Source organism: Ipomoea triloba, chromosome 15 (assembly GCF_003576645.1).
Source record: "Ipomoea triloba cultivar NCNSP0323 chromosome 15, ASM357664v1".
Taxonomy (NCBI): domain Eukaryota; kingdom Viridiplantae; phylum Streptophyta; class Magnoliopsida; order Solanales; family Convolvulaceae; genus Ipomoea; species Ipomoea triloba.
Window position 1 is genome coordinate 4,829,454 of NC_044930.1, and position 70,756 is coordinate 4,900,209.

Below are 70,756 nucleotides of genomic sequence, written 5' to 3' on the forward strand. Positions count from 1 at the left end.
TTGCAATGTGGAGTGAATTGGGAGAGATCTCTCTAGGCTAATCCTAGAGAGAGAAATATTCTAAAGTGATCTAAAACTGAAGTGTGATGGATCCGGAATGAAAAACCAGAACAAAAACTCTGTTTTTAACCCAAAAATCGCGCCCAAAATGGGCTGGCCGAACCGCTGGACGCGGGCCGGATGCGCGTCCAGCCGAGCGCGCTACAGCGCGCAACCGGACGCGAGGTGGACACGGGCGTCCGCCCCGCGTCCGCATTTGCGGCCTCTGAACATTTCCGGCCCTCTGATGGACGCGGGGTGGACGCGCGCGTCCGCCCCGGCGTCCATCAGAGACCTCTCTGAAGTTTGCTCTGATTTTCGAACTTCTGCGGGCATTTTTGCGGACGCCGACTTGGACGCGCGTCCAGAGCGCGTCCAAGGCCTATTTTGCCTTCCAACTTCGGTTTGTGAATTCTTCTCCGAAACGTCGCCATTTCCTGCCTTTAAACACTTCTTTTTACCTACAAAACAATCGGTAAAGTGTGGAACGGGTACTAAGACAATACAAAGCATTCTAATGCAATTTAATACTAAAACATTCATAAAAGCTTTAACTTGTATACTAAACGATCCATGAATAACCTTATAAAAGTGGTATATTTTGCACTTATAAAACTTTCCACACTTTAGACCTTGCTTGTCCTCAAGCAAGCAATCATAGGACAACCAATACAACAAGTGCAAAATATATCACCAAAACTTTAGAAACGCATATGAGCTAGATGGAAGAACAAAGCACAACATTGAAATTAAGGTTATTCTATCAAAGAAATGTGTCCATAAATGAACCATAAAGTTCAATAGTGAATATCCCAAGACTTGACACCCTTCTTTTGGTAAAGTAAATTTTCGGTAATAGACTTTGTTTCACACTTTTCAAGCATGCATACCAAAAGGGAATTCACCAAATATTTTGAAAGGGCCACTAGCCGAGCCAACTAGTGGGAACGATGTGCACAAGTCAATGCTAATAGTCCAACCTTATAACCTCAAGCCCCCTTGATTCTAGCGTGATTAACAAAAAAGGCTTCAAGGTTGTCTACTACCCCTCAAGACCAACCATCGGGCTACCCGATCTCACATGGAGCTCCATGCTTTTTTGAGAACTGTGCAATAGGTGCCCGGTCCCAACGGGATAGATCTCTCATTTTCTCATTCCCCAAGATAACCTCATCGGGCTACTCGACTTCACATGGATCTCCATGCTTTTTCGAAGACAGTGCAATGGGTGCCCGAATCTCGGCGGAATGGCTCTCTTAAATTTTCTCATCTCTCAAGACCTTGTATCGGGGCAACCAACTTCACGTAGAGCTCTACGCTTTTTCGAAGGCGGTGCAATGGTTGCCCCAGTTGTCCTAGCAAGACGGTTCATCTTTTTCATATCCTAAGGTGGCCACATTGGGCTCTTTTGGGGTTTTGGCCTCATTGGGCTCTTTTCAACAAAATAAAGCAAAGCATCACCTTCACAACCCCACACGCCACCTTCGGGAGAGCAAAAAAAAAAATTAAGTTCATTTCCGGGCTTAGCATATTCTCTTTCTAGCATTGGCGAGTGCACACTCCCACTTCGAGGGATCATTGACTATGGTCCAAACAAAATAGAGGGTGAATTATCATGCAAGCACACAATATAATCAAATTTTCACAAGTGCAAAAGAATTCATATCAAGGGATATTCAACATTGAACTCAATTATTCCTTCATAGCAACACATTTCTAAGATAGATTAAACAAAACATTAATTTCAACACCACACAAGATTCTATACTAAGCATCATATACTTAACCACATTTTAAGCACAAAGTGCTTCCCTTTCCACACTTTAGAATTGAACATCGTCCTCGATGCTCGCTCTATGCACACGGTGGGAAAGAGATAAGGTCATTCGCCTCGTGCAATGCCCACGGTGGGAAAGAGATAAGGTCATTCGCCTCGTGCAATGCCCTTTCCACACTTTAAAAGTGGGCATTCGCCTCGTGCAATGCCCTTTCCACACTTTAAAAGTGGGCTATGGGCTAGGAGAATGCCCTTTCCACACTTTAAAAGTGGGCTATGGGCTAGGAGGATCACAACATTGCTTTTATGAAAGAGGCTATGGGCTAGGAGGATCACAACATTGCTTTTATGAAAGACTTTTAACATCATACACTATAATACCAAATAACCCCGGGTTTCCACACTTTAGAAATGAAGCACAAAGGTAAAATAACAAAAGACAAGGGAGATAAAAGAGACTCCCTTGTTGCTTCTTTTCAAGTACATTGCCTTTAATCATCCTCTTAGCTTTGAACCATTTATCAATTTTTCCTACACCATCAACAAACACATTGCAATACTACAAACCATATTAGAGAATTTAGCTTCCATTAATGCAAAACTTATTGAAAGCAAAAGTAAACAACAACAAAATGCATAAAAATGTAAGATAACCTCGGGTTGCCTCCCGAGAAGCGCTCCGTTTAACGTCCATAGCCCGACGCAACTTTCAAGCCCTCATTCCAACATACTTGGACGGGGACAAGTCCTTTTGCCCCATCCACTCTTTCCTCACGATATGCCCTCAAGTGCCGGGCATTGACAAACTCCTTTAATTTTCTACATAGCATACTCTCTTCGAAAGATTGGCAACTATCCATGTCCACGAGTTTGCCATTTTCTTCCAACTTACCTCTTTTTTCATTTTTCTTCTTTTCACCAAGCTCCTTTTCATCATTTCTCACTTTCTCCTCAACTTCCTCCTCTACACTCTCTTCCCTTATTTCCTTCTTTTCTTCTTCTATGATTTTGCAATGAACTTCCTCAATCATCACATTCTTATTTTCAAAATTTTCTTCTTCATTTTCCTTTTCTATAGTCACACTCTCCTTCTCCTCCTCTTTTTCACTACTTAACAACACATCCCTTAAATCTCCATCCGTTTCCTCCTTTTCTTCACCAAGCAAATCATGAATATATATAGCATCATCAAGGCAATTATCATGGAAAGTGTCAATTTCAATATCATTTAAATCAAGCAAACTAGCATCAACATTCAATTCATCATCAACATCACAAAGCATATCATGCAATTCACCAACATGTTCATTTAACAAAGAATTATCATCAAAAGTAAACGACTCAAGGCCATCATTATCATTAGAATTGAAAGAATTGTTTTCACAAGTATCAACACAATTTCCATCATCATCACCGGAGGAGTCAAATGAATCACTATCATTAAAGTCATAAGGGTTAAGAAAATTGACCTCATTATCAACATCTTCAATTATGCAATTATTTTCACTAGGCATATCTACCACTTTTTCAACTCCATTATCCACACAATCAATATTAGCATTATCAAAATGAATAGGCACATGAATATCATCACAATCATTATTCTCATCACACATGTCGGCCCAAGATTCAGAAATTTTATCACCAAGAGTAGTGCTAACACTAATAGGGTCAAGTGTCTTACCACATGCAAGCTCAATAGTGTCACCACATGACTTTTCCTCTTCCCACGCTATCTCCACATCACCATCACTCTCATTTTCCTCAACATTCTCATATTCTTGCTTCCACCCTTCCCTAATATTGGCCATTTCTTGCTATAATTCTTCTATCCTTGCCAATATCTTGTTCTTCGTGTCTTCCGTGCTTTCCTCCTCATATGGTTGCATCATGTACCCCTCATTCTCATAGTGGTTGCACTCTTGATCAACTTCGTCCCTATGGTGCTTGTACCTACATTCACATGGGAAGTTAGTCTTACATTTTTTGCAATATGGGTACTTTTGGCATTGATACCTATAGTGAGGCCATTTAGAAGCATAACAAATCACTTGTCGATTCATATCTTCAAACATGTGTTCCTCAATGGTCTTGAAGCGGTCATTTGGGTCTCTTGGCTTGGGTTTCAACCAATGGTCATACATGTGCTCGATAATAGATTTCTTTTTGGGTGGAGGTGTGTTTTGAGTGTAAGATTGTGGAGAGTAGGCTCGGGATGGGTAAGAGTCGTAGGATTGAGAATTAGATAATCTTCTTTGTTGAGGGTAGTCATCATCCTCGTCATAGTGGGTAGATTGGTAAGATTTTGAATCGTAGCTTTGAGGTAGTGGTGGGGCTCTTCTTGAGTAGTGGTAATCACCATATTCTCTATCATCATATTGAGGTCTTGATGGTTGCCTTCTTGGTTGGTATTCTTCTTGTGAAGATCCATATGTCCTTGAGTAAGGTTGTTCATAGTCCTCATAATCTCTATAACCATAGGGGTTAGAAACTTGAGCATTATAGCCTCCCCTTGGTTGCCTATATCCTCCTTGATCTTCATAGTAATCCTCTTGTTGATATCTTGCTTGAGAATACATTATAGAGGATCAACCTATCAACACAAAGACAAGAGAGTATTTTGCAACTAGAAGTAGTTGCAAGTGAGAGTAGTAGCAATTGAAATGACAAAAAGATTAAAACGTAAACAAAGTAAATTGCAAAAATAGAAAGAAAAGGGGGGTGGGGGGGTTAGACTCTCTAACTTGAGCACTTGCTCATGTTAATCCAAAGGCACTTACTACTCAAAAACCGATGCCATCCCCGACAACGGCGCCATTTGATGAGTTGAGTTTTCGCGGTGGATGGAAAGGAGTATGTGTTAAAACGGGAAGAAGTTCCCGAGTATCGTTCTCTAAGGATGGCAAGGAGGGAATTCAAGCGGTAAGGGGATTAAGCACAAGAGTGTTTAGTGTTTGAAAGCTAACCCAAGCATAGTAAGGAATGTGCATTAAACATAATGAAAACAAGGAACAAAATGTTGGAAACAATCAATTGGAAAGGAGGATTTGGACCTTGCAACTCATATAGGTATCCTTGATTTCCTAAGATATTAGGCTAGCAATACTTAGATAATGAAAATGAGATAAGGTCACCAACACCACCGCCACTCTCGTGGTCAATGGACTCACTCCTTAGACCGTAATGTCATCCTTGTGATCACTAGGCTAGGAGAGGCATTTTGTCAAACACGTTATGTGCCTCTTATCTTCCACTTCTCCCTTTTCTCAAAGGTGAGAGGGAAACGTGCTAGGCTAGGCTAAGGAGTAACCTTACTCTCGTAAGTGAGACTCCTTATCCAAACATCTCTCATATAGGTTGATCATTCCCACACAAGAGTCAAAGAAGATCACCATTCACACAATCAATCTCATAATCAAAGCAATTGCAAAACCTAATTAATCAATTCAAAGCTCAAGAATATCCATACAAAATTGCGCAATCCAAATCCACAAAGATCTATCTAATCATACTTGGAATTGAAATAGCAAAAGGTAAAAGTAATAACAAGAAATTAAAAGGAAGACTTAGCTAGGAATTGAACTTTGAATTTGAACTTGAACTTGAAATTGAACTTTAATCTTGAACTTGAATGTAGATCACAATCTTGCACCAATGGAATTCTTCTCTAATTCTAATCTAAACTAAGAATTGCAATGTGGAGTGAATTGGGAGAGATCTCTCTAGGCTAATCCTAGAGAGAGAAATATTCTAAAGTGATCTAAAATTGAAGTGTGATGGATCCGGAATGAAAAACCAGAACAAAAACTCTGTTTTTAACCCAAAAATCGCGCCCAAAATGGGCTGGACGCGGGCCGGACGCGCGTCCTGCCTCGCGTCCAGCCGAGCGCGCTACAGCGCGCGACCGGACGCGGGCGTCCGCCCCGCGTCCGCCCGACTGTGCGTTACGGCGCACAGTCGGACGCTGGGTGGACGCGGGCGTCCGCCCCGCGTCCGCATTTGCGGCCTCTGAACATTTTCGGCCCTCTGATGGACCCGGGGTCCGCCCCGGCGTCCATCAGAGACCTCTCTGAAGTTTGCTCTGATTTTCGAACTTCTGCGGGCATTTTTGCGGATGCCGACTTAGACGCGCGTCCAAGGCCTATTTTGCCTTCCAACTTCGGTTTGTGAATTCTTCTCCGAAACATCGCCATTTCCTGCATTTAAACACTTCTTTTTACCTACAAAACAATCGGTAAAGTGTGGAACGAGTACTAAGACAATACAAAGCATTCTAATGCAATTTAATACTAAAACATTCATAAAAGCTTTAACTTGTATACTAAACGATCCATGAATAACCTTATAAAAGTGGTATATTTTGCACTTATCAACAACAAACTAAATGAAATAAATAAATTTTTTGTATAGTAAAAGGTGATTGCATAAGATATAGTTTCTCTAACTATGGATTTTGAAAAGAATGGGATTTTTTTTCATAAATATTTTCCATCTCTAAATTGTTAATATTTTAAATAAATGTTTTTTTAAAGGATTTTTTAAACAAATGTTTAATCCCTATATAAGAATTTTTTAGGTAATTTTAATTTTTTAGGATTTTTTCTCCATTGCAAATCTGATAGGCAAACCTCTTAAAGTTGATTCGTCTACTCTGTCTCACAACCGCCCCTCTGTTGCAAGGATCTGCGTGGAGCTGGATGTCTCAAAACAAAGGCCAGATCTAATATGGATAAATAATGGATCCTATGGAGGTTTTTCCCAACCTATTATTTATGAATTCATTCCAGATTATTGTCTTGATTGCAAAAAATTTGGCCATATGAAAGCCGAGTGCCACAAACATATTCAAGCACAAACTTCTCAACCCAACCACCAAAGCTCTGAACAGACCCTCTCGATGAACATACCCCGCCACCCTCCCCCTTTTATTGAACCTCCTCAGAAAAGTTGGAAAAAGAAAGACCCACAAATCTCTGTTATTGTTCCAATGACCGAAGACTCTGATCCCCCTCAATCTTCAAAACTTGTTCAAAAAGATCCTGAAGCCACACAAACTAATCCTGAAGAACCTCCTCTAAACAACCAACTAAACCCAACAATTCCGAACCTCGAACCTTCTCTTCCAGACCACAATACCATAGGCTCAGTTCTTATTGACGACCACAGTATTCAACAGCTTCATAATAACTTTATGAATTTATCACCTGGTCACTGGTCTGATGGCGATGAAACTAAAGACACCAGACCGATCCCTAATGCCTTGATCATCTCTTGGAAGAAGGATAGCATTCTCCTTTCAAAGAAACTCTCGAAGAAATTTGGTGGTTTTGTTCAGGTCTCAGGAAAAAAAAGTCGCCCTCGGAAAGACTACTCCTCAAGCACTCCTTCGGTCTCAACTCGTCTGGCTACTGGATCCCTCTCGAGAGTTTCTTTCCCTCACCGTTGGAAATGAAGATTATGTTCTGGAATGTCAGGGGTCTTCTCTCTTCACGTCGAAGACTCCGTAGAATTGTGAGACGTGAAAATCTTGCTCTTCTTGCTGTCTCTGAACCCTTTCTCTCTTCGGCTCAGGCTGAAGATTATGCAAGGAACCTTAACTTTAACTCCTTCTTCTGTTCTACAAAATGCAAACTCTGGCTTTTTTGGCTGGACCTTTTTCATCTTGATGTTATCACGGATTCCGATCAATTTATCCACTGCCGTTTGTGTTATTTACCATGGAATTTCAATTTTGACTTTGTTGCAGTCTATGCTAAACACAGCAGAGGTGAAAGACAGCAACTCTGGATCCAACTAAGTAACATTCTATCATTGCCAAATCCAACTCTCATTGGAGGAGACTTCAATGTCATTGCTGATATGGCGGAATATAGGGGAAATGCAATTCCAGATTTAGCTGATATGGCGGAATATAGGGGAAATGCAATTCCAGATTTAAATTCTCTAGCTGACTTCTCATCTTTTATATCATCCCACTCTCTTCTAGATCTCTACTCTTGGAGGTCTATTCACATGGACAGGTACCCGATCAGCGGGTCATGTTTGGAAAAGATTGGATCGTTTTCTCTTCAATATAGATTTTCGAGATCTATTCTCGGGAGTCACGGGAGTCCTTCTCAATAGAACAACTTCAGACCACTCACCGATCATCTTCTCAGGAACAAATGCTAAACTGATGGTCCCAAAACAATTCAGGTTTCAGAAGATGTGGACCACCCATAAAGATTTTTTTGATCTTGTGCGAAATATCTGGCAGGAACCGGTTATTGGAGAAGGAATGAAGGCTCTTACACTCAAACTAAAAAAACTCAAAATGAAGCTACGTGAATGGAACTGGTCGACCTTCGGCAATATTTTTGATAAAATCAAGGCCGCTGAAGAAGCAGTCTCTGAAGCTCAGCTTCGATTTGATGAAGAACCAAACGAGACTAGACGAGAAACTCTCAGTCGGGAAAAAGCTTTTCTCCTTCTGGCTTTAAAGCAAGAGGAAATTTTCTGGAAGCAAAAAGCTCGTGTAAAATGGCTTCGAGAAGGAGATGCAAATACAGCTTTCTTTCACACTACGGTGAAAGACAGAATCCGTAGACAACGCATCTGTGGAGTACGAAACTCAGAAGGAATCATCCTTACGGAGCAACATGAAATCCAATCTGAGGCAGTAAAATTTTTTTCGAGCTTATTTAAAGCAGAAGAATGCACAGATATGAATGATCTTCTGGATTTTATCCCTCCGCTTCTCTCTGCAGACGACAACCATTCTCTTAACTCGATTGTCACTCTCGAAGAAGTCAAAACTGCCATTTGGGGATTAGACCCAGATAGCACTGCTGGTCCAGATGGTTTTTCAGGATTCTTCTTTAGATGCTGCTGGGATATAATCAAAACGGATGTTTATAAAGCTGTTCTAGAATTTTTTGCAGGTGTACCAATACCCCAAGCAATCTCCAGTACACAAATTGTCCTCATTCCGAAGAACTCAAACCCCGAGACCTTTGCTGATTTCCGACCAATCTCTCTCTGCACCTTTGTAAGCAAGATCTTCACGCGCATCATAGCAACACGTTTGCGCAGCTTTCTCCCAAAACTAATTTCTCAAGAACAAGCTGGTTTTGTTAAAGGAAGATCAATTCAGGATAATATTCTTCTGGCTATGGAACTGATTCAATCAATCAACAAAAGATGTCGCGGTTGTAATGTAGCAATCAAACTTGATATGATGAAAGCTTTTGACCGTGTTGCATGGCCTTTCCTGCGTGCTCTTCTGCTCAAATTTGGTTTCTCTCCTACCTTTGTCAATTTGATTATGAATAATCTCGCTGCCACACGTTTTTCAATTCTCGTCAATGGAGTGAGTAGCGGTTTCTTCCAACCTTCAAGAGGAGTTAAACAAGGTGACCCTCTATCACCATTGCTGTTCATTTTGACATCAGAAGGTCTATCAAGAGCTTTAGTCAGAAAGATCGGAACCAACATTATTCAACCGTACAAGAGTTCCTCTCTGGCTTGTCCGATCATTTCTCATTTGGCCTTCGCAGACGATATCCTAATTTTTGCAAATGGTAGCCGCAAATCCTTACAGAATTTGAAATCCACCCTTCAAGGATATGAACATGCATCAGGGCAGAAAATTAACTTCTCCAAGAGTTTCTTTGTTACTTCTATTTTTGCCCCTGCTACCAGAATTAACACAATCTCTCGCGAGTTGGGTATGCAAAGATCCTCTACCCCTTTCAAATACCTTGGAATAAATTTATTCAAAGGAAGAAATAGATGCAGCTACTATCAATATATTCTTGATGGGATCGACAAGCGTTTGCAAGGCTGGCAAAGAAAGCTTCTTTCTCCTGGCGGCAGAATCACTCTTATAAAACATGTTCTATCATCGATATCGCTCTACTCCTTGGCTTCCATTCAACTCCCTAAAGGAACAATCCATTCTATTGAACAAAGAATGGCCAACTTTTATTGGGGTTCTCACAATGGACGCAACAAACGACACTGGGCTTCCTGGTCCAAACTCTGCTTCCCAGAAACTGAAGGAGGACTGGGATTTAAATCTTTGTCGGCACTACAATCTACCTTTGCTGCAAAATTATGGTTTTTATACAGAAAAGGTGGTTCATTGTGGAGCGATTATATGAGAGCCCTGCACCCAAACCCGAACATACCATCCAGATATTCTGACTCAATCACTTGGCGCCGCATGAAATCAGTTTCCTCTACAGTAGATGACAACACAACTGTTCTTGCAAATGAAATAATCTGGAAACCTTCTTCCTCAGGAGCTTTCACCTTTAAGACAGCTTACAATCTTTTTCGACCTACAAGATGCATCACCTTGTCCTCAACACACATCTGGTCAAAAAATATTCCAAAAAAAATTTCAGTGTTCATGTGGAGACTACTTCATCGCCATCTCCCCTTCCCTGATCGTCTTCAAAATTTTGGTTTCCACCAACCATCAGTGTGCCCTTTCTGCTGGAACGAGAGTGCTTCCCTTGAACACTGTATGTGGAGCTGTTCATGCAGTTTGAAAATCTGGAACCACTATGCAGCACTTCTGGATATTAATTTTACACTAGTCTCCTCAGTACGATCTGCTTGCCATGTCTGGTGGTTAGCAGATCCACCGACAAGATCTGAAACAGGCTGGAGCAATGTTACAGCTACATTCCGAGATTTAATGCCCTGTTTCATTCTATGGATCTTATGGAAGAAATATAATACTTTGATTCATGATGGGGGACGTTTCTCCCATGATAGAATTATTCAAGAAGTGAAAAAAGAATGTTTTGATCTCTCCATTGCTCATCCCTTTCAGTCCACTAAATCCTCTGACCGAAGACTTATTGACGTTGGCTTGGTGGCTTTTTTCACTGCACCAAAACCAAAGAGGACTCTCTGGATTAAATGGCATCACCCTCCCTCTGGCAGATTGAAGCTCAACTCCGATGCCGCCTTCTCCTCGGTCTCATGTGGAGGTGGCGCTGTCCTTCGCAACTCTAATGGTGCCATTGTTGCTGCTTTATCCTTTCCCCTTTCAGCTACTTCTGCGCTGGAAGCCGAAGCACTTGCTCTCGACTTCGCCATGAGATGGTGTGATTTGGTTGCACGAAAACCAACTCTCATTGAGATTGATTCATCGGTTCTAGTCCATCTTATCCTTCATAATGATGCTCCGATTCCATGGAAGGTCCGTCAATCTGTTACCAATATCCGTCAATTGCTCTCTTCTTGGTCAGCTTCAGTCGCTCACTCCTATCGAGAAACAAACATGGTTGCAGACTCTTTAGCTAACTTTGGTTGCTCTCTACTAGCTCCCTCTCTTTTTTTCACCCTCAACTCCTTACCACCCTCTGTTCTCACATTTCTCTTGTACGACTGGCGGGGTTTCTTGACCCCGAGAATAATTTTTCAATAAAATTTCTTTCTTGATAAAAAAAAAAAAAAAAAAAGATAGTTTTTTAAATTCTAACTTTGGATTCCATAGTTGCACAAGTGTGAAGTCAAGGTCGTCGTTGATTTAAAGTATATGTTTTGCGCAACTTCTATGAAATAAATGCAGAGACGAACTTTGTACTTATGGGCAAGAAAATTGTAAATGTGGTCTTCCGCTAACGTGAATTACGGTTACGGAAAACAAAATTAGAGTCTTCTCCACGGGAGTCCTGTGATGTTGAGTGGATATAACTCTATAACATGTATGTATACAAGAAATCCTCAATCTCAGGTTGATATGTTTTACACAACTTCTGCCAAAAAGATGCAAAGACAATACATTTACATAAGATTCACCAGTAAATATGTTCAATTCTACAACACGTTATCCGTACAAGTGTTCTACATCAATCCTCAGTGAATAGACCCATACCGATTAGTGAGACTAGGTTCAAGAAATCTGAAACTAAAGAAAGAAAAACATGAATATATTCATTGACTCAATTTTAGATTTCTAACTAGATTTTGAGGTTGTTATGTGATTGATCAAGTTTGGGGCTATTCATCTTCTACAATGAAGAGGTTAATTGATTTTGGGAGAAAAGCTTTGTTCTTCAGTTAGAGCTTTATCAGACTATGAAGAGCGAAGAATCCAGTCTTATCGCTTACAGATTTAGCAGCGTCTACAGCAAGCAAAAGAGCAGAAGGCAGTAATAAAGAAAGTGCCGAATTGGAAAATTTACAATCACAGAGTCACGAACAAATGTTGCTCCTTTAAACATATTACTATAGGCTTCAGAGGATCGGATTATTCAAAGGGTATATTATGGCTATATATACCATGAGCAACTTGGCAATGAGGATGCTCAGCTCACTCCTCTGATCTGTTGCGTTTTGGTGCCATGTCTACAACATACCCAATGGACATGGTTGGAGCCTGGAGGCTGAATTATTGTATAGACAGAAAATTCTCCTTATCAGTACAGGGGAATGTTTCATGCATTATCAACCGTGTTTCGCAATGAAGATCCTAGTGCAGACTGCAGAGTATCAAAGAAAATGATCGGTTCGAAGCTGAGGTGGAATTCTAGATGAATGAATAAATCAGACACAACCATTAAAGTTGAAGTTAAAATTAAATCAAAGTATTAGTGAAAAACTAAATTAAATAAAAGATATTTTGATAAGGTCAATGACTAAATTGAGAATTAATTTAATATTCTATTTTGGTGATAATCGCCACCATCTTAAGCGGACAATATCTGACTCTTCTAAATCTTGTTCAGCTAGCATCAGCAACCAAGAGCCTCAATATATCTCCTAGAGGTGCCTCAAGAACTGATGTTCCCATTTCCGTAGATTGATCGAGATTTGCAAGAAAATCAACACACCTATTTCCTTCCTTCATAATGTGGGTGAAGATAACCTCCTCAAACCCCGAGACAAGGAATTTACAATCAGAGATGAGCGTGATAGCAAAGTCACTAAGGTCATCTTTGTCACTCATCACCTTGACCACCGCTTCAGAGTCCAATTCCACAATTAACCACCAAAAAATCCATTCTTTATCAAGTCGTAGACATCCCTTAGACCCCACAACTCATCAAAGAAACTGATTGTGACACCACCATAAACCCCATTCTTTATCAAGTTGTAGACCCTCCCTTAGGCCCTACAACTCAGTAAAGAAATCGGCTGTGACACCAATGTTGACCACGAAGCCTGCTTTCCAGCTCCCTTGAGAATCTCGTAATAACCCACCAACACCGGCTAAGTTCGTCAAATGCTTCTTGGCCATATCTGTATTTAGCTTAACCCAACCTTTTCTTGGCCCTCCATTGAAGCACGCCAACAATCCCGTGCAGCAACACAACCTCGGAAGAGGTGATAATCAAGGCTTTCCTCATCCACCCCACACACCGGGCAATCCACGTTGTCAGTCAAGTGCCTGTAGCGACGTTCCACGTTAGTTAGAAGCTTTTCGTTGATCGCGAGCCACCCGATCAACTTCACTTTCTCCATACAAGTGATCTTCCAAATCCAGACAAACTCTTCTTCCCCTTCTTGATTACCTGCAATCAGGGCCCTAAAGAACTCACCATTTTCACATTGAAAAACCCGAACACAGAATTTTTGGGGTCCGTAAGCACCTGCCATGCAAGTTTGGCCAACAATGCCAAATTGAAATCCCTCGCTTTGCGAAGAACCAGACCACCCTGATTGCGGGGTGAGCAAATATGATCTTAATTGACGAGGTGGACCTTCTTCTTGTATTCACCTTATTTTAATATGATATGTACTAACTTGACTTGTTTATTAGTGACGTTTAATCTTTATTACACAATTATAATAATTTACTAATCAAATTAAAGGATATGTTGCACAACCCTTTAATTGTACAATACAATATTCATATTTTTTCAAGATAAAAAAAAATATTTACAACACCCAAACTTACAAACATAAAAGGATAGATTTGAAACTTTTATTAATTAAAACAAATAGCGCACAAACATGCATCACATTCAAAAGTTATTACACTTAAATATTGTCCAGATGTTAATAACACACAAAAAAGTGCACACAATGAGAGATTGAGAGGTATCACCACCATAATCACTGGTCTCAGCATTCATACCTACAAAAGTGAAGTGAATTAACATATCGGCTTAAGAAAAAGTGTTTGGTGTGTTTATATGAAAAATTTGTGCCATATTGGAAGTAATCAAGATTACCTGAAGGTTGCAGCCAAGAGTTATCAGAACCTGTTCCTGCGAACTCTGCCTCTTGGTCCTGGAGATTTTCTTCCGCGTTGTCGGGGACAGAATAGCCGTGTTAAAACTTCATCAAGTTGTTGGTATGCTTCTCTGCATCTCTTGTTATGCAAAAGCATCCACAAGTACGCCCCTAAACCCACAGCGAATCCCAAAGCAGAAGTTACGTATTCCCATTTGATCTTAGAGGGGCCACCATCAAACTCTATTTGAGATTTCCCGCCACTGGAACTTGGTGGTGATTTGCAACATTTTGAGAGAGGAAAACCGCGCAGTTCTTGATTGCCTAGGTAAGAATCTGGTCCAAATGTATTAAGTTGATTGCCGGTTGGAATCACACCAGAAAGTCTGTTGAATGATAAATTCAAGACTGAAAGGAATGTGAGTTTCGCAAGCTCTGTTGGTGTTGGGAAAAATCCCACTGCCTGTGACAATTAGAATCACAAGACCAACACGGTACACAAATACGAGATAATACACAATAGCCCAAAAATAAATATGAACACAAGGAACACAAGATTTACGTGGAAAACCCCAAAACCACGGGGAAAAACCACGGGCCACCAACAACAACAATTTCCACTATCACAAATCTCGGGTACAAAGTTTTAGGCTACCACATGAGCCATACATCCACAAATCATCAAATATAACAACTCCTAGGCCAAAACATTCTTATAATATTCACAGGCTAAAAGGAATAATATCTCGTACTCAAAATATTCAACTACCACGAACAAGGTAAAATGAATACAAATATTACGAGATTATCCAAAGAGATGCCTGGAATAAATACAAGCTGACCTCAAATATTTGATGAAGATAGTACCCAAAAGTTTCAGCAAATCCACGACAAAGTTGCACCAAAATGAAGAAGAAAGAAGAATAGGTGATTTTCTTTCTCCCTTGCTGCTGCCTACTGCCGAAAAATGGAATGAATGGGAATTGAGTGGTGGAATGCTGATGAGTGGAGTGTAGTTGGTGGAATATTTCAACACCAACAAAGACATAGGGAAACAAACAAAATAGGTGGAATCCTCTTTTTTTTTTTTTTTTTTTTTTTTCTTGTCTGCCAACATGCTTCAACTTTTCTTATTTTCCACATAGGATGGACCCAACAGTTGGGATCTTTCCATTTAGTTGGTTTGCTGAAAGGTCTAAGGACTCAATCGTTTTCAGATTTCCAATTGTTTTGGGGATATTCCCTGTGAGAGCATTGTGTGATAGGTTAAGAAAGTAAAGTGAAGTGAGAGCTCCAATTGTATCTGGTATAACCCCATGGAAATTATTGCATGAGAAATCAATAGATGTGAAGACTCTGAGAATTCTCACAAATTCCATCAACTTCCCTTTCACAGTTAGCTTTACTTTAATTTGGTAACCACTAAATTTCAAGTAGTCAAAGCTGATGTTACGCCTAGGCTCTTCCTCAATAGCCATTCGTTTCCAATTTAACAACTTTGGGGAGAGTTCTCCAGTGAAATTATTGGAAGCAACATCTATAATCTGAAGATTTGGCCACATATGATTGGCATTAGCACAATGAAGGTCACCATAAAATCCATTGGATTCCAAGATTATGACACGCAGGCTTGATAACTTCTTCAGTTGGCATGGAAACGTATCTACAATTTTGTTGCTCCCAACATTCAGAACTTCCAGTGATGAACACTTCTTTAGAGATTTTGGAATTTTCCCATGAATGGAATTCCTGCTGAGGTCTAAAGTTTGTAGAGCACATGTACTTGGGAAGGAATTAGGTATCTTACCACTGAATTGGTTTTCCCCAAGGTTTAATATGCTAACAAATTTGAGTAGACAGGATGGAAACATGCCACTTAGCTTGTTGTTGGATAGATCAAGCACCACCAGATCGCTTGCATTGCATATGGATTCCGGAATTATCCCGGTGAAGCTATTATTTGAAAGAGACAAGAAACCAACACCTGAAGCATAACTTCCAACATCAAATGGGATGGAACCATTGAAAAAATTGTTTGAGTAATCAAGGTATGGAGCTACTCCAATGGGAAGTCGGCCTTGCAGTTGATTTGAGTGCAAGTCCAGTACTGAAAGACCACTTGGATATGTGTAAGGATTTTCTAAACCATCTAAGAAATTGTGAGAAAGATTCAGCCTTTTTAGATTTCCATTACCCACTTCCCATATCCAGGATGGTATTTTCCCTCCAATTTCATTGTCCGAAAGATCTAAACGGAACAAGTTGGATAGATTTCTAAGATCCGGAAAATTTTGCAACCCACAAGAAACCATTTTCAATACTTCGAGGCTTGTGAGCTTTTCGAGACTTCCAAAATGTATCCTTCCGGAGTTGTATGAAAGTAATAGCTGAGTCAGGTTTGGGAGTTCAAAGCAATACTCCGGAATTGATCCATTCAGGCGATTAAAACTCAAGTCAAGTGTTTCTAACTTTGAGACAGAAACATTCACATATTCATCGATAAGACCATCAAATAAATTGTTGGAAAGATCTAGTGTCACCAATGATGGAAGTGAAAACAAAGATGGTTGTATTCTTCCACTTAAAGAGTTGAAAGAAAGTGAGAGACTATTAAGCTTTGAAAATTCAAAGAAGTACTTTGGAAGTGACCCTTTAAGCTTTGAAAATTCAAAGAAGTACTTTGGAAGTGACCCTTTTAGACGATTATAACTCAAATCGAGTATTTCCAATTGTGAGGCAGATACATTCCAATACTCATCAACAATTTCCAATTGTGAGGCAGATACATTCCAATACTCATCAACAAGACCATCAAATGAATTGTAGGAAAGATCTAGGATTTGCAATGATGGAAGTGAAAGCTTTGAAAATTCAAAGAAGTACTTTGGAAGTGACCCTTTTAGACGATTATAACTCAAATCGAGTATTTCCAATTGTGAGGCAGATACATTCCAATACTCATCAACAAGACCATCAAATGAATTGTAGGAAAGATCTAGGATTTGCAATGATGGAAGTGAAAACAGAGATGGTTGTATCATTCCAGCAAAGGAGTTGGAAGAAAGTAGCAGTCGACTCAACTTTGAAAATTTAAAGAAATACTCTGGAATTGACCCATTTAAACAATTAGAACTCAAGTCAAGTGTTTCCAATTGTAAGGCAAAAGCATTAACATATTCATCAACTTGACCATCAAATGAATTGTTGGAAAGATCTAGCAACCGCAATGATGGAAGTGAAAACAGAGATGGGGGGATTCTTCCAAACAAAAAATTTGACCCTAAATCAATATTCTCAATTTTTGGAAGGCCTTCAAAATGTTTAGAAGAAAGTGGACCTGTCAAGCCATTTTGAGAAAAGTCTATGATGATAAGATTCTTTGAGTGTAGAAGATGCGGGATTGAGCCAGTGAAGTTGTTATTTGAGAAATCCACATAAGCAAGACTCTTAAGTTGTGCCAGTGTAGAGGGAATCGATCCGCTTAATTTGCAGCTGTTGAGATCTAACCTGGACAGGTTGCTAAGATTACTAATGGATGGTGGCAAGCAACCAGAAAATTGAGTGACAGCTACAGAGATCATCCTAAGTGATCCATTCTCAGGAAATGATGGGAATTCACCACGAAGGTTCTGATTGTATCCCAAAATCAATTCCTCTAAACCTTGCATCAGAAATATCTCTCTTGGGAATTCTCCCCGCAGGTTACAACCACTGAGGCTCAAGGTCTTGAGGTTAGAGAAATTGGATAAGAATTTTGGAACTACTACTGTACTGGAAAGATCAACACCATCAAGATAAATTTGTCTGAGTTGAGTCGAGTTCTTAAAGAATTGCTTTAGATCAAGTGTAAGTGTCTGATCCAATTCATAGAAGATTGAGAGGTCAAGAGTTACCAACCTTGTGAGTCTTGATATTCCATTGGGGATCCCTCCAAAATTAGCATGTGACAAATTGAGATATTTCAAGTTGGTAAGATTATAGATCTGAACTGGAATGTCAGATGTGAATCTGTTGAAAGCCAAATTTAGGGTCTCAAGGTATTGAAGACTGAATAGACAGCTTGAATCGTCAATACCACCTGTAATGGCTTCATTGTCGAGAATCAAGGTGATTACATGACCTGAGGTGTCGCATTCCACCCCAGGCCAATCACAACAATCTGTGGTGTGGTTCCAGCGTGCAAGCTTGGTTGAAGCTGTTGAGTTGAACTCCAGGCTGCTCCGCAACTGCAGCAACAATATTTTCTGATCACTCATGCATTGGGCTTGGGCTGCCACCACTGTGATGTTGCTGAAGCCCCCTACTGATAGCAAGGATATGAAGAAAAGGCATTGAAGGAATGGAGTTTTCATTGTTGCACAACAAAAAGCTAGCTAAGGTTCAATCAGGATTATATTTTGGGATGCTTTGAAGTGAATGAATGAGGTTAACAACAATATATATATATATATATATATATATATATATTTATATCAAGTTTTTTAAGTCTAACTTTGGCTTCGATCTATAGTTGTAGCTGCCAACTTTAGATTGTCAAGGTCGTTGTCGTCGTTTACGTTAAAAGTCATTATGTCAGTGAGTCGTCTTAGCTTGACTGGCAGTCAACCTTAGCTTGTAGTTACGTTCACGGTGATAAGACTCAGCTTTCTCTTTTTCAAAAAAAAAAAAGAAAAAGACTCTGGTTTCTGCAGGTTTCTGAGAAACCAACCTTAACTTGTAATTCGCGTTGATAGGACTCATTGGAGTAATCCACAATCTCTAAGGTTTACTGCCAGTCAACATATAAATGCAAATTCAAGGCTCATAATTCCCATGAATCAATTTTTTTTTTTTCTGAGTGTTTACGATGTTTAGTGTTTATTATTATCGCGGGCTAATTGCAATTATAATAATTTACTAATCAAATTAATGGATATGTTGTACAACCCTTTAATTGTACAAGACAATATTCGTATTTTTTTCAAGATAAAGAAATATTTACAACAGGAAAACTTACAAACACAAAAGAATAGATTTGGAACTTTTAGGGAGTATTAATTAAAACAAATAGCGTAAAAACATGCAACACATTCAAAAGTTATTACCCTTAAATATTGTCCAAGTGATAATAATACACACAAAAAAAAATAAAAATGCACCCAATGAGAGGTATCACCACCATAATCACTGATCTCAGCATTCATACCTACAAAAGTGAAGTGAATAACCATATCGACTTAAGAAAAAGTGTTTGGTGTGTAACAAACGGTGTTTATATGAAAAATTTGAGTCATACTGGAATTAATCAAGATTACCTGAAGGTTGCAACTTAGAGTTATTAGAGCCTGTTCCTGCGAACTCTGCGTCTTGGTCCTGGAGATTTTCTTCCGTGTTGTCGGGGACCGAATAGCCGTATTAAAACTTCCTCAAGTTGTTGGTATGCTTCCCTGCATCTCTTGTTATGCAAAAGCATCCACAGGTACGCCCCTAAACCCACAACGAATCCCACAGCAGAAGTTACGTATTCCCATTTGATCTCAGAAGGGCCACCATCAAATTCTATCTCAGATCGGCCGTCATTGGAAGTTTTTGGTGATTTGCAACTTTTTGGGAGGGGAAAGCCACACAATTCTTGATTGCCTAGGTAAGAATCTGGTCCAAATGTATTAAGTTGATTGCCGGTTGGAATCACACCAGAAAGTCTGTTGAATGATAAATTCAAGACTGAAAGGAATGTGAGTGTCGCAAGCTCCGTTGGGATCTTTCCATCTAGTTGGTTTGCTGAAAGGTCTAAGGACTCAATCATTTTCAGATTCCCAAATGTTTCGGGGATATTCCCTGTGAGAGTATTGTGTGATAGGTTAAGAAAGTAAAGCGAAGTGAGAGCTCCAATTGTGTCTGGTATAACCCCATAGAAATTATTGCCTGAGAAATCAATAGATGTGAAGACTGTGAGAATTCTCACAAGTTCCATCGTCAATCCTTTCACAGTTAGCGTCACTCTAACTTGGTAGTTGTAATGACTAAATCTCAAGTAGTGAAACCTGATGTTAAACCTAGACTGTGCAGGATCTTCCTCAATAGTCATTCCTTTCCAATTTAACAACTCTGGGGAGAGTTCTCCAATGAAATTATTGGAAGCAACATCTATAATCTGAAGATTTGGCCACATGTGATTGGCATTAACACAGTGAAGGTCACCATAGAATCCATTGGATTCCAAGACTATGACACGCAGGCTTGATAACTTCGTGAGTGGACACGGAAACGTATCTACAATTTTGTTTCTCCCAACATTCAGAACTTCCAATGATGAACATTTTACTAGAGATTTTGGAATTTTCCCTTGAATGGAATTCCTGCTGAGGTCTAATGTTTGTAGAACACATGTTCTTGGGAAGGAATTGGGTATGTTACCACTGATTTGATTTTCCCCAAGGTTTAATACTTCAAGTGTCCCAACAATGTTGAATAGACATGATGGAAGCATGCCACTCAACTTATTGTTGGATAGATCAAGAACCTTCAGATAGCTTGCATTGCATATGGATTCAGGAATTATTCCAGTGAAGCTATTATTTGACAGAGACAAGAAAGTAGCAACCAAAGTACGACTTTCAAGATCAAATGGGATGGAACCATTGAAAAAATTGTTTGAGTAATCAAGATAAATAGTGGGATCAATATTAAAGCCAGATCTAGGGACAGGTGCATTAGGAAGTGGGCCTCGCAATTGATTGGAGTGCAGGTCAAGCATAGTAAGACAGCGGGGAAGTGTATAAGGCTTTTCAAAACCATCTAAGAAATTGCAGGAAAGGTCTAGATGATGTAGAGTTCCATTACCCACTCCCCATATCCAAGATGGTATTTCCCCTCTAATTCCATTGTCCGACAAGTCTAATATTTCGAGGCCGAGCTTTTGGAGACCTTCAAACATTATCCATTCGCCTAAGGAGTTGGAAGAAAGTAACAATCTACTTAGGTTTGGAAATTCAAAGAAGTATTTTGGAAATGACTTGTTTAGACGGTTAGAACTTAAATCGAGTCTTTCCAATTGTGAGACAGCAGATGCATTCACATATTCATCAACAAGACCATCAAACAAATTGTCAGAAAGATCTAGCGCCTGCAATGATGGAAGTGAAAACAGAGATGATTGTATCCTTCCACTTATGGAGTTGGAAGAAAGTAACAGCTCACTCAGCTTCGGAAATTCAAAGAAGTACTTTGGAAATGATGACTCATTTAGACGATTAGAACTCAAATCGAGCTTTTTCAATTGTGATGTAGATACATTCACATATTCATCAACAAAACCATCAAATGAATTGTAGGAAAGATGTAGCCTCTTCAATGATGGAAGTGAAAATAGAGATGGGGGAATTTTTCCAGAGAGATAATTTGACCCTAAACTTATGAACACAACTTTTGAAAAGCCTTCAAAATGTTTAGAAGAAAGTGGACCTGTCAAGCCATTAAAAGAAAAATCTATTCTAGTAAGGTTCTTTGACATGGGAAATGTGGGATTGAACCAGTGAATTTGTTATGTGAGAAATCCACATAAGTGAGACTCGTAAGTTGTGCCATGGTAGAGGGAATTGATCCACTGAAATTGCAGGAGGAGAGATCTATCATGAACAAGTTGCTAAGATTACTAATGGATGGTGGCAAGGAACCAGAAAATTGAGTGCCACCTACTGAGATCATCCTAAGTGATCCATTCTCAGGAAATGATGCGAAATCGCCACTAAGATCAACATTAGATTCCAAATTCAATTCCTGTAAACCATGTATCAGAAATATCTCTCTAGGAAATGATCCTGATAGATTACAATGATTGAGGCTCAAGGTGTTCAGGTTTGAGAAATTGGCTAAGAATTTTGAATCTACTACTGTACTGGACAGATCAACACCATGAAGATAAAGTTGTCTAAGTTGAGTCGAGTTCTCTAAGAATTGGTTTAGATTTGGAATCTGAAGATTAAATAAGTCGGTTGAGAGGTCAAGAGTTACCAACCTTGTGAGTCTTGATATTCCATTCGGGATTTGGCCTTGAAAACCAGCATTTGACAAATTGAGATATGTCAAGTTGGTAAGATTATAGATCTGAACTGGAAATGGAATGAAATTGAAGCTGTTGAAAGCCAAATTTAGGGTCTCAAGGTATTGAAGACGGAATAGAGTGTGTAAATTATGAATATAATCTACAACAATCCCTTCATTGTCGAGAATCAAGGTGATGACATGACCTGAGATGTCACATTCCACCCCGGGCCAAACACAACAGTCTGGGTTGCGGTTCCAGAGCTCAATGTTGGATGAATCTGAGTAGTAGTCCAGGCTGTCCCGTAACTGCAACAACAACCTTTTCTGATGGCTCAAGCATTGGGCTTGGGCTTGGGCTGCCACCCTTCCTACAGATATTATTTGCAGCAGCAGCAAGCAGGAGGATATGAAGAAGAAGAAGAAAAGGCGGCATTGAAGGACTGGAGTTTTCATTATATTGCACAAAGGAAATTAAAGGCTCAATCTATCACAATTATATTTTGGGATGCTTTGAATTGAAGTGAATGCATGAGCTGAGATTAACAACAATATATATATATCATCATGTCAACCTTAGATTGTGAAGGTCGTCGTCGTTTACGTTAAATTAGTCATCATGTCCGTCGGAGTCGTCTGATCTTGACTGCCGGCCAACCTTTAGATTATAGTTCACGGTGAGTGATAGGTATTGCAGAAATGAAGACTCTGGCCTGGTTTCTGAGAAAGTGATGAGAAGCCAATAATAGCTTGTAAATTACGTTGATAGGATGTAATCTCCAATCTCAAAGGTTGACCACCACTCCACATATAAATGCAAAGCCTCATAATTCCCAGAAATCAATATGTTTTGTCTAGCGCCCAATTTATTAAATAAATATATTCTTAGGGTGTTTAATTGTTTAATGCTTAAAGGTGATATTGATTCAATCTTGTTTCAAATGTGGAACCATTGAATGAATTCAATATAATCACTGCAAATTGAACATCTTATTTGTTGTGCTCTATTTTTTAATTAATAAAAATCAGCCTGTGTTATTAGGGAGAGAACAAATATAATGTTGCACAAAAATCCTAACATCACTATCAACAACTAGGCTGCAAATTAAATCAAGTGTTGTACACTCCGAAGTTAAGCTCACGTCTAAATGTCTAAAAATTTTGTCTTCAAATGTGCATCGCTTTTCTTGTTACCATGAAGAATGATTTTTTGAGTATTCCTACAAACACTTCTTGACGGTGCAAATTAAAATCTTCTCTGAATAAGTTAATCAACTATAGGACGTTGGTGACAGGTCTTTAATAGTGCATACAAATTAATTAAAACTAATCACCAACAAAGACTTGTCTCTAAGTTTTCTTATACCACACTACTACAGTGTTCTAAAGGTTAAAAATATTATTACCTTATGTATCTAATAAGCTCGCTGGAAATCAATGCCTTACTTTACATTAAAAATAAAAACTTTGTACAGAAAAGTATACTTTTTGGTTGATTTAGATTAGAAGTATTACATGTTCATTGAAAAGTAATATATTTTAGGGAAAATGGTCAAATAAGCTTTTAAACTTATCTAAAATGTTAATTAGAACTTTAAACTTTTTAAAAGTAGTGCAATTACACTCATTAACATGTTATATTGAGACAATAAAGTCTAAAAACTGATAAATGACTTGATATTACCATTACGGTTCTGGAATCAATTTTATCATCTTTATCGCCCGACGACGACCGAACCATCGTTGGTCGCAATATACCAGATGGAAGGTGATCAGTTGGTCACCTTCTCCGATGAAAGGCGACCAATTGGTGGCCTTTTCCAATGGAAAGTGGCTAGTTGGTCACCTTCTTCGGTGATAGGCGACCAACTAGCTACCTTTCCCAGCGGAAGGTGATCAATAGTCACCTTCCATCTGGAAGGCGACTAAAGGCTGACCAGTGGTTGCCTTCTTAGATAGAAGGCAACTAGTTGGTCGCCTTTTTGCTAGAGAAGGTGACCAACTAGTCACCTTCTCTGGTAGACGGCAACCGATGACGATTCGGCAGTTATCAGTCATTGGATTGCCGTTGAAGATGATAAAATTAATGTTGTAAGATTAATGACCTGTAATAGTAGGTATTTTTGAACTTTATTATTGTCTCAATATAACATGTTAAAGTGTGTAATTACACTTTTAAAATTTTAAGGGTCTAACTGACTTAGACTTATTTGACCCTTTTATGGAAATATTTCTTTTTGATTGATAAATGAAAAGTTTTAGATAAAACAATTATATTTTAATTAAAAAGTTATACATTTTCACTCAAATCTGATCTTTATTTTATTTTTAAAATTACTCAAGTTTCGTCGTTTTAGTTGGAAATTAGAAAACATATTCAAAGTTAATTAGTTTCTAATTTATAAAATATAAAATTCTTTTAAAGTGAATTATTTCATTTGTATATCGATGTTTTTAAATTCTAATTTTGGGTTCCATAGTTGCAGAAGTGTGAAGTAGGACTCTGTAATTTATCTACTAGCAATTCTTATTTCATCTCTATTGTAACTTTATTTTTACTAATTTTACTTTAACTATTTCTTGTATCTCTTTAAATATATCTTTTCATTTCTTTTGTAAACACATTGATCAATAATAAAAATCTCTCTAAAAATTCTTTGTTTTGGTCGTGATTGATGTGAAAGTCGTCTCAGTGGAGTTTGTCTTAGTGGAGTCCTGTGATGTAAAGGAAGAAATGCGCAATCTCAAGCTGATATGTTTTGCGGAACTCCTATGAAATAAATGCAAAGACTCTATTTTTTTTTTGATCGAAAGAGGAGGGGGACACCCGACATGCAAAGACTCTATTGATTGTTTGGAAAAATTCAGAAATTGAATGGATTTTATTAATTTTATCACACTCCTCTTTTTGTTCTGCTTCTCTTTTTATATATTCAACAACAGCAGATTCTTTCACCAAAAAAACAACACCACAAATTTTATATATAAACTTATATTTCCTTTAAGGAACAGAAAGAATAAATACAATGGGAACAGAAGATATGACCACATACATTTCTAGCTGTCAATGACAAAGAAGAGAATAATAAGGTCGGTTTGGGAATCTTAAAAATGACTTTTGAGAGTTATTTTTCAGATTTTTTAGTGTTTGGGTATTCAAGGAAAATTAAGTTAAAAGAAAATATTCATTTTGGTCAACCGAAAAAAAATCAATTTAATGAAAAATGTCTTCTTAATTTTTTAGTCGGAAGACATTTTTCGAATTCTTTACTTCCCTTATCTCTTTACTCTCTTATTTAAGTTATTTTTCATATTATTATTATTATTTTCCTTATTATTATCATCATCACCACTACCACCACAACACAATCAAACCACCACCACCACCACCACAACACACCATCCCACCACCACCACCACCACTACCAGTCTACCACACTTGTTGTAGCTTACGATTACAACTGTTCGCCTATTATTGTTATAATAAGTTTACAAATTTTTCCGAACTGCGTAAACATATTCTAGTTCATTTATTTTTTCTGTTTTAATCATCTATTTTCAACCAACTAGAAACCAGATAAGAATTCGTCTGCATTCAAAACTCACAAATTTACAATAGAAATGTCAAATATTTTGATCACCATATATAAAGTGGTTAGAAACTGGCAATTTTTTGTCAAAACAGTTGTTCCGATCACATTTCCTACCACTTGGGATATCTATAAAAACCTCTGTCACTATTTCCGACCATTGCATGAAGTGGTTAGAAATAACGTCTGCTATTACAAAGTGGTCGGAAATTTTTGTTGGGAAAGAAAGTTAGAGATACATAATTTCTGGCCATCGGTGGTCGAAAACGGTCACCAATAAATATTATAGCCGTGAGATTTTCTGACCACGCTTTTGGTGGTCGGAGAGGTATTACCTAGGAAAATAAAATTACTTTCACTACAACGGGGATTGCCTCTGTAGTGAAATGAAAAAAAATAAAAAATAAAATGTCACAAATTGGTAAGATATCTGCAAACATATACACATTTTCTATGCTCGAAGAGAATTCATCAATATATAGTTGAAAATTTAAAAACCCATCTGATTTGGAGCCCAACACTGGTCCATTAAGTTTCTCCACTCTGGATCATAGTAACTTTGAATACTTGGCCTTAATGTGTTGCTCACTATGCCTCCTGCATATCACACAATTAGGAATGTCATGTTAATTCAAAATACGAGATAATCAATAACCACTCTGGCACAAGGCATTATGCATAACACTAGTTCTACCAACTGTTTAGAAACGACATACAAGAGAATCCAAGAAACACACCTATGATTGCATCGTAATGCATGTTGTCATAAGGCTCCTCTCCAGTGAGAACGAACCTCCCATAAGACAATACTAAAGGAGAACACATCAACCTGTTGAACAATTATCCAAAATCAGTGTAAGAAGATTATTTGATATTCTAGAAAGGTAGACTACAGACAGAAAATAAGAATTCTCCCAAAACTATACAGCAACCAAAAGTTAAAAAATGACATCAAGCAGAAGGAATATATAGTACCAATCTTTGCGAAGTAGAACATGCCTTAGAGAACCATCCACCATATACATACTCAGTAATAGTAGCAAGCATTCCACCTATTCCATCTTATACTACACCCACCACATTCGGGTAATGAAGCTTTGACAGAATATCAATTTCCCTCAAGAACTCTATAGTCTAGAAACAAGAAGAACATGAAGAGCAAGAACTAAAATAAGTGACAAATGACAAAATATATAAGATCTTAAATGAAATAACAATTGTGGATTTAATCCTCCTTTAACTTGTTTTTAAATACAAATTAAGGTTTAGAAAGTTAATGCAAAGACTTTAGCTGAAACTCAGGAATACGTTTATTCTAAATGTATAAATCAAAAGAAAAGGGGAAGAAGGGGAAGAAAGGGAGGGGGAGGGGGAGGGGGAGGGGGACTGGTTTTATGTTTAGAGTTTGTTTGGCAAAGCTTATTTAGGAGCTTATAGCTTATTTTTAGCTGCTAATAAGTTATAAGCTCTGTTTGGTAATGTTCTCAAAATAAGCTAGTAGCTTAAAATAAGAGCTTATTTTGAAACGCTACTTTAGGTGGCTTTTCTAAAATAAGCTAGTAGCTTCTAAACTTTTTTTCATCTTTATCCTTATTATTTTAAATAAATGACATCATTTACCCCTCCCAATTTAAACTCTTTTGGCCTTTTTCAATTCAATATGTTTCGTTGTAATTTCAATTTGACATTTGTGTTTGAACACTAATTTTTGTATGAACTAATTTTATGAATTATAAACATTTTGTTTTACTTTATATATTTTCAAATATATGTTCTTACTTTATATTTTTATTAAAATATATTGATTTTATTATTTTATATTTTAATATGTAAACAAATATATTTAAATTTAAAAGTATTTAAATTTTATAAAGATGTCCTTTTTAGCCTTTTTACATTTATCAACTTATCAAAAAACTAGTTTTACCAAACACTTTTAAGCATAACAGCTCTTCAGATTTCAGTTTCGAGCTTATAGCTTTTCAGCTTTCAGTTACTTTTCAACTTTCAGCTACCTTTTCAGCTAGGTTTGCCAAACATAACCTTAGCCAAAGACCTTGTAGTCTAGTGGCACCCGATTTACACTCTCACATGAAGGGGAGTGGGTTCGAGCCTCAGTAAAGGCGACTGTTGACTCTTTGTGTTTCAGTAAGTTGAGTCATTTTTATTCATCTTAAGATCACCAATTTGAATAGATCCTGATCTACTATGTTAATCTTACGTATCTAAGCATTTAAGTACACAGCCAAAAGTCATTTAACATCATAAATAGTGTAATATCAAAACAAATTAAATCACATAATTTATAATGAAAAAGAAAACTAATTACATTTTTAAGTTGTTTAGCTTGTTTGGGAAGACCCGTGATCTCGTCATCGAAATCACACAAAATTCTTAGCATTCCTCTCAAATTGCACTTAACATGTTCTCAAATTAAATTATTCATAAACTTCAAAAATGCTCTATAATATAACAGTGTATATATTCACATATCATAAATATCATAAATCTATTAAATTCAAGATTTAAGAATAGTATATCATATAAATAACTAAAATAGCACTAAAGTACCTGTTACATTTTCATGGCCAGAGACGATCACCGAAGAAGACTACAAACTCGAAGTCTCGAAAGCAGATCTAGGGTTTCCTATGTACATAGCCAGAGAGGTTTTAGAATGAGCAGTTAAACTTGAGACTATGAGTATGAGTAAATGAGGTTATAGGGACTTACTAGAGAGGCAGAGGGATGGAGAGGGTCAGAGGGTGAGGAGCGAAAAGGCGGAGACAATGCTGTGAGCGGCAGAGAGGCGGAGAGCAAGAGACCGAGTAGTTGTCGCCTGTCTTGACTCTTGAACGGCAATCACCGGAGATGATGGTTACGTTGGGTGGAGTCATGGAGTCGTTGAGACACAGGAGAGTTTGAGGTGAGGAGTGGGAAAGGCAAGGGGCGCAAATGAGGGTTAAAGACTGAAATGTGATACTTTTCTCATGCATGGGCAAAAATAAGAAAATTTTAAAAAGTGGACAAAAATAAGAAAAGTGCATTTGGGAGATGCGTTTCAGTGTCAGAAACGCATCTCCTAAATGCGTTTGTTTTTCTTTTTTTTTTTCGCACGTTAACCAGAGACCCAAGTGCCACTTGCGTCTCATAGAAAAAAAAATTGGTTGCCGGGGAAGGCGACTTGAGGAGAAGGCGACTGGTCACCAGCTCGACGCTCTTTAAAAAAAAAATACATTAGACGCAAGTAAAAAATACATGAGACGCAAGTAAAAACAAACGCATTTGGGAGATGCGTTTCTGACACTGAAATGCATCACCCAAACACACTTTTTCTATTTTTGTCCAAGTTTTAAAATCTTCCTATTTTTGTTAGTCCTCTATTTTCCTTCACATTTCAGTCATTAACCCCACAAGTCATCTACCAGTTTTGGTGGTCGGAAACAAAAAGGCTAATTTAAACAGTTTCATATGGCTAAAAAGTTTTTCCAACCATCCTTCAAGCGTGGTCAAAAATACGGACAACAAAGTAAAAGGTGGTAGGAAATTTTGACCATTATATTTTTTATCGTAATAGGTGGTTGAAAAACTGAAAATTTCCAGTAGTGAATTGTACAAGACATGCAATTTTTATATTTTTTCAAGATGAAGAAACATTTACAAAAACGAAACACAAAAGATATATTTTAAACTTTTATTAATTATATATATATATATATATATATATATAAAAAAGCCGAACAACATATATTAATTATAAAAAAAATTAAAAAAAAAAAAAAAGAAGCCCAACAACATACAACACCTTCAAAAGCTATTACACTTAAATATTATCCAGTTGATAACACACAACAAAAAAAAAAAAAAAAACATGCACGTAATAAGAGGTATCAACGGTGTTTATATGAAAATTTAGTGTCATGTAAGAAGTAATAATCAAGATTACCTGAAGGTTGAAGCTTAGAGTAATCAGAATCAATTCCTGCGAACTCTGCGTCCTAGTCCTGGAGATTTTCTTCCGCGTTGTCGGGGACCGAATAGCCGTATTAAAACTTCATCAAGTTGTTGGTATGCTTCCCTACATCTCTTGTTATGCAAAAGCATCCACAGGTACGCCCCTAAACCCACAGCAAATCCCAAAGCAGAAGATACGTATTCCCATTTGATCTCAGTGGAGCCACCATCAATTTCTATCTCAGATCGGCCGCCATTGGAAGTTTTTGGTGATTTGCAACTTTTTGGGAGAGGAAAACCACACAATTCTTGATTGCCTATGTAAGAATCTGGTCCAAATGTATTAAGTTGATTGCCTGTTGGAATCATACCAGAAAGTTTGTTGAATGATAAATTCATGACTGAAAGGAATGTGAGTTTTGCTAGCTGTGTCGGGATTTCTCCACCAAGCTGATTTGCTGAAAAGTCCAATGATTCAATCATTTTCAAATTTCCAATTGTTTCAGGGATATTTCCTGTGAGACCATTATGCGATAGGTTGAGAACATAAAGTGAAGTGAGAGCCCCAATGGATTCGGGTATAACCCCATAGAAATTATTGCATGAGAAATCAACAAATGTGAATACTTTGAGAATTTTCACCATTTCCATCTCCATCCCTTTCCAGGTTACCATTAATATATCCTTGTAGTATTCATATGGATCATGTTTTGGTTCATGTCCAATTACACCAATCCTATTTCCAATTAAACTTAGGTGGTTAAACATGATATATTGTCCCGATTCTGCAGTATCTTCATCAATAATCATTCTTTTCCAGTTTAAGAACTTCCAGGAGAGTTTTCCACTGAAATTATTGGAAGCAATATCAATAATCTGCAAATTTGGCCAAATATGATTGGCATGAACACATTGAAGGTCACCGTGGAAGTTATTGGATCGCAAGACTAGCACACGCAGGCTTGATAAGTTCTTCAATGTGCATGGGAAGGTATCTACAATGTTGTTGCTCCCAACATTTAGAACTTCCAATAAAGAACAATTTATCAGTGATTTTGGAATCTTCCCTTCAAACAAATTCCTGCTGAGGTCTAATGTTTGTAGAGAACAATAAATTGTAAAGGAATCGGGTACACTACCATGGATTTCGTTTTTCCTAAGGATTAATACTCCGAGACGGTTAAAACTGTTAAATAGACAGGACGGAAGTGTGCCACCCAATTCATTGTCGGATAGATCAAGTATTTTCAGATGATAGCTAGCATTGCATATAGATTCAGGAATTGTCCCGGTGAAGCTATTATTTGCAAGGGACAAGAAATAAGCATTTCTAGCAAAACTCCCAAGACCAAATGGGATGGAACCATTGAAAAAATTGTGTGAGTAATCAAGATGAATAGGTCCATCACCATCATTACACGCAGGTGGAATAGGAAGTGGTCCTTGCAATTGATTTGAGTGCAGGTCAAGTACAGTGAGACTACTTGGAATTGTATAAGGCTTTTCAAGACTTTCTAAGAAATTACAAGAGAGATTCAGATGATATAGACTTCCATTACCCAGTTTCCATATCCATGATGGTATTTCCCCTCTAATTTCATTGTTCGACAAGTTTAATCCTCTGAGGTTGGTGAGCTTTTGGAGACTTTCAAACTCTATCATTTCACCTAAGGAGTTGGAAGAAAGATCCAAGTCACTCAACATTGGAAATTCAAAGAAATACTCTGGAAAAGACCCATTTAGACGATTAGAACTCAAATAGAGACTATCCAATTGTGAGGTAGATACATTCACATATTCATCACCAAGACCATCAAATGAATTGTTGGGAAGATCTAGCATATTCAATGATGGAAGTGAAAACAAAGATGATGGTATCTTCCCACCTAAAAAGTTGGAAGAAAGATGCAATTCACTCAACTTTGGAAATTCAAAGAAGTACTTTGGAAATGACCCACTTAGACGATTAGAACTCAAATGGAGCGTTTGCAATTGTGAGGTAGATACATTCACATATTCATCACTAAGCCCATCAAATGAATTGTTGGAAAGATCTAGCGTCTTCAATGATGGAAGTGAAAACAAAGATGATTGTATCTTCCCACCTAAGGAGTTGGAAGAAAGATCCAAGCCACTCAACATTGGAAATTCAAAGAAATACTCTGGAAAAGACCCATTTAGACGATTAGAACTCAAATAGAGACTATCCAATTGTGAGGTAGATACATTCACATATTCATCACCAAGACCATCAAATGAATTGTTGGAAAGATCTAGATTCCACAATGATGGAAGTGAAAACAAAGATGCTTGTATCTTCCCACCTAAGGAGTTAGAAGAAAGAACCAAGCTACTCAACATTGGAAATTCAAAGAAGTACTTTGGAAATGATCCACTTAGATGATTAGAACTCAAATGGAGCGTTTGCAATTGTGAGGTAGATACATTCACATATTCATCACTAAGCCCATCAAATGAATTGTTGGAAAGATCTAGCGTCTTCAATGATGGAAGTGAAAACAAAGATGATTGTATCTTCCCACCTAAGGAGTTGGAAGAAAGATCCAAGTCACTCAACATTGGAAATTCAAAGAAATACTCTGGAAAAGACCCATTTAGACGATTAGAACTCAAATAGAGACTATCCAATTGTGAGGTAGATACATTCACATATTCATCACCAAGACCATCAAATGAATTGTTGGAAAGATCTAGTGTCTGCAATGATGGAAGTGAAAACAGGGATGGGGGAATTCTTCCAGAGATAAAATTTGACTCTAAATTTAGGTACACAATTTTTGAAAAGCCTTCAAAATGTTTAGAAGAAAGTGGACCTGTCAAGCCATTAAGAGAAAAATCTATGCTGGTAAGGTTCTTTGAAGATAGAAAATGTGGGATTGAGCCAGTGAAGTGGTTAAACGAGAAATCCACATGAGTGAGACTCGTAAGTTGTGCCATGGTAGAGGGAATTGATCCACTGAAATTGCAACCGTAGAGAACGAGCCTAGACAAGTTGCTAAGATTACTAATGGATGCTGGTAACGAACCAGAAAATTGAGTGGCAGCTACTGAGATCATCCGAAGTGATCCATTCTCAGGAAATGATGGGAAACCGCCACTAAGATCATTATTGTATTCCAAACTCAATTCCTGTAAACCATGTATCAAAAATATCTCTCTTGGGAATTCTCCCTGCAGCATACAACGACTAAGGTTCAAGGTCTTCAGGTTTGAGAAATTGGCTAAGAATTTTGGAACTACTGTACTGGAAAGATCAACACCAACAAGATAAATTTGTCTAAGTTGAGTCGAGTTCTCAAAGAATTGGTTTAGATTTGGAATCTCAAGTGCAAATCCCCAATCTATTGAGAGGTCAAGAGTTACCAACCTTGTGAGTCTTGATATTCCATTCGGGATCTGCCCTCCAAAACCAGCATTTGACAAATTGAGATATGTCAAGTTGGTAAGATTATAGATCTGAACTGGAATTGGAGTCAAATGGAAGTCGTTGTAAGCCAAATTTAGCCTCTCAAGGTATTGAAGACTGAATAGAGCGCTTGAATTGTGAATACCATCTTCTGTATCAATCCCTTCATTGTCGAGAATCAAGCTGATGACACGACCTGAGGTGTCACATTCCACCCCAGGCCAAACACAACAGTCGTGGTGTGTGGTGTGGTTCCAGCGCGCAAGCTTGGTTGAAGTTGTTGAGTCGAAGTTGAGGCTGCTCCGGAACTGCAACAACAACATTTTCTGATGGCTCAAGCATTGGGATTGGGATTGGGCTGCCACCATTGAGATGCTGATGAAGCCCCCTACTGATACTAATATTATTTGCAGCAGCAGAAAGCAGGAGGATATGAAGAAGAAGAAGAAAAGGCGGCATTGAAGGACTGGAGTTTTCATTGCACAAAGGAAATTAAAGGCTCAATCTATCACAATTATATTTTGGGATGCTTTGAATTGAAGTGAATGCATGAGGTTAACATATATATATCATGTCAGTCGGAGTTGTCTGATCTTGAGTCTTGACTGGCGGCCAACCTTTAGCTTATAGTTCACGGTGCGTGATAGGTATTGCAGAATTGAAGACTCTGGTTTCTGAGAACGTGAGACGCCAATTAATAATGGCTTCTAATTCACGTTGATAGGACGTAATCCCCAATCTCAAATGTTGACCGCCACTCAACATATAAATGCAAAGCCTCATAATTCCCAGAAATCAATATGCATGTTTTGTGTAGCTCCCAATTTATATTCATAATTCCCAGAAATCAACATATAAATGCAAAGCCTCAATATGTTCTAACTTTGTAATAATAATAATGATGATGAGTATTTTTTTTTTGTATTACTATTATAACAATAAAATTTGTAGGTGTACAGTAAGCGAAAACTCACGATATTTCTTTTCTTTTATTTTATTTCTTTTTAATAATTTTTTTTTGCAACTCTTTTTTCATCTATGATAAGAATTAAAATATTTACTTATTGTAATTATTCCCAAGGTGTTTAATTGTTTAACGCTTAAAGGTGATATTGATTCAATCTTGTTTCAAATGTGGAACCATTGAATAAATCCAATAACTGCAAATTGAACCTCCTATTTGCTGTTCTCAATTTTTTAACAGAAATCAGTTTGTCTTATTAGGGGGAAAACAAATACGATGTTAAACAAAAATCCTAACATCACCATCAATAACTAGGCTGCGAATCAAAGTATTGTACACTCCAAAGTGAAACTCACGTCAAGATGTCTGTGAAACTTGTCTTCAAATGCACAACACTTTTCTTGTTGCCGTGAAAGAATGATTTTTTTTAGTGTTCTTGCATGCACCTCTTGACGTGCAAATTAAAGTCTTCTCCGAATTAATTAATTGTGAGACATTGCCACATCGGTGACTGGTCTTTGACCATGCATACAAATTAATTACACCACCAACAACTAAGTCTTCTCTAAAATTAACCACCAATGAAGACTTATTTCGCTCCAAGTCTTTTTATACCCCACTACTACGATGTACTAAAGATTGAAAACATTATTATCTGTATTTACGTACTAGGCTATTAATCAACACATCTTAATCTTTGCAGTGAAGCTCACGTCTGAAGTATTGCAGGTGCCAACCATAGATTGTGAAGGTCTTCGTGGTGTGATTTTGAGTGGCGGTCAACCTTAGCATGTAATTCACGTTGATAGGTTTTGCAGAGGACTCTGGTCTCTCGGAAGCCAACGTTAGCTTTTGCACAACTTCTAAGAAATTAAAAATGCAAAGCCTCATAATTCCCAGCAATCAAGATGTTTATGAGATCATGTTTTGTGTTGCAGCCAATTTATTAAATAAATATTAATTTATTCCACGTATTAATACAAACATTAATGTATAAGCTTGTAATGGGAAAAGAAACATTATATTGTATAGTTACGAAATGGCAAATCATAATTTATTATTATTATTATTATTATTATTATTATTATTATTATTGAGTGGTGCCGGATTCTTATCTAGCCTTAGGGAGAGAACAAACTGAATATAATGTTGCACAAAAATTCTAACATCACCATCAACAACTAGGCTGTGAATCAAAGTGTTGTACACTCCAAACTTTAAAGTGAAGCTCACTTCTAGATGTCTATAAAACTTGTTTTCAAATGTGCATCACTTTTCTTTCTGCCGTGAAAGAATGGTTTTTTGAGTACGTATTTTTATATACACTTCTTGACGGTGCAAATTAAGGTCTTCTCCAAATTAATCAATTATAGGACGTTAGTGATTGGTCTTTTGACAGTGCATGAAAATTAATTACACCACCAACTGCCAAGTCTTTTTCAAAACTAATCACCAACAAAGACTTGTCCCTAAGCAAAGACGGAGTCAGCTGCCCCCACTCCCACACCCACCCCTATATATATATATATATATATATATATATATATATATATATACACACACACACACACGTACGTACTACCACTACCACTACTACCACCACTACTATGTATGTATGTACATACTACTATCACTACTACCACCACTACCACCACTACTATGTATGTATGTATGTACATACTACTATCAGTCTATCACTACTACCACCACTACTATGTATGTATATATATATATATATATATATATATATATATATATACATATTACCACTACCACCACCACCACCATCACTACCACTACCATTGCCACTACCGCTACCACTACCACTACTACGACTACGACTACTACAACTACTACCACTACCACCGCTACCACTATTACTACTACTACCACTACTACCAGTCTACCACTACTACCACTACCACTACTACAACATAAGAGCATTTTAGTCATTTTGTCTCTTCTTACCTTTCAATTTCATGTACGCCTATTCCTGAATACCAAACACTGTAATTTCAATTCCTACTTCATTCGTTGAATTGTAATTCCACCGAATTACAATTCTTTTCCCCCTAATTCCTTCCTCCAAACCAAACGGCCCGTTAATATTTATAATAATTATGAGACTAAGTTAAATTTTTTGAATAAAAAAGGGAGCAAATTTCTATTGCCAAATTATTCTGTGGACCCTGGTTCAACTTGCAAGGTGGACTTCGACCCAAAATACATAATTTACATATTAAATGTTCACTATTTATCTTTTAAAAATTTACAATTTGTGATGAGTCTTTATTATATTCACAAATTCTCAAAACTTAAAAACATAATTTATATTCTAAATATTTACAATTTCAATACTAAAAATACATCATTTAAAACCTAGATCTAGACCTGGGAATTATCGACACGACCCGTTAACACGACACGAAATCGGACACGAAAATAACGGGTTAGTGTTTAGCCTTAACATGTCCCGGGTCGTTAACGGGTTGACCCGTTAAGAACTCGTTATGTTTTCGTGTCTTAACGGGTCAACCCGTTAAACCTATTAAGAACCCGTTTAACCCGTTAATATTATCGTGTTAACCCGTTTACACGAACCCGTTTACACAGACACGTTTAGAACCCGCTAAAAATCATTGTCATTTAGGTAAGAACCATTGTCTTTACAAAATATATCATGAACATATATGATTAAGAATGAATTTACTACATTAGGCCAAGATCATACACCAATTATTGGTGTTCAACAATATGAAATTTGAATGTTTATTGTGTTCAATTTTATTCTAAAAACTATTATGAACTTCTTTAATTATGATTTTTGGATGTTATTTTATAATTTTATGAATGTTATAAATCGAATATTTTTTTAGTTTGTTTGATGGATTGGATTGTATGTTTTATTTCTTTTTTATATAATTTAACTTTAAATTTTAGTTTTTAATATATCAATAGATTTAGCGGGTTTAAACGGGTTTCGTGTCATATCGTGTCGACACGATCTGAAACCCGTTAACAAAACGTGTCTATCGTGTCAACCCGTTTAACCTGTTAACAAATCGTGTTCGTGTTCGTGTTACAATTTTAAACCCGTTAACTTTAACGTGTCGTGTTTGTGTTTAGCCTTATCGTGTTTGTGTCGTTATCGTGTCGACCCGTTAACGAACCCGTATACACGAATTGCCAGGTCTACCTAGATCCACCGCATAACAACTGATTTCCATTGTATGCACTCACAAGGTTCCAATTGTAAGCCCAGGCCCAACTACCTGGCCTTCACAGGACAGTAGTTAAAGTGCCTCTACTTGAAACCTAGTTTTTGTGTTGCTAGGGTTCTTTCTCAAAGCTACCGGGGTTGCGTCTCTGCTTCTGTCGCCATGAGGGCCAAGGTTCGATCTTTCCTTTGCCTTTAACCCTTTCATAAAAATATTACCAGTAAATTTTGAGCCTGGACTCTGTTTAAGTTTATATGCGAGAATTAATCTGTTATTCTCCTCTCCTTTGTCTTTTACAGTGGAAAAAGAAGAGAATGAGGAGGTTGAAGAGGAAGCGCCGAAAGATGAGACAAAGATCCAAGTAGAATGGTTCGATAAATTCCAAAGAACAAAATTGGAGTAGTTTGTTTCCGTATGGTTAAGAGTCTTTAGAGTATGAACTTTAGTTCGCAATTCTCTCCTGTTTTGATGATACATTTTGAATTTTCAGTTTTATGCACTTGGGAGTCTATCTTTAGCTTAATTACGTCTCTGAAGGTTTTTGGCAAGTATATTAAACATTTTTATGCATTTGCTATTGATTTTAACCATTTGAGATTATAGGCAGTATCCTGATATTCTTACGTTCATTGGATGTGGTTTGATCCAAATTCAGCTATTCTTGTTCTGTCAACCTGAATAATCCAATTCTGGTTGGGTTTACTTTGACACTATGATACTATCTAGCTGTTTGACCATGCTAATTTGATATTGAGATGATTAGTATGTGTTAAGTGCATTGATCTGTAGCTGCTTGAGGGTGGAGGTAGTTACTACCCAGGCATTTTTATAATACGTTAGGTTTCCTAGATTATGCCAAACTAATCCTAAGGCTCCAGAACTTGTCCCGTTTAAATGATAATCATGAGTCGCTACATCAATCCCCAGGTTCTCACTCCTTATCTATGCACAAAGGGGTCTTCTGATCGGAGGTATCCCAATGACCCATTCTTATGGTTCTGTCCAAATTGAGTTATTCTTGTTCTGTCCATGTGAAAAATCCATTCTTGGTTGGGTTTACTTTGAGACAATCACTTGTCAAGCAGGCTAGCAGCTTAATCTTGCTAAGTAGCCATTGAGATGTTGTAGCAAGTAGAGGTCATGCCAACCTATAAAGCACAGTAGATTAGAAAGTAGCTAGCTTAGCATCTTATGTTTGAGTTTGAGAAATTAAATATTTTTATATATGGATGGTTTATGCCGGGATTCAGATAGTCAGTAATTGGAAGCCCTGCTAGTTTTAATTGGGAATATCTTAATTGACCATTTGAAATCTCATCTTTCTTTGGGTTTCTCCTAATTTTGAAGGAGTTGCCAGGAAAATATTTTGCTATAAGCCAGTTAGTTATTTATCCAGTGGAATCAGTCTAGTATTACCAGAATGAATTGCATGCAAGATCACACATGGAATGCTTTGTATATGAATGTTGTTGCAGCCATTTACAAATTACAAAATCCATGTCTAAATAACTTTAAAAAACATGTGTTTCAAACAAGTTGGACAAGCGTGAGGCGCTTGCCTGCGTGGCTGTTCATCAGCTATGCCTAAAGTGGCAATTGGATCACACTCAAATCTTAAATTCATGTATGGCTAATACAATAATACTAGATATACACAATTTTATACATAACGTTATACAAATTGGCAATAGCTCCAGCGGCCTTGTTTTATTAACTCTTGATATGATAATGCAAATTCCTTAATAATCAATAAATATAAATACTGTTTTCAAAAATATATATATATATAAATACTTTTTATTTGTACTTAATAAAATTAGTATATGTAACATTTTTGTTTGTATGGGGCATCTGTGAGACTAATTGTTTACCACCAGCATTGCAAATGTACTCCTTGATCATCATACATTAATGGACTAAAATAGCTACTATGGAGTATGGAGAACCAGAATAGTATTATTAAATAATACGGAGTATGATAAAAATAAAATAAAAAAGTCCTTTTTTTCTAGTGTGATTTACATAAACGCGAAGTTTATACATTGTACATCCTCGGATAATATTGTAGATTTTTTCGTCACTAAAACAAGTTTATTTTTTTGTCTCGTAACTAGCACAAATGATTGATCACCTGACCTCAAGCTCGAAGGCAACAGTAACTAGCACAAATGATTTATCACCTGACCTCAAGCTCGAAGGCAACAGTAACTAGCACAAATGATTGATCACCTGACCTCAAGCTCGAAGGCAACAGGGTGGGGGTTAACATCATTGGAATAGGATTTGTAGGGTGTGGGTTGAGTTTCTTGTGTGCATAGTGTAATAGGGGACTATGAGATTTGCAATTTACCACCTTTAGAGACAAGGTGGCAAACCGACTTATGATTTACCACCTGTAAGAGATTTTAGAACAGAATCCCACAGGCTAAGATTAATGTTAAGATTTTTTTTTCCTTGACTAAAATGATTGTTCAATCCAATTACACAAATTATTTAGTTATTTTTAATCAAATTTAATTCGGGTTGAGCATAATTAGAAGAGTAGTTCAGCTCAAATCACAAGTGTAAAAAGACATTTCAGTCATTCAAATCCACCGTGTATGTGTTTTGGCCTGACGAGGCTCCCGTACGGCCGTACCCCAAGCTCTTGCGGAAGTGTCGAACAGCACTGTGAACCTGGAGAGTTAATTTTCCATGGAAAAAATGGATATTGATCGCGACACTGAATCCGGAGGTCAATTGAATACTCTGATTGACAAAAGAAATTGTTTCGATTCCTTTAAACTTCTAACCGTAATTCTTTATTTCTGAAATTAGGAGAAAATGGAGCAGCAGAAAAGAAGCACAGTGCAGCAATAATGGTGGTATTGGTGGGTGCGCCGGGTAGTGGAAAGTCTACGTTCTGCGATCAGGTCATGCGCGCCTCCTCTCGACCCTGGGTTCGGGTCTGCCAGGTTCGTCTTCTAACTTTTTCTTTTTGGTGTATCTATGTCTGCGCATGCATCAATACTCTTCTTATTGTATTTGAGATGTTCGACGAATTTTCTGAACGGGAAATTTCATTATTACTCTTTCGTGTGCATATCTTAGTTTAGTCTTGTTTCTTCAAACAGGGAATTGTAACTTTGAGTTTCAAATTCGTATGTGTATCTGGTTATGTATACTGTATAGCAATGATTTTTTTTTTTCTTCAATCATGGTTTCTCACTTGTGGCTTGGAGAACTATGTTACTTACTAAATGGGGTCTAAGAAGTGTGGAAGACATGGCTAGCCAGCATAAATTGGAGGGTCTGATAATAGAGAAGAGGATTGAAACAAAATACCCGCAATTTGTTATATAAATAGTGTTTTTCTTGGGCTTGGGCTGCTGTGGTTTGTAATTGGGATGGTTTTTTCGCAATTGTGTAGGATACAATTGGGAATGGCAAGGCAGGGACAAAGGCACAATGCCTGACGAGTGCAGCTACTGCATTGAAGGATGGTAAAAGTGTATTTATAGACAGATGCAACTTGGATATAGAACAGCGTGCAGACTTTATGAAGCTTGGTGACTCAAAGGTTGAGAAGCATGCTGTGGTGCTCGATCTTCCTGCAAAGATTTGTATATCTCGGTCTGTAAAACGCACTGGGCATGAAGGAAAATTGCAAGGTGGGAAAGCTGCTGCCGTTGTTAATAGGATGCTTCAAAAGAAAGAATTGCCTAAGTTGAGTGAAGGATTTGCACGGATTACATTTTGTCAAGATGAAAAAGAAGTTCAAGCTGCTATTGATACATATTGTGGACTTGGTCCATCAGATTCACTTCCATCAGGTTGTTTTGGTCAGAAGAGTTCAAATGCCAAGGTTCAACTTGGTATAATGAAGTTCCTTAAAAAAGTAGATCCAGTGGGAGATGCTGGCCCTGTGGCAAGTACTGTTCAGGAGCATATTCCTGATCAAGAGAACAAAGATAAAAATTCCAACCAAGGAGCAGAAGATGGTACTTCTACGTCAGCTTCTGCCTCCAAGGATGTGAAGAATGGTGAAGACCTAGATAGTAGCTCTACCTGTGCTGCCGGTTCTTCATACAATGTTCCCACCTTGGCATTTCCTTCTATTTCTACAGCAGATTTCCAGTTCAATCTTGAGAAGGCATCTGACATCATTGTTGAGAAAGTAGAAGAATTCATGAACAAACTTGGAAGTGCTAGGCTTGCTCTGGTGGATTTGTCCTCTGGATCAAAAATACTTTCCCTGGTCAAGACAAAAGCTGCAAAAAAGAACATAGACCCTAATAAATTCTTTACATTTGTTGGTGATATAACTCAGCTATATTCTGTTGGAGGATTACGCTGCAATGTAATTGCTAATGCTGCCAACTGGTAAACTTTATAAACATTATTACTTGTTGTGTACAGGTCTGTCTCCTCATGATCAGTTGTTAAAGGGAGAAACCAATAATTTCATTGATTATATCCCTATAACCACTGGTAATTTTGCTTGTTAGGAAGATGATCTAAAGATTAGTTTTGTGCAGGCGACTTAAACCAGGAGGCGGAGGGACAAATGCTGCTATATTTAATGCCGCAGGTCCTGCCTTGGAAAGTGCAACCAAAGAAAGAATTGGATCCCTAGCACCTGGAAAAGCTGTTGTGGTTCCTCTCCCTTCATCGTCGCCCTTGTTTAGTAGGGAAGGTGTAACCCATGTGATACATGTTCTTGGACCAAATATGAATCCCAAGAGACCAAATTGTCTAAACAATGACTATGTCAAGGGCTGCAAGATTCTTTCTGAAGCCTACTCATCACTTTTTGATGGATTTGCATCAATACTGAGGACCCATAGAGAGTTCTCCAAGGAAAATTCTGAGGATCAATTTAAATCACAAGATCAACAGGGCAGAGGTGCTCAGAATGGTGATCAGAAGGTTAAGAGGGAAGCTGCTTTTGAACCTGAGAGAAGCAAAAAATATAAAAGCTTTCCGAAAGAACTTGGACCCAACACCAAGTGCCCTCTTGATACAAGCAACAACCCTGAGAGAAAAGATGAAAAGCATACAACCAAAACTTGGGGATCATGGGCACAAGCTCTTTATGACATTGCCATGCATCCTGAAAAGCATAAGAATGATGTTTTAGACACATCACAGGATGTTGTTGTTCTGAACGATATGTATCCAAAGGTTAATACTCTCTTTCTTTCCTCCATTCCCTTCTTACCTGAGTCTTTTTAAAAGTGAAGTCCATTCTTCTGGCAGTCACAAAAGCACCTGTTGGTGTTGGCACGAGTTGAAGGTCTTGATCGTCTGGCGGATGTTTCCAAGGAGCATCTCCCATTGCTTAAGACAATGCATGCAGTTGGACTGAAGTGGGCAGAAGAGTTTCTGAATGAAAATGAATCCTTAATATTCCGTCTTGGATACCATTCGGTATGGTTTTTAATTGATTATTACTTAAATTTACACTGTTTGTACCTTCATATCAGTGATATCACGAGTCCCTTCCTGCAGGTCCCCTCAATGCGACAACTGCACCTTCATGTGATCAGCCAGGATTTCAACTCAAAGCATCTGAAGAACAAGAAGCATTGGAACTCATTCAATTCCCTCTTCTTCCGGGATTCAGTTGATGTGATAGAGGAAGTCAGTCAAAATGGAAAGGCTACCCTGAATGATGATGAAAAGTTGCTCGCAATGGAGTTGCGATGCCATAGATGTCGTAGTGCTCATCCCAACATTCCCCGCCTGAAGGCACATATTGGCTCATGTCAAGCCCCATTCCCTTCTTTCCTGCTCCAAAATGTTCGTTTAGTGTGCACACCAGGTAAGATGCAAATAGGTTCATGAATTGCTCCCTATCATAATCCCATGTCCACTGTGAATTCGAGTAACAGTAAAATATCTGTAGTTTTGGTCTTTCTCTCATCTCTTATTTAGAGCATGTTTCTCTCATGAAATCAAAATGGAAAGTGCAGGAATATGATGTTATAAAGAATGAAAATGAAGAACAATTAAAAAACAAAAAAGATTACTGTTCTATTCTATGATTTATAAAATGTACTACCTAATATATTAGGGATAATAGAGTAATATAACCAAAATAGTCAAATAGACATAATACCACTAATATATTTTTTTTGAAAATTACCACTTATATATTTGAATATATATATTAGGGGTTATTTTTTGGTTTATGTAAGAGAAATAGATGACTTGGATGATAGATATAGGAAGAGAGAGAAGAATGAGGTGCCTCTGCAAGAGTGGAGTTTTTTGCAGGTAAATGGTCTTAGTCTCACTGACGCAATAGACAACTGCGTCAGGCACATGTGAAGGCCACTTATTGCGTCCAGTGCACGCGCCTGCTGGCCGCGTTAGGCACGCCTGACCTTTTGTTTTTTTTTAAAAAAAAATATATATTTTTTAATTTTTTTTTCCCTCATTTTTTCTTTCCTAATCATACTTACAAAAACTGCTCAAACCACGCAATCTATTCACCTGTCCTGCAAGCTTTTGCATGTGAATGTAGTAATTACGAGAGGCTCAGACCACGCAGTTGAGAAAGTTTTAGTGGGGAGCTAGGCTGACACGATGTGGCATCACAAACCAAAAGTCATGGTTTCTCAATATAGTTACACGCATGTGTGATATGAATTAAACTTTGGTAAAGGGATAAATAATGACGGTGTCGTAGTCTCGTAGACCATATATTCTCAAAATTTCTAGAAATATGGGACTTGAAGAAAGTTCCAATGGTTAATAGTATTCGCACTCTAGTACTGATTGCTCCGTCATATACGCCATTTTCATTCAGAGAAAAAAGAACAAATTTATATGAAATGAAATTTAAGACTTCCACCGAGTATGAAGGCTTGTGTATGATTAGGACATGTCCTTTGAAGGCGACAAGTCAACATTTCCACGCTGGCCAGAACTAACTACCGTTTAAGGTTACGAATTACGAAAGGGACAATATTAGGCTTGAGACTTTTGACAAAATTATCATATAGCACTAACCCAATGCAATTATGCAATGGGCCCAGATTGTGACGTAACAAAATATCCCAATGCGTATTCCTCGCGGTGAAGAATCATTTGACATGCAGAAATCCAAAAAAGAGGAAACCGGTGGGCGGAGAATTCTGAAAAACAGGAATGGTAAAAAAAAAAAATTCCGATATACAGAGGAGCAATATAATAGTTCAATGATTACACAAACGTAAGTAAGAGGGGGAAACTTGAAAGTTGTTCAAGGTAGACAAGCCAATTCCCCTTTGTTATTTCCTCCCTCAACGACACTTAACAGTTTACTGAGGGTTTGGAGGCCTGCTGTTAGCTGCAGAGACCCTAGAACCCCATTCAAGCAGCTCTTTGCTCGTATCATCCTTGTGAACAATCACTTCAATGAAGCACAGACAATCCTTCTTGGCTCCGGTCGCAGTCTCAATTGCTTCAATGAGCTCCTCTTCGTAGAAAACCTACATTGTTATGACCGACCGGGGAAATCAGCAATTGGAAGTTCACAGCAACAGAAAAGGAGTTTGGAATTGAACATAATCGCGGGTATAGTCAATTTCACTCACCTTGGCTGTCCAGCACTTGCCCTCACCATTGTGGATTGCATCAATGAGTGCAGTGTAGTTCCAGTTCTTGATGACATTGTAAGGTCCATCATGGATCTCTACTTCAATCGTGTAGCCACCATTGTTTATCAGGAAAATGATGGGTCTCTGACCGCAACGCAGCATTGTTGACACATCCTGAGCTGTCACCTGAAAGCTACCATCTCCAATGCAAGAAATCACCCGCTTCTCCGGTGTAGCTTGTGCATACCCAAGAGTTGCACCTACAGACCATCCAATAGATCCATACTGCATTTGGAACTCGTATCTGCAACCAATAGTGAATAAGCTATTAGGTCACAAGGCAATAAAGCAGAAATCTGCAATTTTGTTTTAGTTTATTTGGAGAAGATAAACTCATGAGATGAAATTTGCATTCTTTCTAGTGCTTACCCACATCCTTGAGGTAATTTCAACTTTTGACAATTGAACCATGAGTCCCCTGTCTCAGCAATAACAGCTGTTTCACCTGACAACATTTTCTGGATGTGCTGGAAAAGAACATTGACCCTTAATGGCTCCTTCGGCTCACACTTGAGTGGCTGGCCTTCAGGGACAAAAATCCTAGAGTAATTCTCATACGCTGTTTTGTTGTGCTTAAGTCTCTTCGCAAGTGCAGAAAGGAAATCCTTCATTAGAACACAGCCAAATGCAGGACCATTGGCAATGGTCACACGATCAGGTTGCACAATGATTGCCTTCTCCTTCTTAAGAAGCAAAGAATAGCCAACCGAGCTGTAGTCGTTGAATATTGGTCCCGCAAACAAGTAAGCATCAGCTGATTCAACAATCTCAGCACAGAACGCAGTGCTCACTGCACCCCAGTAGGTTCCAATGAAATGCGGATGGTGCTCAGGTACTAGCCCCTTAGCAGAGGGCATAACAGCCGTGGCATACCCACAAGAATCTGCCAACTCGACAAAGGCTTTACAAGCTTTTGCAACACGCATTTTTGGCCCTCCAACCAGCACTGGCTTCACAGCTTTGTTCAAGAACTCTGCAGCAGCCTCCACTGCTGCCTCCAAACCCATCTGATTACTCAATCTATCCAACAAAGAAACAAACATAAATCAATTTGATCACATTTATTGCAGAAGATGTGACACACATTCAAACAATCAAGAACACCCTATTGATACTACAGCCACCTGATAAACAAAGAATGTAGATCTCATACGAAATTGCAAATAAGCAGAAAGCTATCATTCAGTCTCCTTTAGACAGAACAATATGAGATATAAACTTATAATAGATCAACATATGGAAAGCCAAAATTCCTTACAGAGTACATCAAAATGATTTTAGCAATCCTAAGTGGCCTACCTACCCAAATTGAGCTAAAACCAAAAGAATATGCACACACATAAAAGGTATTCTCAACTTAATATACATTGACTATAAAATATATAGTATCAGCATTCCATTTTATCTCCATGACAATAAACTACCATTTCTTAGTTTATTATTAGTAATAAAGCAGTTGATTATTTATGGAAAAAAGATCTAGCAGAAAAACAGAAGGTTGAGAGGGAACATACTTGGGGTTAAGTGAAAATGGAACCGGTTCACGAATAAAGGTGGGATGAGGGATCCCTGCCAAGTTACAGCCGATGCTTATGTAAACCGGCTTGCTCTCCTTCAACGCCGTCGATACCGCCGTATCGATCAACTCGTGCGCATCTTCCAAATTGTTCACCACAGCCTGAAGAAGAAAATGCATCAATAATATTATACCTAGATTTTATAAATAAATGAATAATATAATGAGGATTAAGCAACCATAATTGTGTATCAAGGAGAGACCTGATAGCAAGTAACGGTTTGAAAGCATCGGAGCTCCTGGCTAAAATCGGGTAAACCGATAGTGTGGTGGAGGATCCGGTTAGTTCCGTAGTCGTTCGAGTTGGGACCACCGACGATGCATATCAGCGGGAGGTTTTCACTGTACGCGCCGGCGATGGCGTTGAGGACGCTAAGTCCTCCGACGGTGAAAGTGACGACGCAGGCTCCAACTCCGCGGGCCCGAGCATAGCCGTCGGCGGCGTATCCGGCGTTGAGCTCGTTGCAGCAGCCGATCAGGTTGAGCCCCGGCTCCGCAATGAGGTGGTCAAGCAGAGTAAGATTAAAGTCCCCGGGGACGCTGAACACGTCGGTCACCCCGATCTGGACGAGGCGGCGCGCCAGATGGCGGCCTAGAGTAGCCTCAGCCGAGCTGAAGGCAACGGGCGTTGAGTGAACCGTATTGACGCCGTTTGTCGGCGCGTTGGCTACGTCGCCGCTCCCTGGCTTACAAGCTTCGATTGATCCGATCTTAGTATCCATAACAGCAACAAAAGAACGGTTGAGAAATGGTGTAGTATCTTCCTGCTTCTTCTACAACTTTCAGTGGAAATTCGTTTATTTAGCGTGTGAGACAGCTACGAGAAATGGAAGTGTATATATAGGTGGTGCAATTTGGAGACGAAGAAAACCAGGGGCGGTTTTTTATTTCGAACAAAATTACACAGGAAAAGTACTTGTTGGTTTCGCCCTCCCCTCCATAATATTCATACGGCTTATTTTATCTGTCCTATATACTATTCATTAATCAAATTAATTCTTTTTTTAAAACCAATATTTACTTATAATTTTTATATTTTATCTGTCCTATATACTATTCATTAATCAAATTAATTCTTTTTTTAAAACTAATATTTACTTATAATTTTTATATTTAATAATATTTTAATGTAATTTTTAAATATATAAGTTTCATATATTAATTTTAAACTTTAACCGACGACATATAAAATAAGATCAAAAAATATTTTTTTAATGATAAAAAATTTGTTACACATACAAAAGATAAAGATCTAAATATAACCTTCAAAATAACTATGTAATAACACCCAACTAATAATAAAATTTTATGGCCCTGTTTGGTAAATAATCAGCCTATCAGCCAATTTTGGCTTATTTGATCACTATTAGTTGTTTGGTTAATAAGCTTTTTGTAACTCTAAAATACTAAAATTCAAAAGGCTACTCAAAGCAGCCTTTTCAATTAGCTTTTTGAGAGAAAAAATTATACCAAACAGCTAACAGCTAACAGCTAATCTATCAAACAACTTTTTACAATCAGCTAATGTTATTAACAAATCATACCTTCTAACCCAAACAGCCAACGCAATCAGCCAACAACTATTTACCAAACAGGACCTATATCATTATAGAATCCATAATTTTATAAAATATTCAACGTATACGTACACATACATGCACATAACTGCAGGGCATAAACTACGAGGCAAAGGTGGCAAAAGACACCAGAAAGGTTAGGTAAACAAATGTGGCATTTTTTGTAAATAATGCTATTTAAATATATGGTTTTTTCAACCATGCTGTTGTCTTTTTGGTATTTTTTTAAAGGCAAATTAGACTCTCTTGCTAATCTTTAATGGTGAGATGGGTTGAGTTTTTATAAGTATTATATTTTTTAACATAAGTATTACAATTTTCATTATAAGTAACTCTTCAACGCTTAATATTACATATTAATTAAAAGTATCACATTTTTCGTCATAAATATTATACTTCATCTCCTAAGTAACAATTAAACAATTTATCCATTATTACTACTCTGTATTATATTTTTTCTAATAATTAACTATTCAAGTCTAAATATTATATTCTGATTTAAAAGTATTACATTTTTCAACATAAGTATTACATTTTCATCGTGGTCAGACCCATTTCATTGATAAAGATCCGTAAGACAAATGCACAAGAGACTCACTTTTTTTTTTAAATATAAAAATTAGGAGCAATTTGATAATTTAATATTTTAAAATTTCATTAAATGGAATGACGTTATTAAAGAATCATCATATTTTTCGAGTTTTTAATGAAGTGATCTTAACAAAAATAATTTAATTTTATTTATTAGGCAAAGTTTTAATTTCATAAAAATCCCAATAAGTATAAATGGGTGAGAAATTGAGAATGTGACTATGTGAGATTGGATAAACGTGTCAACGAAGAGAACCTTCCGTTGACCATGGAGATCGCTGATAGTTGAGCCATGTTTCATGCATGGCTGTTCAAACTTTTGTTCCCTTTTTATTTTTATTTTGTTAAATAAAAGTAAAACTTATATGAATTTTAATTAATTTCCGCCGCCAAATTGAACTATTAAATTCGAATAAGAAATTTGAATTTGGTGAGAGCTTAGGCAATTTTAGTTTTTCCTCTAAAAGGAGACATAAATGCGAGTATGGCGACTTCAATTTGATCATGAATTCTCTCAATCCTTCCACTTCAATTGGTTCATGCATTCCTCACGTACTACTATTCAACAAAATTTCATGCAAATAAAATTTTTTTGTATACCAAACCAAATTAAATTTATCAGAATATTATTTATCCCAACCAATATTAGTAATACAACAATTACTACATAATATTTACTATCAGATATTAATTTTGATTCCGCTTAAGACCTTACAACTACATTAACGACACACTTAGGTATGTTATATTTTGAGTTTAAATTTTATTGGGAATATTTGATAAATAATTATTAGTTAATTGGGTTAGTAATTTCGTTGGGTGAGAGAAAGAGAAAGATACTTGTGGAAGACGTAATTTCCATATAAATCACCAATTATGCGAAGATTAGTAAGGTTGGATCCAGTTTTCTCCGATAAATATGGAAATATAATTAAAAGATGACAAGTTGAAGTTGGTCTGCTGGAAGACAAGGAAGTCATTAGCTACGAAATATCAGTACTCGAATAAGTCCAAATAAATAAATAAAATCCATTGTTTACTGTAATAATATTATAAAATAAAAATATGTAGGGACTAAACCAGGATTTGACCGTTTACGAGGTATGAGGGGGACATGATGGGTATTAAAGCGGCGACGTGGTATTTGAATACCGTGAATGAAACTAACGGTGACGGCTAAAAGGCGGAAACTATGAGCCTCCTTCTTGGTTTTCCAAGTGAAAACCGGATGAACAATCCACAGACCACACCCTTCATTCGCACGTTCTAGGAAACCACTCATCCAATCAAATTCAACCCCTTTTTAAAGCTTTGCCAAAAGTGTCATATTCCACTCAGAGAAATCTTTTTGTTAACATTTCATTTTTATTTCACAAATCATATTTTCCCTTTTTAAAATTTGAAAAAAAAAAAAAAAAGCTTCTATACTAATATTCACAACAATGTCAAATCTTACTTCCTTTTTCAAATCATACATCATATAACTGTTAGCAAAATAGAATTTATAAAATTTATTTTAAGTTAGTTAACAAGTTGAGTATTACTCTGAAGTGAAAGATACTCGTACATAAAATAGGAAAGCTTGGAAGTAATGTCATTTCAAACATTTTAATGGAGAGCATAAATGCTTACTATAATAGTATACCCCAAGAATCAAAGTGAAGCTACTTTTAATGAGAGACAACAAATCAAAGTAAATATTAAAAGATTTTTAAAAAGTTAGGAGATAATAGGAGTAACATTTTTATTTATATATTTAATTATTTTTCTTGATGTAGAAACACGAAAATCGTGAGAAATGCGTCGTCGCAAGTAACATGCAGTTGAGATAAATTTTGTAATTTGCGATTACACAGATCTCCGTCTCGTGACTAACAACTTCTTTTTCACCGCAATATTTCGCTGAATTAGACGGACTACAATCTTCCAACGTGGTTACTTCTCACCATCTCACTTTATATGTTTATACATTAAAAAATGTTTTTTTTCTAAAATAACGAGAGATTAAGTATGATTCTCATACCAAAAGGTCACGACAAACGATTACTATCAACATCATTCCAGTCGAGTTCGTCACGAATAATTTTCTTATCATTTACTTTTCTTGTGTGATTTACGAGCTATTGCATAAAATGATGTTTATTCAGTAGAATCCTCGAATAGTGAGGTTTATGTTATGATGTGGTATTATTAAATCTTGTACTTTGTGGTTTCATAGCATCACTATTACCTTTTTAAATGGAAGGTATTAGGTTCAAGTCCCACCTCATTAAAGTCATTATAAGTAGGTTATGTTCTGTAAAAAAAAATAAATAAATAAATGTAAAAAAATTCTTTATTTTCATTAACTACTTATACATTAGTCAATTTTAGTATAGGTTAATAAGTATTTGTGTAATGATTGAATACCAAAAAATCAATAATCATTAAGTACTTATAAATTAGTCAAATTTAGTATAGTATAGGTTAATAAATATTTGTGTAATAATTGAATACCAAAAAATCAAGAAAAAAAAAATGACACATCATATAATAGTACTGTCAAAGCAGGGCCTCCTCATTGCAGACTTAATTTTTAGCGAGTTTTTGTGGGGCAGCCCGTGAGCTAGAGTTCAAGTGGTCCTAGCCTGCCCCAAGCGGTGGACCACAAGCCTTGTTTTATAGAAAAAAAAAAAAACACTAACTAGATTTATTCTGATTTATTCCAAATATAAAATAATGTAAGTTTTAATTTAATTATCAGTTAAGTTTCATAACAATTATCTTCATACTATTTGTTCCAAATAATGTAAAGAAAAGCAAAATATTGTGGAGATTGGACTAGATTAGGGGGGGAATTAGTGTGGGGAACTATCCAGATATTTGATTAGATTTTAATTGTTGCAAGTTGCCAAGCAAGTTGGGGACTACAGACATTTAGTCATATTAGAAAATAGAAAGTAGTTTTTGTATGAAAATATTATTAAAGCGTGTATCAACAACAAAACTCAATTGTAATTTGTAAATAATTTAGCTTTATTATATATTTTACATTCTCAATGTACTTTTATTCTTTTATTCTTTGTCGGAGATTACTTGTTAAGTTGTTGTCTCTTACTTTTCATAAATAGGGTATAGTAGTGCATGCCTTATTGTCGTTTAAATTTTAAATAAGATTTTCATTTTTGTTTTAAAAATAAGAATAATGACATATTTGTCTATGATCAAGTTAATTATACTCCAAGCGGTAAAGATTATAAATTTTTTCGTAAATTAAAATTATATTTTATGTATAAATTTATTATTTTAGTTATTGTTTTGTCGATCTACTCTTAATTTTGATAAGTTATTCAGGAAGTGTCAATTTTGATCCCTTTTTTTTTTGGTGCTATATATCTCTTAGTTAATATTCCCTTAAGCCACCACTTAGAAAACAACTCATGATGACCAAAAATAGACGGGTCACTCCGAAAGGGATAGTCGAGTGGATAGAGCATGACTCTCATACTTAAATGTCACTTGCTCAATTCTTGTTAAGACCTTCTTAATCAAGTCTATTACACATGATCTTTCCATTGATTTGTGAGTTAGTAGTTACACAAGAGTAAGATTTATCCAATGTATACTCTTAAATAGTAATTGTTAATTATCTTGTATATACCCTGATATAGTACAGAGTAATTGTTAGTTTTTCTCATCATTAAAAAAATTAAGAAATAATAATTTTGCATATCACTAATATACAAATCATTATGTGAAGTATTTATCATAACCTAAATATGTTCCATGTTATGACTTGAGCGACTCCCCACACAACAAGGCAAGAATAATTCAACTCGTTCAGTTGAGTTGATTGAGAACAAGTTTCTTGTGAAACACACATAATTTTGGTGCAATTAAAATAATTATTAATATTGATATTTGGTTATGTATGACTTTATAATCAGAATAAATGTTTTAAAAATATAAAAATAAAAAATTAAGGCAATTGATATTTAAGAGCGGCTATGAAGTGTGAGGAAATTAATGAAGTGAGGAGAGGTTAGTAAGGCGATGAAATGAGGAAAGTAGTTAAATGACTAAACTAATAAAATGATACTTGATTTAAATTTTAATAAATTTTTGTAATTATAGACGTATTTTAAAAAGTTGTCAACCAAACAATGTATGACTTTCTTTCTCATTCCTTGTGTCTAACCCCATGAACGAAACACACCCTTAGTTGCATGAAATTATATAGGCAGTATATATGGAAAACTACTGTCACTACTCACTAAACAGTAAGATTGTGAGGAAATATGGAAAAACACATGACATTACAACTAAGTAAACAAAACTTAACCTCTTATTAGAAGAAGCATACTGTGAAAAAAGAATCAAACAAATGATCAATTTCAAATCTATACAATATATCATCTAGACTACAGGTTTGAAACTGAGCTGTTTACATCTTGTAAGTTGCAACCCAAACTAGCCATAGTGGTAAGTATGGAGATATCATTTCTTCACACAAGAATACAAAATTGCCAGAGAAAATGCAGTCTGGCTGTTGGCTCTCTGTCCCTTAAAAAATCGACTGAATATTCAACAGCCTGTCTTTCCTCTGATAGTTAGGCTAAACTAGATGTCAGCTGAACTATGTGCAATAGCATTTGGTCTGGTCTGACCAAGAAATGGTGTTTCCAGTTGCAGAACCAATTGTGATCCATCAACTTACTTGAGGAGCCATGGCAATGGCTTCTCCCTGCAATTTCCAAACGGAAAGTTGTCCAGTTGCATCACCGGTAAAGAACAGTCCTCCAACCCCTATTTCAACTGATCTAACTTCCCTCTTTGCGAATACTCTGCCCCTTTCGGAAAACCTACCACATCCAGAGAGAGGTCGGGGGAGAATCAGCAACTAGGATGAGAAAGAAAGTGAAGCTTTCAGCAGAACAGAGAAATACATGGATGCTATACGCTATACTTACGATGGCAGGTCATATAACCGGACGGTATTGTCATTGCACGAGCAGAACAATATAGGTTTAGCTTCAGCATCACATATCCCACAAAGAGCTAGTACACCCTGAAGAAGTGGAGAACAATACGGTTAACCAATCTAGAGCTGACAGTGTTAACAAATCAATTAACCTTAGGAAAGATAAAACGCTAACTTACAGTTTCCTCTTTATGTTCATAAACTACTTTTAAGCTCCCATTTTCAGTTGCAGCCCACACCTGAAGGAAATGAGTGAAATAAAAAGATTACCAACTGGAGTTTTTTCAGAGTGAAAGCCATCAAAGTTCAATAATCCATACCTTTATAGTGTTGTCCAAGGAACCAGATAACAAGAAATTGTCCCAGCAAAGGATAGACATGACAACATCAGCATGCCCATTTAGTGTCTGTAAGCACTGCAAACTTTCCAGATCCCACATCTGCAACAGAATATTATTCATGAAAAGATTCTCACTCAGACAAGAACCAAAACTAGATAAACAGTATACAAGAGAAAGCACCATCCTATGAATAAAAAATGTGATTCAAGGTGTTGCATCATTAGATAAAACAAAATGGTTGATTAATCATATGACTAGAACAAATCAAATACTGTGGAAAGAAAATCATACTCTGATTGTGTTATCCATGGAACCCGAGTACAGCCTATTAGCACCGACAACAAGTGAAAGCACAGCCTGGCTGTGACCCTCGAATGACGAAACAAGCTCTGGACTATTTATTTCAGAAGTGAACTTCCATGCCAATATGGTACCATTCTGTGGCCAAAAGACGCAAAAGTGTTAAACTGAGTTATACGAGCACGTTTAACATGTTAGAAAATGTGAAAGCCAGTAAAAATAAAGCATTCTAACAGCAGTAACTACCTCTATTCCAGCAAAAAGTTTATCATTGCCTACAGTCATTGCATAAACTTGCCCAGTTGGTCCATTAAGGTTAAACTCTATTTGAGTGTGAGTGTTCCAGACCTAAAACAAGGAAACCATTTACAATGTAGAAAGCATTGATGTGGACAGACGAAAAGAGTAAAATGCACTTGGAAGGGAAAACAGGAAAGCTTAAATGGCAAAAGAAAGACTACCTTAACAACATCTGGCAATCCCACAAATACCCATGGACCTTCACCAACTAAGCATCCTACTTCTTTGTCAAACTTAATTACACCAGCACACTGCATGAGAATGAGAATTACCTTAATATCATTATTATTCCCATGGAAAAGTGTAAAACTATCATGGACTACCACAAGTTAGAACACAAACCTGACCACTGTGGCAGTCCCAAACCCGTACAGATTTGTCATTGCTACTTGAAAAGAGCTGGTTGGAACCAGAGGGAAGAGCAATTCCAGTAATGGCCTAAATTTTAAAATAAAATAAAGCATTAAGCTTTGATATGAAAACTTCAGTCTTCAGCATTAAAACGAAAACCTGACAACAATTTTGATAAGTACCTTGGTATGACCTTCTAACTTCGTCAGCATCGAAAACCCATCACCAAATGACCATGCATGCAAGTCCTTACACTTGTCTCCGTGAACACAATGGTTAGTAACCCAGTACTGGCATAGCTTTATTTGAGGCTTCTGAGTAACTTTGACCTTAGATCCAGATCCTCTGGAAATTGAAACTATTTTTTTGGTCTCCGGTCCTGTTTTGTTTGCAGAATCAACAATTCCATTTGTCAAATTAGTTCCAGTCTTTGGGCTCATGTAGCTTGAGTTCCTCTGAGAAGTTTTGGGTTGAACAGAATGCCTATCAGCATTATATATGGTTGAAAGGGTCTGCCTTGGTTGCTGCAAGGATGATTCTGCATGCAGAAACCGACAGGGATTCCTATTGCATCTCCCTTCAAGCCAATATATACACACCTTGTTGTATACACGGTAACCTACTCTGCGTCCGTTAAAAACTGATGCCTCTGGTCTTTTCGAAACAGTGTGTACTGTTTTCACAGCCATAGCAAATAATTTTCAATGTAGAAGATTGGCAAATATGACAATTGTTTCCTCAAATTTCTGGTCTGCAAATACAAAAGCCAACAACACTATTAGCATCACATAAGACACCTAAAAACATAAAAGTGGATGAAAAACTAAAACTTAAAACCATGTGAGCTAGAACATAGTTATGAAGTCCAAGTTTTAAATGATAGCAGTATGCAAATCATAGAACAATTCAGTCCAAATGTGGATATGAATTCAACATAGTAAATTAGTAATTGGGGAGTGAACCAAAATCAGTGGCAAGTGGGCTGTTGAAAAATTTAACTAATTATGTGTTAATATTAACAAGTTACATTACACATTATTGAGATAGGTCAACCATTTTGCCCATCTATAAAATTTTATATATTAAGCCTCAAAAATTGATAAAAATGAAAAGATTCAAGTATGGTATAGTGTAAAATGATTAATATTTAATAATATAATTATATTCTGAATGAAAATTTGTTAAATTTTATGACTTGTTATTAACCTATTCTCAAACATGTTTACTTCTCCAAGCATGGGGTTAAAATTTAACCAATTTAAATGAACGATTTAGCAGTTTTTGTCTGTTGAATACAAAATTCCAATATGTATCCGCAATATCTTATCACGTAGGGCCATTCCCGTTCGCAAGTTTTACTAATGATCGAACAATTTTTGGATCTCGATTGACGATTGCATTCAACGAAGAAAAAATAAAAATAAAAAGTTCAAATTCATTAACCTTTTGTACAACCCCCAAACAATTCAGATTTTCCGTAGCGATCCGGATCATCTTATCAATCCAATAAAAGAATACCCAAAATATACACAAAACCCTAGAACATTAAACCCTAAAGTTGAAAACTTGCAGTCGGAATGTGGCCCAATACTCGCATCCATTGCTTCCGATCCCATCGGTGGAATTGCAAACTCTAAAAGCTAAAGAACTCGAATAGCGAACCTGAGATGCTTGTAAATGTCGGGAGTAAACTGATCAGAATCCTTCTTCTACAGCAAGTTCAGATTGGTACAATCCGAAGAAACAGAGCAACGAGCGGAAACAGGGTTTACGGAATAGCCTGAGAATTACGCGAACGATTCCGAAATTAGCCGAGCGAAATTTGGAGAAAAAGTTGAGGCGGGATCATATATTTATAGGTTGTCGGGTGAAGGCGGCGATTATTAAGTGGGTCGGGCCGGGAGCCCATATTTACCCGAAATTGAAACATCTAAATAGATTTTAATTTCAATTAACGGTTAGTTTGGCGGACAAATTTTAATTTTAATCTCAATTATTGCATTTTTAAAATTAACTAGATTTTTTTTTTGAGTACTAGACTCTGTTGCAATATAATATTTGTTTATAACTACTTTTTCACTCTCATCATCCATGTGAGAGTGTAAATCAAGACACCCGGGTGCCACTAGACCACAAGGTCTTTGACAAATTAACTAAATTTAGTTCTAAAGTTATATTAAACGAATCAATTTTAAACTTAAAAAGACGAGAAGAATACAAAATTGAATAAATAAAAATTAAAATTAACTCATTTTGAGTAAAACTTTAGTATTTGTATCATTATATATTAATAATAATAATAATTGTCATAAAATATTAAAATAATATGATTCAACTAATAAAATTTGATTAGATTTTTTAATTCATTTTAATATTAACATATATAATTTAGAGGCAAGGTCCAATGGACATAGAATTAGTCCAGTAAAATTGTGATCAAATATTGTTGTAGAACTTGTATTAATATTGCATGGAGATAATACCAAAATCAGATAATAAAAATACCAAATAAGTATAGGATTTACACGGATATGTTACAATCTTGTACAAGTACTACATTTAAATCTTGTATTATATGTACAAAAAAGAAATAAGAACTCGATTCAAAGCTGATGATGAAAACAATAAATGACATTATCAGAGCGTCCATATGGTCTAAGACATCTTCATACCAGGTTGAAAGCCAGAATAACTACACCAATATTGATTCCAACTCAATGCCCATAGAAAATGATCAAACCTCCATAGCATCTAACAAAGCTTTCACCACCACATATAGATACAACTGATCAATTAATTCAAAATATATTGTTAAATTTGTTTTGCTTCGATTTACCTTGTCGTTGTTTCTCCTATTATAGGCTATTTGCTTAATAGGAAAGGAAGGAGGAAGAAAAATATCATAAAAACAGTGGGGATGTAATCCAACCATGTGCCCAACAAGATCAAAGAAAATGATAGATCTTGTGGGCGAGTAAATTGGAAAGCTGAAGTGAAAACTCCATTAATGTTGCAAACCAAGAAATTGCCTCAAGACATTTATCATTTGTCTAGGGACAGAGTGTGTTTGCTTTCTCAAACTGCAACTCTATTCCCATCTTTTGTATCAACCATGTCCAATCCAATCAAAGAACTAACATTTTGCTACATGTCTATGAAGAATGTACCAGTAACAAAGGGCCTGAAACATCAGGGCAAATATTCAGATTCAGGTGAGTGACACTGGATTTCATATTGCAAGTTTTGAGTAAAACAATTGTCCAGATCGGGATATCTCAGAATCTGAACAAAGAAGCTGACTTGCTTACAAAAACATCATTGTTTCTATCAAAGTTTGAACACAGAAGTGGAATTGGACCACATTTTGGGCTGAAAGAAAAAGAAACAGGGCAAATGGTACTATGAATATGATTCCCTATCAGTGTAACTATGACAAAAAGAAAGCTTCATTGGATACAAATCCATAGCCATACATATCATCATCACATAGAGAATCATACTTCAACAATAAAAAGCTTAACACCCTGATACAAACAAAAAGAATAAAAAAAATTCTTTTCGAATGAAAAGTGATAATACAATATAGTCACGCTAGAGATGGATGGTGTCAACACTTATACAGTTCAACAACTTTTGTAGCTCCAAGCTTGACCACAGAGAATATAGGCAACAGGGAAAAGAGGGAATCAACACAAAATCAATCACCTCGGCAAAGTTGCCTCATTTGTGTTTACTTTTTTACTGCAATGAATTTGAATCACAAAGGATTGGGGTATGAAAATGAAACAGATTTAATTATTCACAAAACCAACGCCAATTTATACTTCTAAACAATGAAACTTACTAGAGAACTATGAAATGGCGTTATGTTGTGTGTGCGTCGAATAAGTACACAGAGATCGGGTAGCTATGCCTATGAGAGCGAAGAGTTGAGTCGGAAGCGGAGGGTGTAGGTTGTTCTGCGGCAGACTTGCAGAATGTATGTGGTATATATAGCACAGGCAGCTTTCTCCAGCTAGGGTTTCCGCCTTTAACTGATGAATCAAATTGAGAAAATGGGTCAAATGGACCCTCAAATTGTATGAAAAGTCAATTAGCAACTTTTTAAATATCCAATTATACTCATCAACAATTAATTTTGATGCAATAAAGTCCAAAAACGATTAATTATCTGCTATTACAGGTAATTAGGGTTTCAATAATCAGCTAACAAAATTTTAGGCAAAAAATGATCGGTGACCACCAAGAGAGACTAAGGTTCATTTCTCCGGCCAGAAGGCAACCCAATCATTTTTTGCCTGAAATTTCGCCGAAATCTTGCCAGTAGGCTTCATTACATCAAAATCAAATGTTGATGGGTGTAATTGCACATTTACAAAATCCGGTAAGACTCGATCTCTAATCTCTTCTTCCAAACTTCACTCATGTGACCAGTTAACAAGTCAATGCCTAAATCTTTTGATTAGGGATTAGGAATTCTTTGAACCAAACGATTAACAAGAATATGGAGATAGGCTAATGGAAATAGTAAAATGATTTTATGGTCTTTCCTGTCCACTAACTTGGCAGATGTTATCGTTATATCATGGAGAAGCAAATTCAAATTTAACTGAGATTGTCCCTATATCACAAAAAGTTCTTCTTTTTTTTTTGGTTTTTCCCGGACAGCGAGATGGTTTGCTCCATTCACCTGGGTGGGGATCGAATCCACAACCTCATGCTTAAGGGACAAGGTGCTGAACCACCACGTCAACCATGTTGGTTAATCATCGAACTAACATAGTTGAAGTTGTCCTGACTATTACTATATGTTAATATTTTATTGTTGTTTAAACTCTGGTAATAACCACCTCATTGTTTCGAACGAAATTTCTTATTGTTGATTTAAAAAAAAAAAAACAAACAAACAAACAAACAATACAGCAATCCTATAGTCTTCTATTGAGCCTCTAAGAAACAGGTGCTCCAAGCAAAACTTAGGAAGTCTCAGTGCAGCCTAGTCACATACCATTTGCCAGGGACAAGAGAACTGTCCCTCACTCGAGATTACCAATAATTTAAAGGAATCTAAAGTGGCCAAAACAGCTAGCAAGCTCTTGGCAAAGAATGGAGTAATTGTCAAGCTACCTATAGCGCTGCATTTTGTATATGTCTTCTCTCATACAAGCCAATCACTTGGTCAGCAACAGCCCACATGATGGCCTGTCCAGGCGGGATCCTCATAAGCCGGGGAAGCAACCCCTTCCACAAAGCACGTATACCTTCTTCGGTGTATATAGTTGAGATGGCATGAAACATTCCTCTGTACTTCATATCACCCGCTGATCGGCTTTGAGCCATCAGCCTCGTTTTCACAACGTCAAAAGGTCCAGTGCATATAGGGCCAGCTGTCCCTGCAAGGAAACCCGAAATCATAGACTGCCATGGCTGAAGGACTCTCCCATCACCTTCATGTTTCTTCCACAATACCGTATCAAATGCATTCTTGGCTGTGAACATGGCTGCCTGGTTGGTCCCATTTCGCATAACTGTTGGGGCAGCCCCAGCCCACAGACCACGAATCCCGTCTTCACGAACAATCATTCGGGCACAGTGTATAGGCCCCTTGTACTTCAGGAGCTCAGGGCTTAAACCTCTCTGCTGTTGTAGTCGGATTTTCACCACCTGCATCAACATAACTAGCTGAGATATCGACCTTAGACACAATAGAGATGTGACTTAGGGCCGCAATGATCAGAACCAAAAGACCACCAACTCAAACTACATCTAAAATGAAAGACTAAATAGGCATGTCCACATGCAACTTGAGAGACTCGAGATAGAAGCAAGAGATTCAAATAAAAGCTTAATTTGCAGCTACGGTGATAAAAGAAGGTTCTTTAGTAATGAAAATCTTGCAATCAATAATAGAGAAGTACTCCGTAATCAAATAGAACTTTCCGATATCTTACAAAGTGAATTTCCCTCTTCAATCATAAAGTTAGTCAAAGAATGCTGAATTTCACATTAGACTGAAATTTACAAGATTTCAAACTAAGAACATCAACTTGAGGCACATTTGCTGTTGAAATACTCCCTGGTATCATTCATTTCATTTCATTTAAACTTCTGTTCAGAGCTTCCAGATATTTGTTGCTGAGAACTCAAGAACAGGAAAAACAAAATCTAATAATCTTATAATTAAATAGATTTCTGCAATTCTTCCATAGGCTCTTGTCTATAAACTAGAAGAGAAAAACAACACTTTTTCCTAAAGCCCCCACCAACTCGAATTTTTTTAAATCTAAAAACAGTGATCTATTAACTTCTACATTTTAATACAGAAAGCCGCAGGCCACATGATTCAGAAAGATAGAAATTATAAAACCAAAAATAATTCAATCCAGGCATAAAAATCAAATTGCTAAAATTTAGTTCAATGAAGCAAGAGAGCGAAAATTGATAGAAATTAGAGGGAATTAGGAAACGAACCTCGAAAGGAGTGACGATGACGAGAGCTTCGAGGACGCCAGCTCCGAAGCCGGATAGAAGCCTCCCGTAGGGACTGAGATTCCCGGTCTGGGAGTCCTTGAAGGCAGACTGCAGGACGGCGTTGGATCCCATCCGAAGCGCGTATTTGAGAGTGAGATGAGTGGCGAAGGGGGTCAAGCCCTTCCAGAGAGCGCGGACGCCTTCGTTTTTGACGATGGTGGAGCCGCAGTGGGCGATCCCCTTGTAGGTGCCGGAGCGGTCGAGCTGAAGGCGAGTCTTGATGACATCAATGGGCTGCAAGCAGCTGGCCTCCATGATTCCCCCTAGAGATCCGGAAATGGCCTTCATGTAGGGCGGAATGGTGGGTTTCCCCCCTTTCTGCTTCTCTTCGGCCATTGATAGTAAGAAGGGTTCGCGGAGAAGGAGAAGGAGAAGGAGTTGAACGCCGTCTTTAAGGTGTTGCTGAAGCACAGCAACACAGTACGCGCCCGCCGGCTCCGCGCCCTCTCCTCTGCTTCTTCGCAGAATTTCTAATTTTACAGCGGAGCAATGGTGAACGTGTTAAAATGATTTTGAGATTTTCTTCGACTCGGGTGGTTGCACACGGCAAATTATTATGTAAATTTGCGTCTAAAATACACAATTTATTTACTGAATATTCACATTTTATATATTAAATATTACATACTTAATGTTCACAATTTACCTACTAAATATTCACAAATTAAATTGTGAACATTAAATATGTAAATTATGAACATTTAACATTAAATTACGATGAGTCTACCTTGCAAGATAGATCTGAGTTCATTGTATATCTATTGGTTACACACTTTCAACATATAAACACTCAATAGAATACACAAAATTACACATAACGGGAAATGGACGGATGGAACAGTGTCCGTCGCGCTTCAACTCCCCCACTAACTTAGGTAAATGACGTCGTTTCGGACGAGGGCACTTTGGACCCTGGTCCACGATATAACGATTGATGTCCCAATATCATGGCAAACTATATCATTGACCAAGCCACCATGATCTACCTTATATTGTAGACCTTGGTTCAAAAATAATCTTTCAATTTTGTATCTATAGTTTATATATTCTGTATCTATAGTGACAATTTCTGTACCTGTAGCTATCATATTATATGTCAGCAATTATCAAGTTATTTGTGTACACGTACAGAAACTGTTAACCGTAAATACAGAATGTGTTAACTGAATATACAAAATTTTTATATTCGGGTTCACAATGCAATATGAACCTTAGTTCATGGAATAACAATTGCAATACCATAGGCAAATTATATCGTGGACCGCAAGGTCCTTGTGTGGTGGGCAAATTTTTCTTTGGACCACACCCATGATTCATGTAGCAGTGTAGACCATGATGTAAGTATCATTTTAATTACACTTCAATTCCATTCGACAATATTGATATGTTTTTTAGTTTCATTTTTCACCGAAACTAGTTTAATTATATTAATACCAAAGTATCATTTTAGTTCTACTATAGTTTCATTTGAGAATATGTTTTAGTTTATTTTTCCACACACTAGTTTTATTATAGCAACTATAAATTAAAGTATCATTTTAATTCTACTATAATTTCATTTGACGATCATAGTCCACACAGTGTTGTGGTCCACTATATAACAACTGTGCGTGGTGGACTATAACCCAAAACATAATCATTTTATATTAAGTCTCGACTAGTATATCATATTTAATAGCATTATCATATACTATGTTCATAATATTTGTTTTATATGTCCATAAATCTAAATTTTAATGTCCATAAACATTTAACTAAATATATATCTTATGTATTTTCATTCATTTTATAGTAGGTTCATAATGTTCCTTCTATATATTTTTTATATACAAATAAAGTTTAATGTACATGAACATTATATTACAGACAAATCATGTTTAATAACATTCATCGTGTATGTATTATGTTCATAATATTTGTTTTATATATATCTCCATAAACATAAACCTTAATGTCTATAAATTCTAAACAAAATGTACATCATATGTATTTACATTCACTATATTCATTTACTATGTTCATAATATTTGTTTTATATCTCCATAAACCTAAACTTTAATATCTATAAACATTAAACTAAAAATGATCACGTGTTTCTATTCACATTATACTACGTTCATAAAAACAAAACTTAATATACATAAACATTACACTTTATATTTTATACTTGGTTCATATAATATTTATTCCATATGTTCATTAAAACAAAACATCATATATATAAACATTACACTAAAGTAATGTCTTTATGTACGTATAGTTCATATATTTATTTTCTTTAAAGGAATTTAAAAACATATGGATATGAGTCTTATTTTAAAAAAAAATCCCAATTAAAGTAATATGAATGTGTTATGAGTTCGCATGTCGCTAGATGCATCTTGACCCATGATAATATAACTATTAAATATCTTGAGTTTTCACATCCAATTTTCATAATGCATGTTATGATTACTTATGAATGAACATCATTCATAATGCTCTTTAAATCTATAAAGATAGATTTTGCCATTTTGGTTACTCTGAAAAGGAGAGCTAACTGAAGCCTGAAGGGAAGATGATACGGAACTTGTGTCGTGACTATATTATATGGAAAATAATTTTTTTTTTCCTCATATTCTACTCTTAACTTTTATTCTCTCACAAAATTTTTTAATATTGAAATCTTCATTTAGACACACATGATGAAGATAACTAATAATCAATTGTCATATATATATAAAGTAAAAATTGGAAATACATATGACAGAACTCATATTAGAACATTCTCAATAGTCAATAAGTATAGATTTTGAGGAGTTTTTGTATTACAAGAAAAAAGGAGAGTGCCCAGAGGCGCGGGGTACCTGTTGTTTTTGTATTACAAAGCTTTTTTTTTTCTTTTTTTTTTAATATTTGGTGGGATCCACCACATTGATGAAAAATCAAGTACTTGTAGAAGAACTCAAAATCCTATCTCCTTCACTTCAATAAAAACATCCTCAAAAATCACACCAAAACTACTTTTATTGTGGATGCTCTTATATTCATCATAACATAATATATAATGCATTCTCAGTATCTCTTTTAGAGAATCACCCGAAAGAAAGATGTACTAAAACCCTAACAATAGGGAGAGAGGAACCCTAACAATAGGGGGAGAGTTACATCAATAACTCAAAGTAGTTTAAGTTTTCGTATTTCATATAATTTTGGATTGTAACAAATAGAGAGAACTTAGTGAGCTGCGAATCTGCGATGCTCACTAATGTACGACAAGAACGAAGTAACAAGAACAAAATTCAATAGAGTTTACTAAATATTTTTAAAATCAAAATACAAGACTCATTAGGTAGGATGTTTAATTTTGCCTAAAACAGGAGTCTAGATAGAACTGAGAAAACAAACTATTAAATGCATAATCATTAGAAAAGGAAGCAAAACCAACAGAAATTGCATATATTAAGAAAAACATACATTTAAGTTCGATAAAATATGAAACTTCAAACAGCGCGCCAATTCAAGCAACCTACATGCTAGTCTATTGGAATTTTTTCATGTGGGTAACATTATGTTCCTACTCTTGCATCCCTTCATGTGTGGCATTATACATGATCCCATGTAATAAGCACTATGGGCTATTTAGAACCGCATAAAGATCTGATGGTTCATCCTCTTCATGTACAAAACAAGAACGCCCCTCCCAAGAATGCTTAGAGTACATTCTTATACTTTCAAGTTCACTAGCTACTTCTTTCATTTTAGGCCTATCTTCTCCATTAAGTTGAAGGCATCTTTTCACAAGCTCTGCAGTTCTTTGAAGTTGGTCAAGTGTCCCCTCCTTTACTAGCCTAGGCACAAGAATCTGAAACAGTCTATTCTCATTCATGGATCGAATAAAAAATGCAGATAAGTTTCGATCCTCCTCCTCACTCAAATTTGGAGACACAGGTTTCCTTTCTGTTAGAAGTTCGGCTAAGACTACTCCAAAACTATATACATCGCTCTTTTCTGTTAACAGGCTTGTTTGGAAGTATTCTGGGTCCAAATAACCAAGTGTTCCTTGGACTAGTGTTGCCACATGTGTACGATCCAAAGGGACTAACCTGGAAGCTCCGAAATCAGAGATCTTTGCAGTGTAGTTTTCGTCTATCAATATGTTGGTTGACTTGACGTCCCTGTGGATTATAGGCATGGATGCAGCGGAGTGAAGATAAGCAAGTGCACCGGCAGCTTCAATTGCAATTCTCAAACGATTTTCCCATGATAACCAATCCGATGCACCTGCTTGGCGGTGGATATGGTGATGCAGAGTTCCATTAGAGATATATTCATATACTAGCAAAGGAACTTCAGCTTCCAAGCAACACCCCAAGAATTTGACAACATGGCGGTGATTGATTCGAGAAAGAATAACCACCTCATTGATGAACTGCTCAATTTGAGTGTCATCCACTGTTTTTGATCTTTTAATTGCAACTTGAAGCATATTTGGTAAGTTTCCTTTAAATACAATGCCATTTCCACCTCGACCCAAAATCATGTCTTGAGCATAGTTATTGGTAGCTTCCTTGAGCTCTTTGGCAGAATAAACTTTCACCACCTCTGAGTCATCGCTGGAGGTGATCTTTTGTTTCAGTAAGAAGCCACCATTTTGTTCAAAGAACTTGAGCCTCATGTTAGCACTTTTTGTTTTCTTGATGATATAGCATAGTGAAGTAGCCACAATAGCCAAGGCAAATATTCCCAATCCTATCCCTGTATTGATATATGGTGGTAGGGTAGTGGGAACCTCAGGAAATCAGTAAACGTTCATATATACAAATTCTTAAAAAATATGAAAGCAAATTAAGAACTAAATTCATTACCTAAAAAGAATTTAAACCATGAAAAAATTGACTTTTTGTTCATATGGCAACCCTGACCATATTTTTTACCGTCGCCATAGTACCCTTCAAGACAACTACAGTTGAAGCCCCCAGGAAAGTTGTTGCATTGCAGTATACATGTATTATTCTCTGGATATTTGCATTCATCAATATCTGGAGCATATAAAGACCCAACATTATTATATCCTTACCCAACGAATAGTGTAATTAAAAGCATAATAATGTAATATTTATGTTATTACACACCAGTGCAACCTGGACTTAGATATGGGTTGCCTTCATAACCATCATCACAGCTGCAAAAGTAACCTCCCTTTCCTGTGTTTGAATCTACGCAATGACTATTGGCTTGGCATGCATATCCACTTCTTTTTTGGGCTTTGCTGCAACTCAAGTTTCCAATTGGCCGATCTAATAATACAAGATGGTTCCAATAATATACCATAAATAATTGTCAAACATATATGTTTGAGTTTGTTTGTTTTCAACAAGAAGCCTTATTGTTATTATTAAATAAACAAAGAGCAATTTAAACCTTATTCTTAGTATTTTTACGAATAAAAAGCCTTACCTAACCCGATGACGCAGCCTTGAGTGAGATATGGGTTGCCTTTATAACCATAATTGCATTGGCAGCGATAACCTCCATATCCCGTGTCGGAATCTACGCAATGGCTATTGGCTTGGCATGCATATCCACTACTGTTTTGGGCTTCTTTGCAACTCATGACTCCAATTGCCCAGTCTAGAACCACTGGAACAGTTTCAGAAATCCTCCATGTGAAATCAGGATTGCTCAAATCAGATGCACCAAGGAATCTGAACCGACTTGTGTCTCCAAGAAACGTGTGGGAGCAGGGATTGAAGGACCAGACCCTGGTGTGGTTCGTGGCACTGACCGTGCTAATATTGTAGTCCTTGTTGGAGCCTTTTGGTATGGGTAATTGGCAGCAGCCGATACCGGAACAAGTCCCATTGTGAGGCAGTTGAGAGGCATTAGAACACGTGGAAGTGCATGTGGAAATAATATTGGTTCCGTCGGATATGACGAGAGTATCGTCGCAGCCAACTGTGGTTATCTTGTTTTCAGGGGAGAGGCTGTAGTGATAAAATCTTTCTATGGACAGTACCCAATAGGTTGAGTGTAGAAATGGCGGATTAGGAACCAATGCTCCTTTGGAGTCGTAGCAATTGGTTGGTATCGCTCGGGGCTGCAAAACCGAAATCTGGGTTTCTGATATGTTATAGACAAAGCCGAACTGCCGGAGCGGCCCGGGAGGCGGGGTCGACCCGGGAGGCCCAGGCTGCCCGGGAGGCGGGGGAGACCTGGGAGGCCCAGGCTGCCCGGGAGGCGGGGGCGACCTGGGAGGCCCGGGAGGCGGGGGCGGCCGGGGCGGCTCGAGCAGCCCGAGCCCATTCCATCCAATAAAGATTGGTAAGGCTTGACCGGAAGAAGTAGTGTCGCAGAATATCTGGAATCCGGGATCAAGTGCGCATTGACTTCCTGTCTCGGTTCCGCCAAATCCGCCTGATGGGTCCACGATTCCGAAGGGGTAGGGAACCGTCAAGTTTCCGCATTGGGTGGGGCAACCTGGACGAGCAATGGGAGCGTTGCTTCTCGTCTGGGCAATAGCGGAGCCTGACAGGAACACCATTAATAAACAACACCAACATGCTGCAACAGGGCCGCCACATACTTTTTCCATAATTATATTATTCAAGATGTAAATGTAATATATTACCGATTCTATAGATAAAAGTTTGGGTGGCAATGAAAGTGTATTTATACGCTATATGGTATATGGATGATATGCTAATGCTCCACCCTTTGATGAAAGAGCTTGCATACAGAACAGAACAGAGTGATTGGCGGCCTGGGTCTGCATGCATCTATCATGCATGTTTGAATACAATTGGCGTCGAGTTGTAGCTAGCTAGCATCTCCCAGGACGTCCTATCTACGTTAAATATATGTATGAATTGAAACGTTATCGTCCAGTTGTGCCTTATTTGTCTGTTCATAAATAGTCCTAGTCCTGTGGCTCTTATAGCTGGAGAGATGATATTATGATAAGTCCATAAGCAATAATTGTAGTTGATGAAAGGTACTAATAAGCAGCTAAATGTTCCAATCTTACCATCAGATCACGTTTTCTACTTCCCCTAGAATATATGGTCGACGTTCATGTTTAGATTAATATTGATATAATTGTTTTTTCTTAAAATGGGATGGGCGGAGTTCCAATTCACAAATACAAATAAATATGAAGAATTTCATTGTAAAAGTAAACATTATGAGATAAATTATATTAACAAGAAAAAGAATAGCATTAATTTTTTTTTTTTCCGTGGAATTGTTAGAGTATAGGTGTAAAAGCCTCTTTTTGAGATGGGTTCATTTTGAGATTTGATTTGCAATACAAGTCAATATGTTTTAAAATGGCTCTTGTATAAATAGTGGTCCAAACTCACTTTCCCAACCAATGTGGGACAAAAGCTACTTTAGGGTGTGTTTGTTAACCTGTAAAATAGCTTTTGGAAAATGTTTTCCGAATTTTCGGTGTTTGGCAACGTTCGGAAAAATGTGGATTTTCCGTTGATTAAGGAAAATCAGTTCATTATTCTGGAAAATGACTTACGAGATTTTTTTTCCGTAAGTCATTTTCTGGAATCGCCAAAATGATCATTTTGCATGTTCTCGGCCAAAACCAAGTCATATCACCCATGACCGTGGACCAAGGAGGTGGGAAAACCGCCGGAAAATTGTGATACTTTTTTTTTTTAAATTCTATTTTTTAATAAATAATATTATTTTAATATTATTATAATTTTTATATTTTAAATAAAATAATTACAATGTTTAATTATACAATTCTACCAATTTTCCAAAAAATGAACCAAACACACAAAGACAATTTTCCATAATACATCCAAACACGGGAAATGAAACTGTTTTCAGAAACCAGAAGTCATTTTATTGCTTCCCAAACAAACCCTTAAGCTTTTCCACACCCAAATTCCATCTCAAATGGGTCTACTTTGAGAACCAATTTCTCATTCACCTATTATTCATTTTGAGCGTACAATATGTCAATCTCTTCGTCTAACTACGGAAAATCCGAATCAACTTTGACCCGACCCAAATCAGAAGTGGACTCCACATATAATTGTACCACAAAATGACCACTTAAAATGTCATTTTATGTCATTTTTCCAACAGTCCACACAAATCCAGCTCCCCTACGAGGGGTTTGACTATTGAGTCCCTCCTGTTTCTTGGGTAATGTAATCAAACTGTGGATTCCGAGCGCTGAGACATATTCTTGATTGAGTACCCTACTCGAGAGTATTCATGGGGGAGAGTTCCAACTTCCAACATAGATGGACATATAAAAGTTGGGTCGGCCATAAAATTCTATTAATACCCTATATGGATTTGAGATTCTTTGATGAGGAGATTCTTTGATTAACGACCATACATATCAAAGTTTAGGTAGTAATTTGGCTGAGTCTGCATCATCATCATCATTATCATCATCTTTGAAATTTGCCGCATTGGTTCGCTAGCTTCTCCGTGAATCTCTCAAATTTCCTATGATCGAGTTTACTCAAGTCAATTCCCACCACTTCCCACACGCACTTCCTCAGCTGGTTGTGCCATATTTCCATGCATTTAACACAAAAGTCTAAACAAATTGCAGCTGATGCATGGTACTAATAAGCGACATGTTCCAACGTTACCATGACTTTTTCCATTTCGGTTAGAATTAATTGACCATGAAACCTTGGAATTTTTACATTAATGAATTGGTCCCCTCCCTGAGGTTGCTTTAATGGGACAGAAAAATCAATTTGAAAATGGCAAAAGGCACGTCTAAATCATGTCATCAGATTCTATATTTGTTGCATTTAATAAGATTATTGTATGTCAAATTTTACCTTACTCTATAAATTATACTAAAAAATTCCTATGTCAAATTTTGAACCAGTGCACATAGGGACAATCTAGGATGGGATCTTCTATATTTTCTTTGTTGTATAATGGTTTAAATATTTAAAAGAAAATCGATGTTGGGCTGGCTCACTAGCTAGTTGGACCCTTTGGAGATGAAAATTTGTAACTTCATTCACATGCTGAATTTTAGCCATGCATGGCAACCCTCTCTAGAGATGACACCATATGATATGCCTAACTTTTTTTTTTTTTTTTTATATCTGAAAAGGAGGGGGAACCCCAAGAGCTCTAACAGGAAGTATGCTCCACCACTCTTCTCGCCCAGGTGACATGCACCAAGTCGTCAAGATATGCCTCCTCCCCAAAGATGGGGCACACCTCGAGAAATCTCCGGCCTCCTAGTTGACAAGCACCGAGTGACGCCAAACGATCGGCCACTCTATTCTGCTCTCTATAGATCACTCTAAGAGCAACTGTCCAATCCCGGTTAAGCCAACCCCGGACTTCACTGATGATATGCCCCAAAGGTCCACGAATCGCAGAATTCTTGCGTATCCAAAGGATGACGTTCTTTGCATCAGACTGAACCTCAATGTCTCGGATTCCTCTCTGCCAT

At 37.0% G+C, this 70,756-nt stretch overlaps 8 protein-coding genes, 3 long non-coding RNA genes and 1 pseudogene across 11 annotated transcripts in view; 2 read left to right on the forward strand and 10 right to left on the reverse strand.

Annotated features, from left to right (window-relative positions):
• Nucleotides 1-13,809: 13,809 nt before the first annotated feature.
• On the reverse strand, nt 13,810-18,342 carry LOC116006837 (receptor-like protein 7). The gene is made up of 3 exons (XM_031247333.1): nt 15,148-18,342; nt 13,990-14,423; nt 13,810-13,892 (listed from the first exon to the last, which is right to left on the reverse strand). Exons 1-2 carry the CDS (start codon nt 18,340-18,342, stop codon nt 14,013-14,015), a joined length of 3,606 nt encoding a protein of 1,201 aa, XP_031103193.1. The 3' UTR covers nt 13,810-13,892; nt 13,990-14,012.
• Nucleotides 18,343-19,001: 659 nt separating this feature from the next.
• On the reverse strand, nt 19,002-22,503 carry LOC116006208 (annotated as a pseudogene).
• Nucleotides 22,504-25,630: 3,127 nt separating this feature from the next.
• LOC116005474 lies at nt 25,631-29,263 on the reverse strand. Its single transcript, XR_004094975.1, has 5 exons — nt 28,336-29,263; nt 28,174-28,251; nt 26,578-26,736; nt 26,340-26,431; nt 25,631-26,199 (listed from the first exon to the last, which is right to left on the reverse strand). It is a non-coding gene; the product is annotated as an uncharacterized LOC116005474 (long non-coding RNA).
• A 96-nt stretch (nt 29,264-29,359) lies between these two features.
• Nucleotides 29,360-33,459, reverse strand: LOC116005473 (receptor-like protein 7). Its single transcript, XM_031245677.1, has one exon. It carries the CDS (start codon nt 33,349-33,351, stop codon nt 29,578-29,580), a length of 3,774 nt encoding a protein of 1,257 aa, XP_031101537.1. The 5' UTR covers nt 33,352-33,459; the 3' UTR covers nt 29,360-29,577.
• A 3,759-nt stretch (nt 33,460-37,218) lies between these two features.
• Nucleotides 37,219-37,772, forward strand: LOC116007260. The gene is made up of 2 exons (XR_004095226.1): nt 37,219-37,339; nt 37,465-37,772. It is a non-coding gene; the product is annotated as an uncharacterized LOC116007260 (long non-coding RNA).
• Nucleotides 37,773-39,766: 1,994 nt separating this feature from the next.
• Nucleotides 39,767-43,122, forward strand: LOC116005567 (transcription factor bHLH140). Its single transcript, XM_031245793.1, has 6 exons — nt 39,767-39,899; nt 39,983-40,119; nt 40,575-41,527; nt 41,683-42,328; nt 42,404-42,574; nt 42,656-43,122. The coding sequence occupies exons 1-6, from the start codon at nt 39,860-39,862 to the stop codon at nt 42,989-42,991; spliced, it is 2,283 nt and encodes a 760-aa protein (XP_031101653.1). The 5' UTR covers nt 39,767-39,859; the 3' UTR covers nt 42,992-43,122.
• A 1,151-nt stretch (nt 43,123-44,273) lies between these two features.
• Nucleotides 44,274-47,175, reverse strand: LOC116006986 (pyruvate decarboxylase 1). Its single transcript, XM_031247539.1, has 5 exons — nt 46,570-47,175; nt 46,305-46,468; nt 45,160-45,810; nt 44,728-45,034; nt 44,274-44,622 (listed from the first exon to the last, which is right to left on the reverse strand). The coding sequence occupies exons 1-5, from the start codon at nt 47,086-47,088 to the stop codon at nt 44,452-44,454; spliced, it is 1,812 nt and encodes a 603-aa protein (XP_031103399.1). The 5' UTR covers nt 47,089-47,175; the 3' UTR covers nt 44,274-44,451.
• A 5,665-nt stretch (nt 47,176-52,840) lies between these two features.
• Nucleotides 52,841-56,660, reverse strand: LOC116006988 (zinc finger CCCH domain-containing protein 48-like). Its single transcript, XM_031247540.1, has 10 exons — nt 56,449-56,660; nt 54,969-55,537; nt 54,778-54,873; nt 54,597-54,686; nt 54,382-54,483; nt 54,127-54,273; nt 53,815-53,934; nt 53,674-53,733; nt 53,484-53,581; nt 52,841-53,375 (listed from the first exon to the last, which is right to left on the reverse strand). The coding sequence occupies exons 2-10, from the start codon at nt 55,473-55,475 to the stop codon at nt 53,222-53,224; spliced, it is 1,374 nt and encodes a 457-aa protein (XP_031103400.1). The 5' UTR covers nt 55,476-55,537; nt 56,449-56,660; the 3' UTR covers nt 52,841-53,221.
• A 559-nt stretch (nt 56,661-57,219) lies between these two features.
• On the reverse strand, nt 57,220-58,947 carry LOC116006990. The gene is made up of 2 exons (XR_004095192.1): nt 58,631-58,947; nt 57,220-58,527 (listed from the first exon to the last, which is right to left on the reverse strand). It is a non-coding gene; the product is annotated as an uncharacterized LOC116006990 (long non-coding RNA).
• A 693-nt stretch (nt 58,948-59,640) lies between these two features.
• LOC116006989 (mitochondrial succinate-fumarate transporter 1) lies at nt 59,641-61,795 on the reverse strand. Its single transcript, XM_031247541.1, has 2 exons — nt 61,258-61,795; nt 59,641-60,450 (listed from the first exon to the last, which is right to left on the reverse strand). Exons 1-2 carry the CDS (start codon nt 61,651-61,653, stop codon nt 59,914-59,916), a joined length of 933 nt encoding a protein of 310 aa, XP_031103401.1. The 5' UTR covers nt 61,654-61,795; the 3' UTR covers nt 59,641-59,913.
• Nucleotides 61,796-64,729: 2,934 nt separating this feature from the next.
• Nucleotides 64,730-68,101, reverse strand: LOC116006221 (wall-associated receptor kinase 2-like). The gene is made up of 5 exons (XM_031246518.1): nt 67,928-68,101; nt 66,757-67,824; nt 66,432-66,596; nt 66,165-66,338; nt 64,730-66,054 (listed from the first exon to the last, which is right to left on the reverse strand). The coding sequence occupies exons 1-5, from the start codon at nt 68,073-68,075 to the stop codon at nt 64,928-64,930; spliced, it is 2,682 nt and encodes an 893-aa protein (XP_031102378.1). The 5' UTR covers nt 68,076-68,101; the 3' UTR covers nt 64,730-64,927.
• Nucleotides 68,102-70,428: 2,327 nt separating this feature from the next.
• The window catches only part of LOC116006838, a 3,872-nt gene continuing 3,544 nt past the window's right edge, over nt 70,429-70,756 (reverse strand). Inside the window, exon 3 of the mRNA XM_031247334.1 lies at nt 70,429-70,756. This exon is cut by the window's right edge and continues 2,765 nt beyond it. Within this exon, the coding sequence (XP_031103194.1) occupies nt 70,429-70,756 (328 nt within the window).

Bases quoted from the DNA above. Each gene is read 5' to 3' on its own strand.
- LOC116006988 (XM_031247540.1), bottom strand. From the start codon at position 55,475: ATGGCTGTGAAAACAGTACACACTGTTTCGAAAAGACCAGAGGCATCA. The intron at 54,874-54,968 runs GTACTTATCAAA...TTTAAAATTTAG, and splicing joins AGTTAGAAGGTCATACCAAG to GCCATTACTGGAATTGCTCT. The intron at 54,687-54,777 runs GTTTGTGTTCTA...ATTCTCATGCAG, and splicing joins GGGACTGCCACAGTGGTCAG to TGTGCTGGTGTAATTAAGTT.
- LOC116006989 (XM_031247541.1), bottom strand. From the start codon at position 61,653: ATGGCCGAAGAGAAGCAGAAAGGGGGGAAACCCACCATTCCGCCCTAC. The intron at 60,451-61,257 runs GTTCGTTTCCTA...ATGTTGATGCAG, and splicing joins TCATCGTCACTCCTTTCGAG to GTGGTGAAAATCCGACTACA.
- LOC116005473 (XM_031245677.1), bottom strand. From the start codon at position 33,351: ATGGTGGCAGCCCAATCCCAATCCCAATGCTTGAGCCATCAGAAAATG.
- LOC116005567 (XM_031245793.1), top strand. From the start codon at position 39,860: ATGGAAAAAATGGATATTGATCGCGACACTGAATCCGGAG. The intron at 40,120-40,574 runs GTTCGTCTTCTA...GCAATTGTGTAG, and splicing joins CCTGGGTTCGGGTCTGCCAG to GATACAATTGGGAATGGCAA. The intron at 41,528-41,682 runs GTAAACTTTATA...AGTTTTGTGCAG, and splicing joins ATTGCTAATGCTGCCAACTG to GCGACTTAAACCAGGAGGCG.
- LOC116006986 (XM_031247539.1), bottom strand. From the start codon at position 47,088: ATGGATACTAAGATCGGATCAATCGAAGCTTGTAAGCCAGGGAGCGGC. The intron at 45,035-45,159 runs GTAAGCACTAGA...TATTGGTTGCAG, and splicing joins AAATTACCTCAAGGATGTGG to ATACGAGTTCCAAATGCAGT. The intron at 44,623-44,727 runs GTGAGTGAAATT...ATAACAATGTAG, and splicing joins GCAAGTGCTGGACAGCCAAG to GTTTTCTACGAAGAGGAGCT.
- LOC116006837 (XM_031247333.1), bottom strand. From the start codon at position 18,342: ATGAAAACTCCATTCCTTCAATGCCTTTTCTTCATATCCTTGCTATCA. The intron at 14,424-15,147 runs GTTGGGTCCATC...ACACCAACAGAG, and splicing joins TAAATGGAAAGATCCCAACT to CTTGCGAAACTCACATTCCT.
- LOC116006221 (XM_031246518.1), bottom strand. From the start codon at position 68,075: ATGCATGCAGACCCAGGCCGCCAATCACTCTGTTCTGTTCTGTATGCA. The intron at 66,339-66,431 runs GTGTGTAATAAC...TATATGCTCCAG, and splicing joins TCTAAGTCCAGGTTGCACTG to ATATTGATGAATGCAAATAT. The intron at 66,055-66,164 runs GTAATGAATTTA...ATATCAATACAG, and splicing joins ATGGTTTAAATTCTTTTTAG to GGATAGGATTGGGAATATTT.